Source organism: Rosa rugosa, chromosome 7, assembly GCF_958449725.1.
Source record: "Rosa rugosa chromosome 7, drRosRugo1.1, whole genome shotgun sequence".
Lineage (NCBI taxonomy): Eukaryota > Viridiplantae > Streptophyta > Magnoliopsida > Rosales > Rosaceae > Rosa > Rosa rugosa.
Genome location: NC_084826.1, coordinates 38,067,920 through 38,132,488, shown reverse-complemented (window position 1 = coordinate 38,132,488; position 64,569 = coordinate 38,067,920). Strand labels below are relative to the sequence as shown.

General features: G+C 39.0%; 4 protein-coding genes across 6 annotated transcripts; 2 read left to right on the top strand and 2 right to left on the bottom strand.

Moving 5' to 3' along the window:
- Positions 1-9,703: 9,703 nt before the first annotated feature.
- LOC133723265 (uncharacterized) lies at positions 9,704-10,990 on the bottom strand. The gene is made up of 2 exons (XM_062150080.1): positions 10,432-10,990; positions 9,704-10,368 (listed from the first exon to the last, which is right to left on the bottom strand). The coding sequence occupies exons 1-2, from the start codon at positions 10,988-10,990 to the stop codon at positions 9,704-9,706; spliced, it is 1,224 nt and encodes a 407-aa protein (XP_062006064.1).
- A 981-nt stretch (positions 10,991-11,971) lies between these two features.
- LOC133723837 (uncharacterized) lies at positions 11,972-16,811 on the bottom strand. 2 transcript variants are annotated; one of them, XM_062150702.1, is made up of 4 exons: positions 16,603-16,811; positions 16,273-16,519; positions 16,141-16,190; positions 11,972-12,338 (listed from the first exon to the last, which is right to left on the bottom strand). In XM_062150702.1, the coding sequence occupies exons 1-4, from the start codon at positions 16,642-16,644 to the stop codon at positions 12,255-12,257; spliced, it is 423 nt and encodes a 140-aa protein (XP_062006686.1). In that variant the 5' UTR covers positions 16,645-16,811; the 3' UTR covers positions 11,972-12,254. The 2 variants fall into 2 exon arrangements, with proteins under 2 accessions (XP_062006686.1, XP_062006685.1); XM_062150701.1 differs by having other exon boundaries at positions 11,972-12,327; positions 16,603-16,807.
- A 10,317-nt stretch (positions 16,812-27,128) lies between these two features.
- On the top strand, positions 27,129-31,236 carry LOC133723263 (uncharacterized). The gene is made up of 4 exons (XM_062150079.1): positions 27,129-28,556; positions 28,707-28,950; positions 29,093-29,148; positions 29,239-31,236. The coding sequence occupies exons 1-4, from the start codon at positions 27,129-27,131 to the stop codon at positions 31,234-31,236; spliced, it is 3,726 nt and encodes a 1,241-aa protein (XP_062006063.1).
- Positions 31,237-32,273: 1,037 nt separating this feature from the next.
- Positions 32,274-57,444, top strand: LOC133721383 (probable polyribonucleotide nucleotidyltransferase 1, chloroplastic). Of its 2 annotated transcripts, none has more exons than XM_062147977.1 (25): positions 32,274-32,613; positions 32,806-32,874; positions 33,078-33,184; positions 33,279-33,321; positions 34,195-34,278; positions 35,369-35,433; positions 35,548-35,704; positions 36,670-36,726; positions 37,610-37,723; positions 38,560-38,823; positions 40,441-40,515; positions 44,671-44,784; positions 45,918-46,010; positions 49,144-49,322; positions 49,899-50,082; positions 50,189-50,236; positions 50,382-50,454; positions 51,181-51,254; positions 51,338-51,445; positions 51,522-51,616; positions 54,476-54,539; positions 54,729-54,782; positions 54,867-54,908; positions 56,059-56,494; positions 57,041-57,444. In XM_062147977.1, the coding sequence occupies exons 1-24, from the start codon at positions 32,344-32,346 to the stop codon at positions 56,392-56,394; spliced, it is 2,769 nt and encodes a 922-aa protein (XP_062003961.1). In that variant the 5' UTR covers positions 32,274-32,343; the 3' UTR covers positions 56,395-56,494; positions 57,041-57,444. The 2 variants fall into 2 exon arrangements, with proteins under 2 accessions (XP_062003961.1, XP_062003960.1); XM_062147976.1 differs by having other exon boundaries at positions 57,034-57,444.
- Positions 57,445-64,569: the final 7,125 nt, after the last annotated feature.

Sequence of the window (64,569 nt, the reverse complement as noted above, 5' to 3'; positions counted from 1 at the left end):
TTCAAGATTTTTACTGCATGAGAGGTTTTAAAGAATAACTTGGGAAAGCATTAAGTTTCTTGTTCATTCGAAATTACTTATTTTTCGTCCACTTACTCTAACGATTTTCAAATGCTTTTCCCCTGGGCCCTTCAGTTTCAAATCCCCAATGTGCAGGCTAGATTAGTTGAGATCGGGCGTACATGAAGTTGAGGTATAGCTGTCACTGCTTCCGCATTGTAGAATGTATCGATCCTTTACCTTACTGTTCCATCTTCTTGTACACCTTGTACGTTGGATTGCTCTGATGACCCATGTGATTATTATTCTTAAGTTGAGAATTGTTTTGTGAAATGGAAGATGTTGTGACTTGGGGAGTAGGGTGGCTCCAGGAGTTAAGGATGGTATTTGATATTAGAAATATAAATGTTTTTCTACAGGTTTTGGGTGGTCCACTTTTAGGGGAAGTTTCACCAAATTTTTGGTAGAATTTCTTCTAATGCGGGCCCCGTAGGGCCACTTCGGATTTCAGGGTGAAATTCGGGGCGGGTCTTGTTAGTTGGTATCAGAGCATTAGGTTGTCAGATTATGTAGACTCGTTCCTATTCTGTTACCTTGTATACTTGATGTTACTCAGTACCTCTCGAGTGATGGCCCGATTGCAGCAATTCCCCATCATATACTCTTCGGCGCTGATGTACTCATCAAGTGTGTAAGGTACATGTCGAGTTGGTTGTTCGTTCAAATACTATGCCTCATGTACGCCGACCTCATAGAGATTTCACTATGTATCGGATTGTTTATATGTCTTGCACCTTTTCTTGGTGATGGTAGAGTAAAAGGACTCTATATATTTGAGTTGTGCTACTAATGGTAATTTGAGAGAAATTTTGTGGTTATCTCTTCCTCAATGTCAACAAATTTGTTGGGGCATGGTTTAAGGTACGAGATCGGAGTTTGATTTTGTGCCTGATTGTTAGAGACGAGCGACCATAGTTTTGGGCTGTCTTTGGATACTATAATTGTTTGGGGGTCTGGATTGTTGGGGGAAATAGAACTAATGGTTATGGTGGTTCTGACTTTGAACCGAGTTTCGGGAAATGTGTTACATGACACGATCGGTCTTGTAATGTGTTACATTACTGGAAGTCGTTGGAGATTTCTTTGGAATCTCAGTGTTGGAAACCACTTGCAGAGAATCCATAATGGAATTTCTCCTGCTGGACACTTTTCGCGGTGTCGTGTACGAATTTCCCTCCGGTAGACAACTCGTCCTTAATTTCGAATTGTTTGACTGTGGAGAGTTGAGAAAGATTGAAGCAAATGAAATCCTTATTTGTCATGGTTAGTTCTGTGTTTTCCTGTGACTTTGGTCACCAATGGTAGTAGGTGAAAAGTAGAAATGGTAACGGTAAGTGAGAATTGTAAGTAGAATGAGTCTGAGGTACAAGGCTCACCTAGTGGCACGATAAGTGAGAATTGTAAGTGGAAGTGGTAACGGTAAGTGAGAATTGTAAGTAAGAATAGGGCATAAATGGGTCTTTGTCAGAAAGCGTAATGAGAAGAATGAAGTCCAGAGGTACAAGGCTCACCTTGTGGCGCAAGGTTTCTCACAACGCCCTGAAATTGACTACGAGGAGACATACTCTCCCGTAATGGACGTTATAACGTTCCGCTACTTAGTTAGCCTGGTAGTTTCCGAAGGATTGGAAATACAGCTCATGGATGTGGTTACTGCATATTTCTATGGGGATCTTGATTCAAAGATATATATGAAAGTGCCTGATGGCCTTACATTACCCAAATCAAGTGACTCTAAACCACGGAGTGTGTCTACAATTAGGTTGAGACGCTCACTTTACGGATTGAAACAATCCGGGGGGATGTGGTATACCCGTCTAAGTGACTACTTGATTGGGAAGGGATATAAGAACGATGAATTATGTCCCTGCGTATTCTTAAAGAAAACAAGTTCCGGATTTGCAAGTATAGCTGTATATGTCGATGATATGAACATAATAGGTACTCTTGATGAAATAAGAGAAACCGCAAGCTACTTGAAATCCGAATTTGAGATGAAGGATCTTGGGAAAACTCGATTCTGTCTCGGCCTTGAACTAGAACACCGAGTTTGTGGAATACTAATCCACCAGTCTGCGTATGTCCAAAAAATGCTCAGGCGATTTAACATGGACAGAGCGCATCCTACTAGCACTCCCATGATCGATCGAAGTTTGGATGCAAGGAAAGATCCATTTTGTCCAAAGGAAGATGACAAAGAGGAGTTGGGAGCTGAAATTCCCTATTTAAGTGCAATAGGCGCATTATTGTACTTAGCCCAGTGCACTCGACCAGACATTGCATTCTCAGTGAACTTGTTAGCTAGATTTAGCTCAGCGCCAACGCAGCGTCACTGGAATGGTGTCAAGAACATTTTCCAATACCTAAAAGGAACCATTGACAAAGTGGTGTTAGCTCAGTGTTTAGAGCGCCCACTACCTAAGATCAAGGTTTTGGGTTCGAGTCAACATATGGGGGTTGGAGTGAAATCCTTTGATCATCTTTTTAATAAAAAGAAAAAAAAAAAAAAAAGACTTAGGACTGTTCTTTCCCTACAGAGAGACAAGAGGGACCGCAGATGGAACTACAATCCCTAAAGGAAATGTTGTTGGCGAAAGTGCCACCCACTACACCGAAACCCCAAATAATGTTTTGGTTGGTTTTGCTGATGCTAGTTACCTCTCTAACCCACATAAAGATCGTTCCCAAACTGGTTATGTATTTACCATTGGTAACACAACGATCCTGGAGATCAACCAAGCAAATCCTTGTGGCTACCTCCTCGAACCACTGTGAGATCATTGCTCTACATGAGGCGGTTCGTGAGTGTATATGGTTAAGTACTATCATTACACATATTCGAGGGATTACTGCTTTGAGTTCTACCATTGAAGAGCCTACTTGCATTTATGAAGATAATGCAGCTTCCATCGAACAGATGAAGCTAGGATATATCAAGGGTGATAATACAAAACACATATCGCCAAAGTTTTTTTACAATCAGCAACAACAGGCCCTCCTCAAGATTCAAGTGAATCAAGTAAGGTCTGAGGAGAATTGATAGGAGCACAAAGTGCGACGATATTATTGAGTATGTGCCCCATTTTAGCCTTGTTTCTTCCTTAGTTTCGTGTTTTGAGTCATTAAATCATTTTGAGAGTCTTGTTGAGTGTTTGGTGTGAAATAGGCGGAAAACGAAAAATTCATGAAAAATCCTAGCTGGATCAGGATTCCTCGCTGTCAACGTTCTTGCGTTCTTTACATTTTAATTCCCTTTATTTGCTCTAAAACATTCTGATATTCTCCTCCTTGTTGTAGGAAACCTTGCCTGGTGGAACTCTTGGAAACAACAATGATGGAATCAGAAAATAAAGCATTTAAGATGTTTGACCAAGTAATGAAGAAGGGAAATAAAGGAGAAAGACGTTTTCAGTTAGGGAATAAAGGAGAAAGACGTTTTTCAGTTGGGGAATAAAGGAGAAAGATGTTTCAACTGGAAAATAAATAAGAGAAAGACGTTTCAGCTTGTTAAAAGACCCCATTATGAGAGGAATTAAGGCCATAAAGGAGACGTTTCAGTTGGGAAATTAAAGGAATTATGATGCAATCCCATCCGTCCAAATGATGAAGGGTATGATCGAAAAAAGCCAACCAACGCTCCCCTATAAATAGGCAACGTCCAGACCAGAATTATCATCACTTCCTTGCCTAAAACTTTTCCGAGACTCTGCCCAATTCACTCCTCAAACTTCCATCACCTACAAGACTGTGACCACCATCCATCCATCAATCTACGAAGCTCTTAGGCGCTAAGTCAAGGACGCTCCACCACCATAGCAGAGACGAGTTCATCACCTTGTTGCTAAGCCGCTGAGGAAAGCTTCAAAGTGTAACTATGACTCTACTTACAATTTTTGTTTCTGTTTTGTGCGTTTGGATTTGCGAGTTGTGTAATTGGAGACATGAAATTTTCAGAATATTTTTATTAATATTTTTGAGATTTTCAGTTTATTATTGAGTTAATTTTGAGAATTCTTTTATGATGCATGTTACAATCTTGTGCCCTTTTACGTGTTTAGGTAATTTTCAGAGTTAGGTTAATAAGTTTGCATGCTAGAATAACGGTGAGAGTTCTTGTGTGTTTGCTTAATTTTCCAAGAGTAATTGTTATTTGTTAATGCGCTAAGTTAAACAAGTAGCAAAAAACCATGTTCAATGGTTAAATGATTCTGGAAATTACGTGTTAAATTCTATGTGTAATGGTTAATTTGCACGTGTGAGTTGATTCGAGGGTTAGATAATACTACTAGTTAAGAGAATTACGCTAAGTGTTTTTGAAAATTAGTTGTATTGGGCTTGGTAAGGACTTTTCTGATCCAAGACCACATTAGAACGAATTAGATAAATGGATTGATCCGCTAAGGCTTTTCATTTGGGCTCTTATTTAGGCATTTAAGATGGGCACATTTTTGTAGCATGTTGAAATGGATTTTCTGTTTTTACACTTAGTAATTTCCGAGTGGTATTGGTCTAGGTTAGGGAAGTCGATCATTGTAGATAGTTTTATTTGTTTCGTTTTTATTTTAAGTAGATTAGGAACCAAATTTGAAAACCCCCATTTTATTCTTTTATTTGTTAATTGACCTTTTTGTGTAGGTGTACCCTACAATCCCCGGACTGAACGATCCCTGCTTATCCTATACTGACAACTACATTTTGCAGGGTTAAATTGTGAGGCTATTTTAGCCGTATCAAGAATGTGGCAGATTTGTTTACCAAATAATTTCCTAAGGCCATATTTGAGAAACATGTGAAAAACATAGGAATGCGAAGACTTTCCAAGTTCCCTTGACTGATGTAAGGATTAGGGGGAGGTGTAGACTTCAGGGGGGGTCTAACACACACATGTCATCATCAAATGTAACAGGTGCATTGTGCTTTTTTCCTTCGACCAAGGTGTATTTTTCCCACAGGGTTTTTATTGTTACTTGGCAAGGTTTTTAGTGAGGCAACAATTCATGCACCATTTCGTCTTTGACTTGGCACAAGGGGTAGTGTTAAAGAAAAAACACGTTATGTGCCTTCGTCAAAGTAACTGACGAAGAGAGAATTAGGGAATTAGTGGTTACAGCTCAATCATCTATTATTGTCATTATTGTAATTGATATTACCATTGTAATCCTCACCCTATATAAACGGTCTATCTAATGAAATGAGTAGACTAATTTCCCCATTTTTACTTTTACAAATAAAACATTGAAGCAAAATGAAGACTATCACCGAAGATTGAACTAAATACACTAAGGTAAGCAAAATATTGTATTTATAAAAAAAATATTAAATAATTATATAAAAACGAACCGAATCATTAACGGATCGGAACAACCTAAATCCATGTTTGATCCGTTAAATAAACTTATTAACGGATCCAAATCAAAATCCGGTTCATTTATAGATCTATTGATAAGGTTGGTAAATGTTCATTTCTAGCGCCAAATGTTTCAGTTGTCTCGGAAGGGTTAGATCCAGCTAAATCACGGATTGGCTCGGTCTGCTACTATTGCTCTCGGTCTCGCTTATCTGCAAAACAAACAAAGGTCAGAGGGAAGACCGGGTATGCCGGCCTTCAACTCTCCGATGCCTAAGTCAGTATCGTTATAAGATAATGATAATGGAAAACGATAGTAAACAGTTACCTCTTTGGGTTGTTGGAGATGACCTTAATGTAGCAGATGTGTGGGAGCTTGGTTCTGTTTCTTTCGGTGTGGGACGATCGGGGTTCCCGATATCACCTAGAGGGGTATCGGGACCCTCAACTGGGAGCTTTCCATACTTCTGTATCGGCGATATGAGCCTTGTGCTTCCGATACTTGTGCCTAAGAGGTATATGTATACCAACAAGCCTTTTGAACTACCGTCAATCAATAACAAAAAAGAACAATTTGGTTCAAAAAATGGGTTTTTGACCATGTACCCTAATTCTAGGGACTTTTTTCCCCTTTACACCACCCACTTATTTTTTTTCCCACTTACCCATAAAGGTTCTAATAAGGTTTTTCCTAATACCCAATTAAGTTTTTTTTTTTTTTTTGCCTCTCACCCCTTTGTTATATATATATATATATATATATAGAGAGAGAGAGAGAAGACATCGGAGGCTTCGCCGGAGTCTGGTCACCGATTGCCGGTAGCAGGACTTTTCTGAAAACCTCGCCAGAAGTCCCCAAAAAGGTCGTCGGAGATCTCATAGGTCACTGGAGAGATTTATTACCCCCCTCCCCAATAAACTTTTATTGTTATTGGGGGACAATAAAAATTTTATGAAACCTCGCCGGAAGTCCCCAATGAGGTTGTCGGAGATCTCATAGAGAGCTGGAAAGGTTTATTGTCATTAAGGTAAAAAACGAGGAGATTACATCAATTCAAAACATTTATTGCCCCCCAATAGACCTTTAGTGGCCCCCATTAAAACTTTTTTTTTTCTTTTTTCTTTCGTTCTCGGCCTTCTGCCCTCATTTTACCCAAAAAAAAAAAACAAAGAGAGAGAGAGAGAGAGGGTGAAGACCTCGTCGATCTCAGGCAAAAAAAAAAAATCAATGTTGAAACCCAAGAGATGCTTCACACCAAAAAGGAAAAGAAAAAAAAAAGGACGCGGTCTCCCCAACTCGCTGCTCCCAGGTCGACTCGGCTCTCAGGGTCGTCCCTCGCTCCAACGTCGCCGAGTCCAGTTCAAGCAGTGGGCTGTCAAGCTATTCGCCGACGCTGTCGTCGGTAACATAGTTTGCTGGAGGTGGAGCTGTGATGCCGAAGGATCTGGGAAGCAGTCCCGGCAAAGATTTGTCTTGTTGCGTCGATCACTCTCGCCTGATTTGATCGAGACTTTTGCAACTCACTTCATCGCTGAGCTGAGAGATGTTGTGCTTTTGCCCCTGTTTTGACGACAACCACCACTGGACTTCCGGCGACGTGGACCTTGACCTGGAACCGGTCCTTCTCATCTTCTCAACATAAATCCTATTTCGACGTCGCGCCGAAGGTAGAGATCAGAGAGAGTGAGAGAAAAACTGGATGTGGAGAGAGAGAGAGATGAGAGAGTGGCATAAAATGTAATTCATTCATTAGGTTCAGAGCAGAATAGTCATTTCTCTTTAAATTGGATTAGTGGGAATAAAAATCGGTTAGAGCAAGTTCACCGGGCTCTCTTATGCCCGGGCACCACGTCATTTTGAGGCTAGGGTCACCATATTTTCACTATTCCTCCTTCCACCGGATTTGGGGCAAGAGCACAGTGGGCGGCCCAGGACACAAGCTCGGGTAGGAGGGTGACTGAGCCCGTGACTCAGGTTGCCACGCTGGCCCAAAAAGATGAGGAGAGGGGCGACGCTCCGACAAGCTGGAGTGGCTCCCAGTCGCTTGTCACGTAGCGCCGACAAGCGTGCAGGAGCGTGCGTGCCAACTTTTTGGCATGTAGTGGCGTGCGGCTGGAGACGTGGCAGGTAGCCGTTGGCTGTAATTGGGAATTTGAATGCAACGGTCCACATATCTGGACCGTTGCTTATGATAATTGAAGGGATCGGACGGTGGATAATTATGGACCTATAATTCCTGGTTTGCAGAGGTAAAAAAAAAAAACTTAATTAGTAACCGTCAGATTACAACGGTAACAAAAAAAATATAACCAAATTTCCTATAAATACCTCACCTCCTATTTTACTTCTCACACCAAAAAAATCATCTTTCTTCCTCAAAATTTTTTGTTCCTTCTCCTCATAGCTTTCATCTTCAGAAATTTTTTGATTTCAATATGAGCGTACGAGGCAATACGATTGTCGAACCCGTAGGAGATCCAAGCATTGACGAGACACGTTGGCAGACTAATGAAGACATTCAATTGTGCAAGTCTTGGAAGGCTATTAGCCAAGATCCGGCAAAGGGTACGGAACGCAGAAAAGATGATCTATGGATAGAGGTACGCCAACACTATGCCGAAAATTGGGATGGATATGTCCGATCATTGCAAGCTTTTCAAGGGAGGTGGAAAACCTTGAAAGTCGAACTTTTTGCTTGGCATTGTGCGTTAAGGCAAGCGAAAAGTTGGTGCAAGAGTGGTGCGAATATGATTGATGAGGTATGAATTTGTAGTGTAACACGAATATTAATTTTTATAATTCTTTTAGTGTATATTAAAATTTAATTAGTTGATACATCTTACTTTAAATTATTAGTTGAAATATTTTGTTGATAATTATACTTTAAATTATTAGTTGATATATTAAAATTAAGTTGATAGTTATACTTCAAATTAGTACTTCATAATCATACTTTAGACTTCATTTTATTTAAATTATACATTATACTCACCTTATACTTAAAGTTAGTAGGTGATGTAGGTGAATTTAAATAGTTGATACATTGTACCTCGTTTATATTTGTACTAATAGATTTATATTTTTTTGTTTAAATTAAATAGCGACGTCAAGCACAAGATTTGTGGAGAGCTGCGATGACCAAATCGAAAGGAAAACCAAAAAAAGGTGATTTCTTTAGTTTAGAATGTTACGAGATTGTTAAGGGGTTTCAACAATTTGGTGACATTCCAAACCATTCCTCTTCGGCTGGAGGAACTGAACGGATGCACACACAACAATCCGTTCCTGATTCTCATGTCCAGTTGGACATAGATGCAGATGAGGTAAATGTCGATGCAACTCCCAATCCTTCGGTGAGGCCTCAAGGAAAGAAGGCTGCCAAAGAAGCTATTCGGAAAGGAAAGAAAGCATCTAATGATTCCAGTCCTCTGACAGCCACTGTGGAGACTATAGCAACCAACCAAACATCAATGCTGTCTGCCAAGGAGAAATGTGATGAGGAATACATCTTCGTGACCAACAACAACGAGATTATATATGCTTGCAATTGGATATTCAAGAGAGGGAATTCAAAATTCAAGAGAGGGAAGAGCGTATTATGGAGATGGACACAAGTAAGATGACGCCAACCAAAAAGAATTACTGGCAAAGAAAACAAAAACAAAAAATTGCGGAGAAAGAAGATGAAGATGCAACCCGTGGATCTAACATCCCACAACCACCATTCATCGGTGGATATTATCCACCACCTCCTTTCCCCGGTGGCTATTCACAACCACCCATTCCTCGGTGGGTATTATCCACAACCTCATTTCCTCGGTGGTTTTCCACAACCAACATTCACCGGTGGCTTCCCACAAACACCATTCACAAGTGGCTATCCACAACCACCATTCACCGGTGGAGTCCCTTCCCCACCTTTCTCTTCGGGTGAATCCACCAACCCCAACCATATGGATGACCCTACAAACACAAATTGGATTCCTAATGAAGATGAGGATTAGGAAAATTAGGGAGTTATATATTTTAAATAATTGTATTGTTATGATTCCAATGCTTGGTTTTTCACTTATGTAATATTAGATTGATGAAATGAAAATTTATTTGAATAATACCCTTACAAATGAAAAGCTAAATGAAACCACACAAACATAATTAAAAACATAAAAACTAAATGAAAACCACACAAACATAATTAAAAACATAAAAAAAAAACTAAATGAAAACACACACAAATAGCAGATCTAGATACGCCTGTTGCCTTGAAATTCCCAAAAGTGTTGAATGAGGTCTTCCTAAAGGTTGGAGTGACTGTGCTCATATCTAATTTGTTGGTAGTGGTCCATGAATCCGTTCATATGATGAGCATCTCTACCAACAGGATCAAAGTCTCTACCGGTTGGTCCCTCCCATACCTCAGCAATCCTGGGCCTCATAGTGTTATCCTCTTCATCATCGGACTCCAACTCATCATCGCTGTCTTCAGGTCGTTCATCCTCGACAATCATGTTGTGTAATATAATACAAGTCAACATGATGTATCGAAGGTCCTCTTTATGCCACCCATGAGCAGCTCCTCTAACAATACCAAACCGTGACTGTAATATACCAAAACATCTTTCTACATCCTTCCTATACCCCTCTTGAGCCTTTGCAAACTCGATTTCTTTGGGGCGTGTAGGATTTCGAACTGTTTTCAAGAAAGTCACCCATCGAGAATAAATACCGTTTGCAAGATAGTACCCTAAACTGTGAAATCTGTTGTTAACTTGGAATTGGATCAGAGGTGCTCTACCGGCGGTAAGCTCATCAAACAACGGAGACTTTGCCAAGACGTTGAGGTCGTTGCATGCCCCGGGCATTCCAAAGAATGCGTGCCAAATCCAGGCGTCGTAAGATGCGACTGCTTCCAGGATGATAGTGGGGATCTGTTTCCTACCACTATATTCTCCAGCCCAACCTGTCAAACAATTCTTCCATTGTCAATGCATACAGTCGATGCTCCCAATCATTCCTGGAAAACCTCTCCTCTCAGCTTTGGCAAGAAGTCGTCTGAGGTCGGCAGCAGTAGGAACGCGGAGGTATTCTGCCGAGTAAAGATCAACAATTCCTCGTGTAAATTGCTGAAGGGCTGCGACGGAGGTGGATTTCGCCATCCGACAATACTCAACACATTGATCTGCCCCTGCACCGTAAGCAAGCATTCGCAAGGCAGCTGTCATCTTCTGCTCCGGAAGCAGTTCGACTTTGCCGGTAGCATCTGACCTTTGAACAAAGTAACGATCATACTGGCAAAGGTCAGTAGATATACGCTTGAAGAGATTGAGACTCATCCTGTAACGTGTTCGGAACTCCCAATCTTTGAACACTGGCCGGTCGACAAAGTAGTCGGCCAACATATTTTTGCCCCTTTCTTCTCTAAGTCGTTCCTCATTTGGTGCACGACCCGGATGAGAACCGCGCCCTCGGTGTTGGTTTCCAGATTCTTCTGCGACTGCAGCAATGACAATGGCGTTGGTGGCCATCATCTCTTCATCATCTTCATCCTGAGACCGTCGAATTTGATCCCACAACCTATTCATTGAAACGAGGGAAATTTAGGAAATATGTAATGCTAGAGATATGAAAAGGGTGAAGGTTTGTTAAGCTCGGATGGTGTGTGTATGTAGTGAAAACATCATGTCTATTTATTGAAATTTTTCATACACATAAAAGTGTCGGTGGGTTATCACTCACTCATTTCAAAAAAATTGTCGGTGGTGTGCATGTGATAAAAGTGTCGGTGGAGTTTTAAATTTTTTCACACTTTTCAAAAAAATTGTCGGTGGTGTGCATGTGATAAAAGTGTCGATGGAGTTTAAAAAATTTTCACACTTTTCAAAAACTTTGTCGGTGGTGTGCATGTGATAAAAGTGTCGGTGAAGTTTTTTTTCACACTTTTCAAAAACTTTCTCGGTGGTGTGCATGTGATAAAAATGTCGGTGGAGTTAAAAAAAATTTCACACTTTTCAAAAACTTTGTCGGTGGTGTGCATGTGATAAAAGTGTCGGTGGAGTTTTAAATTTTTTCACACTTTTCAAAAACTTTCTTGGTGGTGTACATGTGATAAAAGTGTCGGTGGAGTTAAAAAAAAAAGTGTCGGTGAACATATAATTTGTCTACCAATAAAATTTTCTTTGGTTGCATTTTCAAATTGTTTATCAATACTTATTTATTTACATCATACATTTCTCATTTTCCAAAAAAAAATTAATAAAATATTCTATGAACAGTAACTGACTGGTGACCCTGACCCAACGGGTGGAAGCAAAGATCCAGTGGCAGTGAATAGTTTCCTGCCCTAGTGACCCAACGGGTGAACTTGCTCTTAGTAGAGTAAGTGGGATAATTTTGACTCATTTTGGTGCTTTGGATCAAGGACCCTAAAAAAATATCGCAGCATGCCACTAAAACGAAAATATTTCATTGACCAAATAGAATTATACGGATCATGTTAATGAGGCAATTAAACCCATTACAAATGCCTCATCTCCAAATCCAAGGACAATTCAGCACAACTCAACTGAATGAGTAATCAAATGACTACTTAAACGGTTAAACATGAGTCTACCAAACAATACATTGACCTAGCCCTACCCTTTTGGTCTAGGGTCTAGTCCAATAATGTTTGAGAGGATATCTTCAGCTCTGCTTCTTTGTTTTATACATAAGCATTGACATAAGGTGATTTATCTTCAGTGTTGTAAGATTACACATATTGTTCGAGCAACTTCATCAGTCTAGGAATGTTCTCAAGAACCAAAGTCAAAATTGCGCCAAGTACAAAAATAAAAATAAAAGCTAACACTATTTTTCCAACGTACATAAAATCGATTGCTTGTCTTGGTACCCCCTTTGCAGCATGCAAGTTGTCAGAGCCCTACAAAAGAACTTGATCTGAATTAATATTGAGCTAAAATTCTTAACAATGTATTATAATAGAAAACTCGGTCATTCAAAAGGCCAGTTTCATACAATTAATTAATGCAAGTCCATAGATAATACTTGTTCAAACAATACACACTCCACATTACTTTGTTTGAAAAGTTCACAGGAGGAAAAGATAGTAAAATCAAAATTCAACTCAGTTTACTTCCAAGCACAAGTTTAAACTCATCAGCATCACACACAAATTGTTCATGTTAGCCATCAAACAAACAAGAAGCCATATGAATTATAAATCAGTGAAAAGCACTCAACAGCTAGGCTTTTGGGCTATAGGGAAAGCCAACCAATTAGTGCGGCTTGGACAAGGTAAGATTACTTAAAAACAAAACCTTGATTTTGAGGTAATTCACAAAATTAGAACCGCGTGGTGTAAATGGTTTTGCTTTCTTGTGCCAACTATGTAGCAGCCAGCAGAAGTATAACATTAAAGCAAGAGATAGGATGTATGACAAATAGTTGAGATGTCAGCAGTGTCTCCCTCAAAGTGTCCAATCATATTGAAAATATCAATTCTATATCTCTAAACAAAGTTAAATATCTGGTTATTGATAGCTGAATGTATATTGAAAGCTGATGTGTTTAAACCAGAAAATGGCTGCTCCTATATCTGGTTATTTAACTTTAGAGAAATAGACGAGACAAGAGTATTGCAATTTTGTCAGGTTGATGTTATTATATTGGTCTTTTCCTTTCTAAACTTGTATATAGTCAATTATAGCATGTCGTGAACTCTAGATGTCAAGTCTACTACACAAACATAAACCAACTGATTTATGCATTGAAGGCTCTATGTCTCACATGTCTTGGAAACTAGGAGTAACTTAGTGACCAAAATTGCAACATTATAAGTGCCTAGAAGTGCATGTGAACATGTTTTGCAAGATTTACATTTTCCTTTTAGTTCAGAGTTGTTTCTTTAATTTTTCAGAACAATGGTATTTGTACGCACAACTCCCTTACCCAAATCTGCAAATCCAATACTTTTAATCAACCAATTAAATTTCTTCCTCTCCACTACAGTGAGAACAGGTGACAACTCTCTTTGCCACTACCCTCAGTCAAATACATTCACTAGCCCTTTCAAACAACTATTCACGAAAACAACAAGAAATGTAAATAGGAAACAGGACAATGGAATATCCTTGGTGTTAAACCCCCTAAAAGCTCTAAAATTCCTCCTCTGACTACGATTCACAAGGACTCAAACTCAAAAGTTTGTGCAGTCAAACAACCTTTAGTCATCCTCAGCAACCTACCAAAACCCTTCAGATCCAAATATCTCCAACTCACATGATTGCACAGTTTTTTTAAGGCTATAATTTCTTTTTTCTTCAACCAACAGTATTCCACAACGCCATTCACCACTAACACCAAGTCCACTATTTTGTTGAAACACTTCTACTAACATTGTAGAGCTAGTTGCCAAACTGAGTGATCTGGAATACTTAACCCTGACTGAATGAATCCCAACTCCCATGATTGCACGGTTTTTTAAGGCTATAATTTCTTTTTTCTTCGACCAACAATCCACCACTATGCCATTCATCACTAACACCAAGTCCGCTATTTCGCTAAAACACTTCTACTAAGCAAGTTATTGATCTGCATAAATGATCGATGTTCTTTCTCGTGGTGATGTTTGATAAGCTTAAATTAATTACAAAGATAAGTCATCTTTGAGAATATCTAGAATTTCATGAATGGTTTAAAAGTTGGACAACTGACGACCACTAAAAGTAAAAATTTGAGTCCTATGTCAACTATAAATATCTCTAGCTTAATCACAGTGCAAATAAGCCTACTGGATTCGAAATTTCTAGGTCAAGCCTTAGATAGGAAGGGATCTTGTAGACAGTGCAGGATGCTTCTTGATTTGGAAAGACTGTGTGAAGAGTTGCAAACTTGAATTCTACAAGTATTGCACACTCGGAAAGTAGACCAAGGTGACATTCAATTTAAATCCAAAGGAATATTGGTATTCGCACAGATATTTGGGGGCCTACACCAACAAAGTCAAAGGGTGGAGAAAACTATTTTGTCTCTTTTATAGATGATTTTTCGAGGAAGGTTTTGGTCTTATTTTATGAAAACTAAATGTGAGGTTTTCACCAAGTTCAAGGAATGGAAAGCAGAAGTCGAAAACCAAACAGGCAGAAAAATCAAGTGTTTGAGAAGCGACAATGGAGGTAAATATAGAGATAGTCAGTTCTTACAGCTGTGCAAGGATGCAGGCATATGCCCAAGCTCCTTGATCACTCCCTACTACCTCGATCTGCTCTAGCCTGAGCTTGGGAATCTTCATCTGATATGTAGATTTATTGTTGTAAAGTGTGGGGTGAATGGTAGGGCAACAAGAAATAAGGTAGAGCAACCTAAGAGGAATTGTGTAGAAGGTCTTACAAGGGTGAAGTTTAGGGTTGTAATGTGTGGGGTGTGTGGTTGTTGCGTTTAGAGGTCTGGGATTGAAGGAACAGGAAGAGAATATGAATAAATATGGAATCGCACCTGATGTGTGCTTGACATCACACAAAGAATTCTTGGAATCACATCAAGACATCTCACAAATCACTCAAGAGGAAACTGGTTATAACAAAACACAATCAATCTCATTCACTCTGATCTGAACAAATACATATTGGCCTTTACATAGAGCTAAAGAAGACACTAGAATAGACAACCATTCAATGACCCTCATTAAAGACTTTTAGGAACTCTAAAAGTTTAATTATTAATGACTGACAGTTAATGCCTTAGGAACACTAAACATAACCTAAAACAAAGAACACGCAACCTACATTAAACATTTAGAAGAAAGATGAAACACTACAAGTACAACAACTAGAAGACTCCAGTAAATCCAAAGGAATTTAAAATTTTCTTTTATTGTTTTCATTCATTGTTGACATGTCCATAAGTCCTCCTCTGTTCTCTATTAAATGCCTAAATGGTAATGTTCTTTTCAATTGAAAATCGAATGTGAGAGACGCTGTAGAGTTTTCTACTTTTACAAATAAATCACATCTAAAGTACATTAAACTGGAAATTTTTGCGCCTAAGATAAAAGCCAAGAGTAAACAATGACACGTTTGTTTGCTGTCGCAACAGGAAAGTGGGAGGATAGTAGTGATGATTAGTAAACCTAAATACTTGGAGCTAAAGTTGTCTAGAGGTAAGTTTAATAGGTCACATATTTCAAATCAATTCTTAATACAAATAAGACTAAACCAAAATTTATCACAGAGTCTATTTTGACTGATATTTCCCGTCATATGGCAAGCTATCTTCCTTCAATGCACAATTTCCTTTTCCTTGAATAAAAAAATTCATGCTTATGAATAAGATGTTCCCCATGTGTGATGAAACTTTCATTATGAATTCAGCTCTTGCTGTTCTATGAACCAATGAACTAAAGATTCAAATTTTAAGATTCTTCAAAAGTCTTTCTCTTCTTTTTTTTTTTTCTTCTTAGGCCATCCAAATGGCAGTTCCTTACTTTTGTACATGCACTGTCGACAAAATTTCACATGGAATTACCTAGTTTGAATTGTTTTGTTTTGCTAGGCAACTTCAGGGACACCAGTAAAACACAGAATCCCTTGGTTGGTTAAATTTGATATTGTTTCCTAGCGAGGCCGGCAGAAGCAATCCAAACTAGTTTCCAGTTTGAACTCATCTACACTCTTCATCTAAACAAAATACTTGACGAGCAGAAAACATAAACAAGATATAATAAGCACATACATACCATTACATGAGGAACTTGCATTGGCTTTGGCCTAACAACACCTTCTCCACCTATAGTTGAACAAAATAAAAAAATAATGACAAAATCCAACATTGAACAAGTGTTGACAAAACCAAACAGAAGTAGAATTACCAGAAAATGGGAGTTGGGTAACAGTGTGTAATGTCCAACCGGGGCCGTAGTCGACGAGAAGTGAGTTGGGTCCGAAAGTGATAGGCTCCTCACCTTCCTTAACGGCTTCAATGTGCAGAGAAAGAGGGTGAGGGTGAGGGTGAGGGTCCCCCAATTTGCTGTTTATGACTGACACTGCGAAACCTGCTTCTGTGCCCATTGCGAAGCGCCTTCTCATGCCTGAACTCTCGCATTTCACCTCCACAAACTGCTAACTTGCATATATTAGAGATGCAATTCAATCATATACATATGTGGACTCTGAGAGAGAGAGAGAGAGAGAGAGATCACCGGAGGAGGAGGCCGATGAGATGGAGCTTCTTCTTCGTCCATCACAGACTATCTTCGCGATTATTTGGCGCCTCAAATCTCAACACCGTTATCAATAAACTCGTTTCTTCATTTAACTTTTAGATCTATTTCCTTCAGAAGTCAATTGATTGTTTTTTCTTATTCAAATGCACACACCAGCTACGTCACCATGGTTTTCTTTCTTCAATCGAAAAAAAACAGAGCTTTCGGCAATACCCGAACTTATTACGACTCACGTTTATAAACTATTACTTTAACGTTTCAAAAAAGTAAAAAAATAAATTTAAACCTATTTAAGTAAATTCAGATTTTGTGTCTGGCTCAAACTCTAGATGCAAATAGTTGTAAATGTAATAAGGTTTGTATTAGAGATAATCTTGGAGGATCTTGATAGATATCTAATCAATGTACGATTATGTTTCCACGTACAACTTTGATACTATGCCTTGTAAACCTCAATATAAATAGGTTTCTATTATCAATGAAAGCACAGTAATTTCTCTCTCAAATATCGATTCTCTAAAACACGTTATCAGCACGAAGCCCTAACCCTGAAACCTTAAAATTGCAGCCTTCAAACCCTAGCAACCACAGCCGCATATATTGAAGCCCTCAATCCCAGGAGTCCAGAACCGGTGACGCCACCTCCAGAACAGGCTGGAAAAATACCGAATCGGCCCCCAGAAGAAGTAAAAGCTCCCCTGCCCGATTCGCACCCTTCCAGTTCACCTCCTACCTTCATATTTCTTCACCGGCGACACATCTACTCCAGAATCCAGGAATCGGAAAAAAATTTCCTGGAACCGGCCTAAAAACACCCGAGCCGCCCACCAGAACAGTGGCACCTTGAACCGCCAGCCAGATCCCAGAACCTGCATCTGCACCGCAGCCCAGTCAGCGACACAGCCCAATAAGCGAAGTAGCCCAAAAGGAAAAGAGAGACAAAAAAAACTCGGCCCAAAAGAGGAGGACGCGGCCCACTGAGAAAAAAAAAAAAAAGGGGGGGGAAAGCAGCCCACTGACGTCACTAGGCCCACTGAATCATCTGGCCCACTGACTCTACGGCGATTTTTTCCGGCGACCTATTTCGAGGTAATTTTTACTAAAAGTTCCCGTTTTTGAGTTTTTATTCAATTTCTATTTTTTTTCTCGGGGACTTGCAACCTCCCTTCTTCTACCCCCCTTTCTTCTTCATAAGGGAGACCAAAAAGCTTAACTGTGGGGGTTCGTGCTCACTCCAAGCTTGGAGCTTGTAGAGTCCTCCAAACTTAGAGTTTGTTGAGAAGTTATGATCGACCACAAACACATCATTGTTTCGATCTAATCCAATACCTCTTGGAAGCGACTACGCTAAAAAATCCTTAATTTCTTGGAAGCGACTATGCTCAGAAATTTTTATTGTTTTCGTGGTAGCCTTTTTTTTGCTCCTAAACTAACCCTAATTTTTTGTTGTTTTTCAAGATGAGTAACCCACTTGTGATGTGTGCCAGCATCTTAAGGTTGATGGGATCCTAGATACGATCCAAGAGCCAAGTCAAAACGTGCTTACTCCTCAACAAGCTGCCGCTTATGAAGCGAATAGAGCTACGAGAGAGACCAATGAAGCTAAAGCCATAATTCTCATGACAAGGTACATGAATGACGCGCTCCAGAATGAGTACCTCAATGAGGAGGACCCTAGAAAGCTATGGGTAGAACTCGAGCAGCGGTTTGGCAACGTTCGTGACTCCCTGCTTCCAGATTTAGAAGTGAGATGGCATAGCCTCCGCTTCTATGACATCAAGTCCGTACTTGACTACAATTCGGAAGCCCTTCGTATCAAGTCTTTGATGGAGTTCTGTGGCAATATCATCACTGATACGATGTTGATCGAGAAGACTCTCTCTACCTTCCCCGTCTTTGCATTGATGATTGCAAAGAATTATTGGATTGATGTAAATGCAGGACACATCACAATGTTTCATGAGCTTATTGACGCCATGAACGTAGCTGAGAAGCACGACAATATCCTTGTGAAGAACTATATCTCTCGACCCGTGGGAACCAAGTATATTCCAGAGTCTAATTATAGTCGCACCCCCAGGGGAGGACGCAAGGAGCGAAACCTAAAGAGTAGGGATAATTCTAAACGTTCTGGTCCATATTCTCGCCCCAAAGAGGAAGGAAACCGCCAAACTAGGCATACACGGAACCGTGGAGGTCAACGTGTGAAAAGAGAGAGAGGCCAAGCCTCGGGCTATGTTGGTGACGCCACCAAGGAAAGAAGTCATCCTCAACGCGCCCCTAAAGCGCCTTAATTAAGGGAGCCTGACCATAATAATGCTTGTCTTCGATGTGGAGCATCCAGACATTGGGCCAAAGCATGTAGAGTATCCCAGAATGTTGCAGACGCATACAAGGCGTATCGTGAAGCAAGAAAAGCACATTACATGGAGCAAGAAGATCAAGATGACGATCTCGTTCTTAGGGTGGTGATTTTGATTAAGTCTCTTTATTTTTCAAGAGATGTAGGCAATCACCATATTATTTTTGTAGTGGATGCCAATGGTCTAGTCTTTCTTCAAAGTAGGCTCATCCAAAGTAAGTGTGATGTCTAGAAAGGTTTTGAGATAAGTGGTACTTAAGCGAGCTTTGCTCCACCAACATCTCTCTACTCACCTGGTCACATTCATTTTGGAGTTACCGAAAGAAGTTAGACGACTACCATTGTTTTGCATTAGCTAGCTTTTTGGATTAGATTCTCTAGACAATGATGTAATTCCGTTTGGCTTATTAATAAAAGTTGAGTTCTTTTCATTATGACTCCTTTCTTTTTCTTTTAGGAATGGATTCTGGAGAACTGCAATGTCTTACGGATAGTGCGACTACGCATACCATTCTCCGTCATAGGCAATTATTCTTGGAGATGTTGCCTACATATTCCTCTGTGACTACGATGGCTGGGCCATCAGGTTTAGTTCAAGGACATGGAATGATCCAATTCCTTTTGCCATCAGTTCATCCACTCTATTCCTACACTACCATCAGTTGAAGTAAAGCACGATTCTAATACAAAATTCACCATTATAAGAATCGTGAGTTGGTTTCAGTTTCTGGTGCGTGGAAGACTTAGCTTCCATGGTAGTGTAGGAATAGAGTGGATTTTGTTGATCTCAGAAGGCTGAATGAGATGTAAAATGCAGTCCAAAACCCATGAGTGGGTATCCCAGTCGATAAGAGAGCTAACCAAAATAGGGGTATCAACCTGTGTAATCCCAGTAGTCTTGATAATTTCATGGGGGAAAGGGAGCCAATTATCATTCCATATATTAATGGAAGAGCCAGAGATGACTTGCCAACTAGTTCCCATGATCGTAGTATCTCTAGCCTCCAGTAAACTAGACCAACTACAAGAAGCTCGGTAACCTTTACTTGCGTCAAGGAAACTGCAGTTTGGATAGTACCTGGCTTTTAGGACCCTAGCCCATAATGACTCAGGTTCGGTAATTAGGCTCTAGCATTGCTTGGAAAGGAGCGCAAGATTGAAATGTTGCAGGTCCAGGAAGACCATCACACCTTCAGATTTAGGGAGACCAAGAAAATCCCAACTCTTCCAATGCAATTTGTTCATGTTTGACTAGAACCCCACCAGAAATTTCCAAGAGCAGAATTGATCTCATCACATATCGCTGTAGGAAACTTAAAACATGCCATAGGATATGCATGGATTGCCATAGCCACTGATTTAATTAGAATTTCTCTACCAACCGTAGATAATGAGCGTTACTTCCACCCCTTAATTTTCCCGTTGATCCGTTCCTTGATATAGACTAAGGCTTCTTTTTTTATTTACCCCAAACAGTAGGAAGTCCCAGATAGGGGTATTTGGGCTTCCATAAAATTCAGTAGCTCACACATCAATCTAGACATCTGTTGAGGGGTATTTGGAGTGAAATATATGCTAGATTTTTCATTATTTATCATCTGACCCGAGACAACACTGTACTCATTGAAAATCTTAACCAGATTCCAACAATTCAGCACAATTGCCTTCATAAAGAACATGACATCATCTGTAAAGAAGAGGTGGGATAGAATTGGGCAGTTCCTGCTTAGCTTGATCCCATGTAAAAACCCTGTGTTGACTGCTCTTGTCAATCTCAAAGAAAAGACCTCACTGTTAGTAAGAAATAGGTAAGGGGAAAGGGGGTAGCCCTATTGTCAGCCAAATAGTCACCCTCAAGTATAAGGGTCAAGTTATAGTGTAGGGATTGTGAGTAGGGGATATCGTATCCAAGGGATTGAAAAACCCACTCTAGCTAGGGAAAACCTAAAGGGTGCTATATGAATATGCAAATGTACAAATCACAAACAAGGGCTCACAAGTGAACCAAAGTACATAGTGAATATATGCAAGATGGTGTAGTGGTTTGATTTTGGTGTTGGAGATGGTTTAAACTCAAATTAACACATAATAAAAACTTGAAATGTAAACTAGGCTATGCTAAACTAGATGTGATAGATTGGATGGAAGTTAGAGCTTTAGGTTGTTCACCATAGCCTCCCTTGCATGCATTGATGTTCAAACTATAAGTAATGCAATCTCAAGTATCCAATTACCCTCTTAGCATCCGGATAAGACTACTAAGGCCTAAACTCCTTTGATTTTATCAATTTCTACCGGATAAGTGCGAAACTAACTATCCAAGAACAAGTTACATTACAGGATAAGTATCAATTTCTTGCTCCTAGATGCATAAAGGTTTGAGTTTAGATAATCAAGCAAGCAAACCAATCCTAGGTCTATGTGATTTTAACTCACTACCCTCACATACACACCTAGTATGCTATCATGCTATCAACGTTCAAAGCTAGCTACTCTCTAAACATTGTTCATGTAATGACAAATGCAAAGTATTCAAATTAGCTAAATTCAAATACATGCATTCACTTCTTGAATTAGCATGTGAAGATGATCATGGAAATTGCATTAAATAAGATTCAAACATCAATTCATTACAAGTTTGGCTAGAGTTTTCAACCCTAGCCCCAACAATAGACTACTCACACATATCTACATAAACTAGCATCAACATAATGGAAAACATTAAGCTATCAAAGGATAGAGTTTAGAAATGACTAGGGATGATCACAAGTAGTGAAGGATGATGAAGTGGTTGATCATAGAAACTTTGTCATGAAGATGAGGTGGTGGCTCCTCTTGTGCTCTAGCTTCTTCCTTGAACTCCTTCTTCAAGACTTGAGATGATGATGAAGCTTGGTATATGTAAGATGTTATGAGTAGGGATGTAGTTGGAAAATGAAGTGGTGGAGATGGAGGTTTTGTGGAGGAGATGGTAGTGGATTGTGTAGAGAATAGAGAGAGAAAATGATGTAATGGCTAAGTGTGGGTGATGTCTTCTTCCTTGAGAGAATGAGTGCTTAAATAGATGGAGAGAGAGGTGTGAAATGATGTTGAGAAGCAAAAGGGAGCAGCTAAAGCCTTGTAAGGAGCATGGAGGTGGAGTATAAAAATAGTAATAGATCCCAAAATCAAGAGAAAATAGCATGGGAGTGATGGTGTAGGTTGGAGTAGGAAATGATGAGTGAGGGATGGTGATTAAGACTAAAACATGATAGATATTGGAGTGTTGATGATGATGGACTTTTGGGTAATAGAGAGTGTTTGGTTGAATTGGAACCAAAAGGGTTGGAATTTAGTTAAGATAGAATGATGGTGAATGAATGTAATGGAATAGATGCTATGGTACTCATCCTCCTTGCTCCTCCATGAATGTGGCCGGAAAATACATGGCACCACCGTGAGTGGTGGTGCGCCGTCTCTTGTGCCTCCAAAAGTGGTGGTGCACGAAAAATTTGCCGGAATTTCATTTTTTTCTCTTGTCAAGATTTTCTACAAAATATGGAATTGGATTAGTCAACATTAAATTGGACTTTAGAACAAGTAATTTGCATGTTTTATGGCACAAATATGTATATGAATTATGATTCAACACCTATCTAAGCCCCCTGCTTGGAATGAAAAAATTCCCTTGGATTTCCATTCAAGACAATGGAGAAAGATACTATAGAAACGTAAGCTATAATGAGGTTGACCCAGCTTCTAGCAAATCCAAATTTCAACATAGCAGCCTCCAAGAAATCCCATTCCACACGATCGTAGGGTTTGTTCATGTCTAGTTTCAGCCCAAATTCGTTACTCGCTCCTTCTCTTTTCAGCTTGAGGTAGTGGTAAGACTCATGAGCTAAAAGGATATTTTCTTGTACTGCCTCCCTGGGACAAAGGCATTATGGTTGGGGGAAATTAGATGAGGCAGGATCTGCTTCAATCAATTGGTAAGAATCTTGGAGAAAATTTTGTAGGAGTTATTGCATAAACTTATAGGCCGAAAATGCGAGGGGCGCTCTAGATTAGGAACCATGAGAATGAGAACAGTATGAGTTTTGTTCAGATTTTGTAATCTCATCCGGCCAACACTGAAATCCTTTGAAGTTTCCTAGACTACTTCATTGACTATCCTCCAGCATTTATGGTAGAAAAGACCCGAAAAACCGTTAAGTCTGGTGCCTTTAGTGTTCCCAGCTGAAAGGCTGCATCTTTAACTTTCTCTAGTGAAATAGAGGCTGTAAGATTAGCATTCATCTCATTTGTTAAATACGCCACAGAAAGCTTTACCCCAATTGCGCAGACCAGAACTTGAGAATATCTTTTTGAACTGTGTCTCAAATTCAAATATGATAATAAACTTCTCTCCAATCACTCAAACATCCGCATCATTTTGAATTCTCAAAATACGGTTTCTTTACCTTTGATGAAGAGTAGAGAGGTGAAAAAAACCTGGAATTTGTATCTCCCGTCTTTAACCAACTGATTCTAGATCTTTGATGCCAAAATTTTTCTTCCCTTAACCAAAGCGAGCCCAGTTTTGTGGTGAGTTCCAATTGTTTCTCTGAGCTTTCAAAGGGAGATTGTATCTAGAGCTCATTCAATTCCATAAGAAACAATTTGATCTCCTCTTTATTACACTTAGGGAATTTACTTCTGCTCGAACTCTTCAAACTCTCTCGACACTTGTTTAGATTTAGAGACCATTGAGTGAAAGATGGAAGACAAGGATCAGATTTCTAGCTATCCTCAATTAGAGACACTGCATCAGCCTCATCTGCCCAAAAGGCTTCAAATTTGAAAGTGGGTTTACGCTTGCTTAGGCTTGGACTAATAATTAATAGGATTGGGTTATGGTCTAACCCAATCCTAGTGAGCTGAGATAAGCAAGAATCATGCCATTTAAGAATCCAACTTTCGTTTACTAACGATGATCAAGACGTTCTTGAAGAACAATTACTTCCTCCTCCTTTCTAGCCCAAGTGAATCTCTTACCTTTGTATCCAATATCCAGGAGTAAATTAGAATTCATGAAAGTACGTAGAAATTGCTTGGGATTAGGACTCCAAGAAGCACTACCCTCCATTTCATACTGACACAACAACTCATTTAAGTCTCCCATTACCAGCCAAGGGATAGAGTCATCACGGCCTTGGGAGTTCCAGTAGCTCCAAAATTCCACTTTCTCAGAAAAATAAAGGGGACTATACATCCAAGTGACCCTCACCTGAGAACATTTATCCTATAAGGTAATCTTGGTATCAATGAAATATCTTGAAAAATCAACAATCTCTACATGGAAATCGGGATTCCACCAAAGACTTAGTCCTCCTGTTGTAGAGATAGGATCAACATTAAAACCTTCGGAAAACCCCAATTGACAACATAACTTATCAACAAAAGTGATTCCCTGATGAGTTTCAGATAGAAAAATAAAGTTAGGACAATGGAAGTGGGTTAGCTCCCTTAGTGTTTGTGCTGTCAAGGACTTCCCCAAGCTCTGGCAGTTTCAGGCAAGGCTTATCATTGATCCCTTGCGACTGATTTCGGCTAGCTGCCACGACCTTGGAGGTAGGTAAAATCCTCCATACCTTCAGTATTCACCAACAAATTTTTTTCAACAAAATCTCCAATCTCAACAATAAGAGTATTAGTTACAGGGACCACATCAATCTCACTTACATGGGCCAAAAGGTTTCATCCTCCATCTAGAGAGACTCTCCCTTTTCCTCTACCACTTCTCCCTCCCCTACCACGACCCCTAGCTCCCCCAACACCAGTAGATAATATGAGACTAGGGATGTTCAGTACTTTAGTTTTCTTACTCCTCTGAGCAGATCCCTCTCCAATAGACTTTGTTTGTCTTTGCATTTTGGTGGTGTAGCCTTGTCAGACTCCGTTCCCACAGTAGGAGTCATGGTTGTGGATGATTCTATTTCAACAAGTTTAAAGGAATTGGGCTTAGCTAGTGTAGCAGTTAGCCTATTGAAGTTATTAGTAGAAAGTGGCATTGGAAAGAAAAGATTTGCGTGGAGGTACTCCTCCTTGTCTTTAAAAGCCCAAGGAGGGATACACTATGGATTATCCCAATTTCTATGATGGATACATAGCCCATTAAAAGCCCGAGTTATGCTTCCATTGCGAAACATTGCCCCATGAGCATTAGGATCCCACATGCTAGGTCCATTCTTAGTATACCTTGGTCTTGGTATCACAACAGTAGACAGACACATCGTCCTTTGACTGAGTTGGCTTAGAGGAAAGGTCAGCATCAGAACTTGCGCAGTGTGCCCAAACAAGAGTTGTCCCTGTCCCTCGATCCTCTTCCATCCAAATTCAAATCTCTAGAGTGATACAAGAAGGCTGGTCTAATGGAAATATCATCAAAAGAGTGATACCGGGGCCAATGGCGGATAGAGGAACAATAGGCCTTAACATTCCAGGGGCTATCATCTATCAGCTTGCTAGCTAGCTTCTCCTAACCGACAGTTAGACAATAATTATTCTTTTTAACTCTAATGACACATATCTAGCCAAGTGTTTTCCAAATACCCATTAGAACAGTTTTGATTCCACCAATCCCTGGTTCTTCATCAGCAATCAAAATTCCCACTAAATTGATACCATATTCCAAATCAAGAAGATCGGCACTATGTTCAAAGTTAATAGACATTGCCTCAATAATCTCCTCATCCTTAGAGGAGATTTCATCATGTGGGGTAGAAGAAGAAGCCGTAATGACTAGGGAAGGAAAAGAGACTTCTTCTTCTAGGGTTTTTGGTTTTTTTTTTTTTTTTTTTTCGACGGAAAGAAACTAGAAAACTAGGTTTTTTTTCTTGGCTATTGGCTTTGAGCGTGCTGATAACGTGTAAAAGTAAATTGAGAAATGGACTTGGTCTACTCATTTCATTTCATAGTCCCTTTATATATGGAGAGAATTACAACGGAAATATCAATTACAATGATGACATTAAATGCTGATTGATCCGTAATCTTTGCTGATTGATGGTAATCGCTAATTCCTTGATTCTCTCTCCGTCAGTAACTTTGACGAAGACACATAATGTGTTTTTCCTTTAACAGAATCATATTTTTAATATTCATTTTAGAGAAATTTTAAATACACACCCCAAATTACTTAATACACATCCCTATTATTTTATATTTCAAATCAGATTTTATAGGTAGGTTAAATGACTAAAATAAACATCTATGTATTAAAAGAAAAATAATTGTTCCTTATATTATTCTATAATTATAAACACAATGAATTTCTATACATGGCATCCTCATTTAAAACAAGAATAAAGTTAGAAGCCATCTAATTTAAATTTTCCTTAAATAAATTGTAATTAAATGGGGTGAGATACCATGTAATTTAGAATTTCGAAATCAATAGCATTAAATGTTTTTAAAACATATCGCTTTACTCCCACTTTTTAGTTCATTTTTTTTATTATCTAAAAGTGATTATTAGACAATTTATTATCTAATATATATAAAACATCACAGGTATAAAACTTTGTAATTGTTAATGTGTTTGACCATCCAATGACAACTTCGTAGTTCCGCCATTGTGGAGAAACTACTGATACAATTTTGGTTGAATGTTCGACTCAAAATTTTATACTTGATCAAAAAGATGTTTAGTGGATGAGAACTCAAATAATATAAAACCTATTTGTAAGCATTTATTTGAACTTTGAAGGGAACAATAATGAATCCTTATGGATTTCCCAATAACTAACACAAGTAATTAATACGGTCAATTATATATACTAATCAAATGTTAAATAATAGTGTATTTCATGGTTTTTAAGTTTAAGGATATTTTAGGTAATTTGGGTTGTGTATTTAGTAAAATGTTAGAATGAGAAATTAAATGATAGGTGTATTGAGTAAGGAGTGTGTATTAAGTAATTAGGGGTGTGTATTTAAAACTTCTCTTCATTTTATTCATGACAAAAGCATTTAAAAGTTACACAACAAAGTAAGAAAATGCTTCTGATAACAAGGTTTGTGTGTTCACATATTGGTTTTTTTTTTCTCTCTGACCTAGCGCTCTGCTAGGGTTTACTTTCTAGGGTTCTAGAAAGCAAGTTTCCGGTCTATCTTCGACATGGATATACTTAGTTGGAATTGCAGGGGGATCTGCAATGACACAACAACGAGGGCGTTGAAGGATTTAATCGTTCAGAATCGTCCTCAGATCGTCTTTCTCTGTGAGACAAAAATCAGTAGCGTTTCTGGCTTCCGTGATCTACATCATGCGCTAGGATTTCCACACTCAAAGGAGGTGTTGAGTGTTGGGCAATCAGGAGGGTTAGGGATGTTCTGGAATGATGAAGTTAATGTGCAGGTTCGTACTTTTTCTGCCCACCATATTGATCTGGAGATTGGTGGTGGTCCGGGAGATCTGAGATGGAGGCTAACTGGGTTTTATGGGTATCCTACAACGGCGGAGAGAGATAAGTCTTGGCAATTGCTCAGAGACCTTCGTGATCTGGATTCCTTGCCTTGGGTTGTTATTGGGGATTTCAATGAAATTCTTAATAATAGCGAGAAGTTGGATGGACCTCCAAGAGCAGAGCGACAAATGCGTGGGTTTCGTGAAGCCCTAGGATATGGGGACCTTCTTGATCTAGGGTTTCAAGGAGTGATGTCTACGTGGTGGAATTCTGAGACAAGACTCAGACTGGATCGTGCGGTCTGCACCCCTTGTTGGTACGATATCTTTGGTTGTGCTCGAGTCCGACATTTACTGCCGAGTGATTCAGATCACGTCCCAATATTGCTGCAGGCTAGTGCAGTTCAGTTGCCCCAGCAGTCACGTCGGCATCGCTTCAAATTCGAAGCGTTTTGGCTTCAGCATGGTGAGTGTGATGGGGTAGTGAAGAGTGCATGGGCTACTGACGTTGTTGGTAGCCCTATGTATTCTGTTGTTAAGAAAATTGAGCACACTCGCCTACGACTCAATGTCTGGCAGAGGCAGACTTTTAAGGCTCGTCAGCATGAGATGCTAGGCATAAGGGCACGTCTAGAGGAGTTGTTAGGGGTACCGTTTACGATGGGTGCTCAAAATGAGAAGAAAGATTTGATGGGTCGCCTACAGTCACTTCTGTCACAGGAAGAGTTGTTTTGGCGACAAAGATCAAAGGTTTCTTGGTTAAAGGAGGGGGATAGGAATACTAGCTATTTCCACCGAAAAGCTGCAAATCGAAGGAGGAAGAATTCGATTCCGGGTTTGTATGATGAACAAGGTCAATGGTGTGATGACGATGATGGAATGGAAAAGGTTGTCACTGACTACTTCACAAAAATGTTTACTGCATCAAACATTGATCTGGACGCTGTAGCGACTACTCTTGCAGCTATACAGCCTTGTGTCACGCATGGTATGAATGAGAAGCTTTGTGCGTCGTATTCTCAAGAGGAAGTGAATGATGCATTATTCCAGATGTATCCTACTAAATCTCCGGGACCGGATGGCATGCCTCCCATTTTTTTCCAACACTATTGGGAAACTATTGGAGCAGATGTTACAGAGGTAGTTCAGGATTTTCTGCATTCAGGTCAACTACTTCCTCAAATCAACTTTACTCATATTTGCTTGATTCCCAAAGTAAATAATCCGGAACACACGTCGGATTTGCGGCCAATTGCTCTCTGTAATGTGATTTACAAAATTTGTTCAAAGGTAATTGCTAACAGGTTGAAGCAGGTTCTACCCTCTCTGATTTCCCCTTATCAGAGTGCTTTTGTTCCTGGGAGGTTGATCACTGATAACATTCTGGTAGCTAATGAGATTGCCCACTTTGTTCATAATAAGAGAGAGGGAGGGGAAGGTTTTATGGCATTGAAGCTCGATCTCAGTAAAGCATATGATCGAATCGAATGGACTTTTCTAAGAAAGGTTCTGGACCGGTTTGGTTTTAATCATGGTTGGATTGAGATGGTGATGCAGTGCATTAGTTCAGTGAGATACTCTTTTTTGGTGCGTGGAAAACCCCGAGGTTTAGTTATTCCAAGTAGAGGATTGAGACAAGGGGATATCCCCTTATCTATTTCTGCTTGGCGTTGAAGGTTTTTCTGCTTTGCTAAGACAGAAACAGGAGATGGGTTTTCTCCCAGGTATTGAGGTATGTCATGATGCTCCAGCCGTAAATCATCTTTTATTCGCGGATGATAGTATGTTATATGCTCATGCTTCATTGGAGGACTGTTACCAGATTCAGGATGTTATTGAAACTTATGGGAGAGCTTCTGGACAACTTGTTAATTTCGATAAGAGTTCAGTGGTTTTCAGTAGGAATGTGTCAAACTTTATGCAAGATGAAGTGTCGAGTCTACTAGGTGTTGAGGTGGTTGAATCTCATGAACGTTATCTAGGGCTGCCTACTTATGTGGGGAGGAAGAAAACAGCTACCTTTCAATTTATTAAGGACAATCTAGCTAAGAAGCTTTCTTGTTGGCAAGGGAAGATGTTGAGCGGAGCAGGAAAAGATATATTGATCAGAGTAGTGGCGCAAGCTTTACCTACCTATGCAATGAGTGTGTTTCAGTTAACAAAGAACTTTTGTCTGGATCTTGAGCAGATGTGTGCCCGATTTTGGTGGGGAAGCACTAATGACAAGAGGAAAATACATTGGAAAACATGGAATGCCTTGTGTAATCCGAAGGAAGAGGGGGGTCTTGGCTTTCGTAGCCTTTCAAACTTCAATTCAGCAATGCTTGCTAAGCAGGCGTGGAGGGTGATTTCTAACCCCAACTCTCTTATTGCTCGTCTTTATAAAGCAAAGTACTACCCTACAGAGTCCTTTTGGACAGCAGAATTACATACCTCTCCTTCTTATTCATGGAGAAGTATTTTCTCTACCAGGGAACTTTTACAAGAAAGTGTTTATTGGCAGATTGGTAATGGGACGCAGGTAAACATTTGGTCGGACTCGTGGGTGCCTAGCTTACCAAGTGGGAAACCCAATGTGAATGCAACGGCCTTGGAGGAGGTGGCCGGGGTACAGGATCTGATCTCCAATACTGGAAGTTGGAATGTTGAGCTAATTAATAGGCTTTTTTCTGTGGAGGAAGCAGAAGCGATATTGAGCATACCACTAAGCTCAAGGAATGTAGAAGATAGATTGGTATGGAAGTTGGAGAGGGACGGTAAGTATTCGGTAAAAACTGCTTATCAATTCTCTTTTTCTCATTCTAATTCTAGAAGTCCATTTGAACTCTTTGTTGGTGTCGATTTTTGGAAGAAATTATGGAAGGTTGTGATGCCTAGTTCAGCGAAGATTCATATTTGGAGGGTTTGTCATAATATTCTCCTTTCAAAGGATAGGTTACTGTCTAGAAGAGTGCCTTTGGAAACACAGGTTTGTGTTCTTTGTGAAAGTGCAACTGAGACATCTTTGCACATTTGCCGTGATTGTCCTTTTACAAAACAGGTTTTACAGGGTAATGGTGTGTTGGTTCACACTTGTTTCAGTCCACAAGCTTTGAATTGTGACTTGCTAGGGTGGTTGAGCATCTGTGTTCAGGCTTTATCGTTAAAGGATTTGGGGGATCTTCTGTTTCTTTTGTGGAGTGTGTGGAAAGAAAGAAATAGTAGAGTATGGGATGATAAGAAAGGTCAACCTTGGGATGTTCTGCTTAAGGCCACTACAAGATTACAGGATTTTCGTGTTCATAATACTAGGCAGACATTGAGGGAGACTAGCAGCTCAAGATTGGCTCGGTGGCGGGCTCCATCAGTGGGGATCTATAAAATTAATGTGGATGGCAGTTTTGATCATGTTTCACGAAAAGGTAGCGCTGGTTTTGTGGTGCGTGATTGCAATGGCACCATGATAGCAGGTGGAGGGAAACCGCTGTGTGGTTTGCTTTCAGCTGAACATGCCGAAGCATTGGCATGTAAACTAGCTTTTGATTTTGTCTTGGATCAGGTTTTGGTACCGGCCATAGTGGAGACTGACTCTCAGCTTGTGCAGCAGCAATTGTGCAGGTCTGAGGGGAGTAATTTCTCACAGCTTGGGCGGCTTTATGATGATTTGGGCTCCACCTTGAGAGCTCACTCTAATTTGAAGGTAGTTTATACTAGAAGAGTTGCTAATAAAGCAGCGCATCTGATGGCTGCATCTGCTAGTTCGTTATCTCGAGAATGTTTTTATTTTTCTCCTCCTCCCTTTCTGCTTGCTGTTATTGCAGCTGAGCAAGACTATATGTAATTCTTATTATTCTTGATAAAAGTTGACCTCTTCTTTAAAAAAAAAAAAAATGCTTTTGATCCAATTTTGTAAAAAAAAAATACAAACCAACGGCTATAAAAAAAAAAAAAAAAAAAAATACCCAACGGCTAGCTGACGTCAACAACAGCTAGTGGCTGATGTCATGCTTTTGTCAGCCTCCACTACCAAACGTGGGCCAGCATGCTTCTGATCCAATTTTTCCCAAGGGCCAAAGGGCTCCCCTTAGGGCTATTTTTAGCCCTTTAACCTCACCTTTGCCCCTCAAATTTGGCACTTTGCCCCTTAACATCATGGGTTGGAGAACACATGAGCTATTTTTTGCCCCTTTAGCACTTTGAAGTTTGAACACCTGAGTTGGAGGTGGCCTTAGATGTGGTATCTGACAATTAGAAGATGATAGTGTCATTACCAAGAGTCAAGGATCAATATCTTTTGTAGGCTCTTGACTCCATTGGAGAAGAACCAAAGCACAGAGAAAGATTACTCCCTAGCTACTAGTAACTAATCTTCTAATTCCAGAAAAAGAGTTACTTGAGTAGGTATTGTTGTGTAACGTTTTCGGCAGTGTTGTGGGCAAGTCCTAGAAAGAAAGACATTCTCTCTCCTCACATTAGTGCAACGTTGTTATTTGTGAAACTTAAGATACCAAAATTATGAGTAAGCATTTCGCACACTCTTTGCTAATTGATGCTTGTTAGAATACATAGATCTTATGGAGAGTCTTGATATTATTTCAGGATGTTCTCTTTATACTTATTGTAATCTGGGGTTCAGGCTCTATGTCCCCCTTGTATTCTGCAATTTCATTAATCAAGACTTGAAGACAGCCGCACCAACCCCATTTAAAAAAAAAGATACCAAAATTACGAATGAGCGATACATTAGATATTATTATCATAAATCCGCAATTTTAGCAATAAAAAACGAAGAAGAAAAAAACAGCTTGAGCGCCTTGCCGCCTTGACACCAAATAGAGGGAAAAAAAAAAAATAAGCGGATAAAGTTTGGGAGTGTCAGTGTTTCCCTCTCTCACCACCAGAGAGTAGAGAGTAGAGAGTGAAGCAGAGAAGAGAAACTAAGAGAGAAATGTTGGCAAACCCTAGCAGTGGCAGACTGCACTGCGCTAAACCCTTTCATTTCCACCCAAACCCAAAATCAAACGAGCCCAAATGTTTTGTGTTCCGAAACTGGCCCCCGCGCAGCAAGTCCAAGTCCAAGTTCTGCAGTTTGTCCCTCCTGGTTCCCAGAAAGAATCGAAAGGCGTTTGGCATCAGAGCTTTGACCGACGCCGCCGGAGCTGCGGCGGTTGATGTTACTCAGCCCTATTCCGTCAAAATCCCCGTTGGTGATAGACACGTGAGTTTCTGCTTCCAAGGGGGCTCTTGTCATTTGTACCACTCGTCGTCTAAGTATCATGCTTTCTTTTTTTGTCCACAAATGTATCTTGAATTATAGATAGGCACTATTGTTTCCATGTCCTAGTATAGCTAGTTAGTTTAGCAGTGCAGTTGTATGAACTGAACTCCTTCATGGTTGATTTGTTTACAGATTTTGATTGAGACAGGTCATATTGGGAGACAAGCCAGTGCTTCTGTTACAGTCACAGATGGAGAAACTGTACGTTATACTCTCACTACTTCCTACCCTTGTACTGTTTTTATCTTCACTTACACTGGTTTTCCTTTCCATCATTGCTTTACTACAGAAACAAGACCACATAAATTAAATGTGTTTGTTATCTCAAGAAACAAAAAAAAAAAAAAAAAAAAAACAGAAACAAGAGGATGGATGGTTTATCAGATTTATGTTTCTTTTTGTAGATTGTTTACACATCTGTTTGTTTGGCTGATACTCCAAGTGAACCGTCAGACTTTTTCCCTCTTTCCGTTCATTATCAGGAGCGTTTTTCGGCTGCAGGTCGGACTAGGTATGTCTCGGAACTTTTCCCCTTATTTTGATTGCTTTACAGTGTTACTTGTTTTTTGAATTATTTCAATAGCTTGTATCTGTCATTATTACAGTGGAGGATTTTTTAAACGAGAAGGAAGGGCAAAAGATCACGAGGTACATTCACAATTTTTTGGTATTAAGAACCCATCTCTGGGTTTTTTTTTTAGTTTTAGATGAAGCTGTCATGATATATCAGACATTCAGTTTCAAATTTTTATTTCATGCGATATCAACTGGAATTTTTTTTTGACCAAGTTTTCTAACTCTGGTCTGTTTATCTAATTTTTTCCTTTTTGTCCTGGGAAATGAAAGCGTGCAACAGTTTGCCTTCTTAAGTTGTATTGTATGCGCGTAACAGCTAGGTCACAGGAATTAGGGATCTTAAAAGTATCAATGTTTGATTCTTACTGTCAGATATTATGAAAAAGGGATGTCTTTGGGTTTGAATCTTTTATTTAGAGTTTTAGTCTTCTACTCCTTTCTCAGCCGCTATAAATGTAGTGGCCAATTACCAATTCTCTCTCCATAAATATGAATGGAGGGTGAGGTTATGGGTTCACGTCCTATCTATTTTGTGACATGAGTTTATTTTCCATGACAAAAAAGATCGCTATTTATGTATATAACAATATATGTATATACATATTTATACTTTTCTTTTGGTTTTTGGTTTTTTTTTGTTTTTTTGTTTTTGGATAAAGGCCCTACTTTAAAAAAAACTATGCTCCCTTGATCTAGTTATGGCTCCTTAACGAGAATGTACATTTCCAATCGGACTTGAGAAAAGATAAGTTACTGCAACAAGAAATTATTTTCTTAAAGTTTCTCTGTTTTCTTCTGGGCATGCATATTGGGACAGATTGTGCTCACTACATATCCCACCTTCAGATCTATTAATTCATTGCACATAACTTTCTCATTTTTCAATTGGTTTTTATTTTGATTTTGATTTTAATTTTAATTTGTTTTAGCTTTGCATTCATGCAGGTTCTCATTTGCAGATTGATTGATAGGCCTTTGCGTCCAACTATGTTGAATGGCTTCTACCATGAAACTCAGATACTTTCTTGGGTATGCGTAGATTTTTTACTGCACATATACTCTCATTAATATTTTATTGTGGTTTACTTAAAGATTTTCTGGTACATATGCCATTCTTTCTGCTTTGAGTGCTTCTATGTCCTTATTTCGCCCCCGGCCCCACCCAATCGCAATCCCTTGGTTCGATCTAAGAAGCCAGTACACAAATCATGCTGAATGGAATAGTGATCAATAATCTAGTTTTAAGTATTTTGTTTATGTCTTGCTGTAATTTAGGTGAGGCTTATTGATATTTTAGCTTAGGTTTCTAGAATTAACTTGGTGTGTATAAGCTGAAGCATGTAATCATTTTGAAAGACTTGATTGATGAATGAAAGTATGCTTGCCTAGAACTGATATCTTCTCTCGTCTCTCCTAAACCCTAATTCTTCTCTGTTTCTAATCCTTTGTCGTCATGTTCTTCTTTTCTCCTTATTCTGTCTATCTTCTTTCCCTCTATTTCGTTTAGCTGATGGTGAGTAGCTTTTTTTGTTTCTTGATTCTCCATTGGACTCATTTATAGTGTTTGTAAAGTATATTTTCTAATTAATGACATAAATGTGCCGGTGACCTGTGGCCTGCTGGTTGTTAGTTGGCCAAACACACACCTTGGAGGTCACGGGGTTCAAATTTCACTGACATCAGGGATGGGTGGGGTGGGGATTATAAACAAAAAAACTTCGTTAAAAAAAAGAAAAGGAAATTGATGTGCATATGTGTCACAATTTTATTTATATCTAAGGCATTATGTACTTCACAGCAGTCATAATTTTTTATATTTTATATATATATATTTTTTATCTTTTTCTCTATTGTGACATGTGAGCAATTGTGTTGGGAAACTTTTCCTCATTTGCTACTCCTACTTTTCACTTTTTCTGAGGTTTTGCTTAATAAGATACCCATGACTGAACATTAGTGAATACAACCTTGACTAGTGGTGTACAATAACAGTCAATTTATTTCAGCCTGCATTTCAACATTCAGGGCTTTTAGCTCATTCCCAAGGCACAAAAGACATGATCATAATTTTGCATGTTTTTACTTGCTAAGAACTTCTTTTGTCAACTTATTCCTGCAGGTGCTGAGTTATGACGGTTTGCACTCTCCTGATTCTTTGGCAGTCACAGCAGCTGGAATAGCTGTGTAAGTCTGATTGCTTCCAATCCCCTGAAACGGGAATTATTATTATTATCATTTTTTTTTCTTTCCTTATAAAGAAGATACACTTTCTTATGTTTAATTATTTGAATTCCACAGTGCTCTTTCAGAGGTTCCAAACACAAAAACTATAGCAGGAGTTAGAATTGGTCTTGTTGGTGACAAATTTATTGTGAATCCAACAACTAAGGAGATGGAAGACTCTGAGTTGGACTTGCTGCTAGCTGGCACAGATAGTGCAATATTGATGATAGAGGTAAACTGTTAGTGGTAGTGTTTACATAATGTTTGTATGCTATTCCTTAGAATCCTTATCAACTTTAGTTTTCACATGGATTACATTTTAAATAGCAATGCAGACTAATGTACGATCCCACTAGCAGCTTTATTGATATAGTGGGTGTTAGGCACATTTTCTGCTAACCTTTAGAAAGTATCAATAATACTGTATTCAGCCTCTGCAACGTTAGATGGTAGGATTGGACCAACAGAAGTTGGAGGTAGATTTATTATTTTTTTACTTTTTCTTTGATAAGAAACAGAATTTCGTTTATGTAAATGAATATGTAGATGAGTGAGTATGTGTTATTAATTCTAGGATTAATTTCAGTTTACCCCCCTGAGGTTTGGGGGTGTCATCATGTCACCCCCTCAACTCTCAATTTTGAATTTTTACCCCCCAAACTTTCCAATTTCAGTCAGTCATGTCCAATTTCTCAGATTCCGTCCAAATTGGACGTTAATTCTGACGAATCTAACCCACTTTGAAGCCTTTTATGGTCATTTCAAGTTTTTTTTTGGTCTTGAAATGACCATAAAAGGCTTCAAAGTGGGTTAGATCGTCAGAATTAACGTCCAATTTGGACGGAATCTGAGAAATTGGACATGACTGACTGAAATTGGAAAGTTTGGGGGGTAAAAATTCAAAATTGAGAGTCGAAAGGGGTGACATGATGACACTCCCAAACCTCGGGGGGGGGGGGGGGGGTAAACTGAAATTAATCCTTAATTCTATTATAAAGCCAGGCCTCATTGATTTTGGGGTCATGGGCTTTACCAACATGCAAACAGAATTTCATTTATATTCAATCGCTTTTGCACTAGTCTAAAGGCTAGTAGTGTATAAAGTAAGATTTTGGGATACAGTAATTTTGTGAAAGTTTACTATATTTCCTTATATACTGACAACTGATAGCGTTCCTGTGTGTGGCATATTTGCAGGGTTATTGTGATTTTCTGCCCGAGGAAAAGTTGCTGCAAGCAATAGAAGTTGGGCAGGTTGTTTACTTAATATATGTCTTGCCTATTTGTTGCACAGCTATAATTTGTGCTGCGTTCCAATTATCTTGGCCTTTTTGGCATGTAGGTTGCTTGAATATGCAGCTCCTTTATCTAGATGATACTTATCTTTAGCCTTATTCATTTAGTCATTAAATATTAAGAGCCTCCTCTTCGATTGCACAAGGATCTTTTGCTAGTATGCTTTTTTATGATCACATTTTGGTTGGGCCTATTATGTTCTTAATGTCATATATATAATCAAAACATAATGTTATGTAGTTCTTAATGACAAGTTTTGGAGCTATGAATTAATTCTAGGTGGCCAGCTCACATAACGCTAACTAACAACAGGATGTCTATGGCATCTATAATAAAGCATTAGATATTCAATAAAAGAAAAAGAAAAAGAAAGAAGGGTAGAAGACATGTAGTAGTTGGACAGAGCTGAATATAGCTAGCGCACCCTGGCCTCCTGGGTCCGCAGTTATATGATTATTTGTTCACTTTCTCCAGTATCAATTCTTTTCAATTACTGAGAGACCCTTGATCTCACGTAATTGTAAAATTTTCTATATGAGCTTTCTTTGTTTAGATGCTTGCCAACACTGGATAGTTCCTGTTTTTTGGCCTGTCTTATGCACCAACATTCACATGCATTATTCTGGTGATTTGGTTGGCACATAAAACATACATGTTATCTCATACTTGTTTTATTTTTTGAATTAACAACTTTATCTATGTATATCTTTGCTGGGAGATTTTTAACTCTATTTAGGGTCAGAGTTCACGGTCAATCATTTCTTTGATTGTTCATTAGTAGGATTCCACAACGAAACAAATCCATATAGATGCGTAAATTTTGTTTATACACCAATATCAGGATGCTGTACGAGCAATTTGCAATGAGGTGGAGGCTTTGGTTAAGAAGTGTGGGAAGCCAAAAATGTTTGATGCAATTAAATTACCTCCCCCTGAGCTATATAATCATGTTGAGGTATGCTAATAACCTTTTGCTATAGATCTCTCTCTCTCTCACTCTCTCACTCACACATGGGGTATACAATCATGTTGAGCTATATAATAAAAGATTCTGAAGTGCACCTAATGTCAATAAATTCAGGAGCATTTAGTTTTGAACATGGTATGTGTATAAAGGCAATTAAGTATGTGGGTTTGAGAAAACAATAGATTAGGACTGAAAGATTAAAGGTGCTCTCAAATTTTGTTTCTGTATTAAATTTGTTAATTGTTGTATAGGGTTTTGTTAAACAGTTTGTATTCCTATTCTATAAGATGAGTCATATTCCTTAACTTGTTTGAACTGCCAGTAATGTTTCATTGGCTAGTTTCTGCTAAACTTTGTTGCAAGCTTTTTGGGCTGCATCACTTTTGGTATAACAGATTTGAAAACCGTGTTGCAACCCTTTTGGGCTGCATCTCTTTTGGTATAACAGATATAAGAGTGTCTATCCATGTTAATTTTCACAAATTTGATATAGATTTTGGCTGTTATATTGGTCATTTCAATGGATAGAAACAGATGATTCTTTGAGGATTATAAAGGTACAAAGGTGGAGGGTATGGTAGGATACGTTTGTTTATTAGTCATCTTTTTGAGCATCTATTTCTCAGTTAGGATAGAGGCAGTTTTTGGGTTATGGGGATGATTAGATTTCCACGGACATTCTTGCTGTTCTCCATGAACTTCATGCCCATCTTGTTTCTGCAATACCTTTTTTCCTAGACAATGTTTTTTTGTTGTTGTTTCCCATAATGAAAAAGGAGATTCTGTTATCTTATGCATAATATTGAGTGTTCTACCATGTACAGGAAATTGCTGGTGATGAGTTGGTAAGAGCTCTGCAGATTACGCACAAGATTCCTAGAAGAAAAGCCCTGTTGTCATTGGAAGGAGAAGTTTTAACTATACTTACTGAAAAGGGATATGTTAGTAAGGATACAGCTCTTGCAGGCAGTGAAACAGTACCAGATATATTTGAAGATGAAGATGAGGATGAGGAAGTGATTGTGGATGGTGAAGTAGATGAAGGTGATGTTCATATAAAGCCTACCTCACGGAAATCGACTCCCTTGGTATACTTCAATTCTATTTATCTTTTATTTAGTGTTTTATGATTCCATGAATGGCATCTTTTGATGCGGTGTATGTGTTGTAGTTTAGTGGTGTTTGGGCTTTTTTTATTATTTTTTTTAATATTTTTTTTTTAGCAGTTTTTGTTTGTTGAAGATTGCTCTGAGATGTTGAGATATTTTTAGATCTATAATCTATAATTATCTTAGGCCAACTACAACTACTTTTGGTTATTATTTTCTTTATAAGTATGACTCTTTGGACAAGATGCTGATTAATTTGCTAGCTATATGTTCAAGTCTATGACTCTGCATCTAAAAATAGGGTTGAACAACAGCAGAGTAACATTAAAAAATATAAATGATAGCAGCATTCCAATCAGAAAGACTAGGATGTAATGATTTATATTCTGTGAAAACCGATGTCGATAGAAATGCCTAAAACCAGACCTTGTTTCACAGAAGGTCCCAGCTCCTCTCTCCTTCACATTCTTAGAATTTCTATTATTTCTTGCCATCAAAATTAGCCAGAATACAGCTGTAACATTGCATCCTTCAAGAACGTACCCTCATTTTCCCTGCTTGCATCTTTAATGCAATAAGGCCACATAATTCACTTGATTGTCCCCAACTCAATTTAGACTCCCTAAAACTAAAGAACGGGCTCAATTGAGACGGGTATTGTGTAAAAAGAAGAGGGAAGAAGATAGCATGGCAAAATTGGGCATAAATTAGGCTGGCATGGCTTTATGATGTCTTGGGATTTGATCATAAACTTGGGCCCAACTAACGTAGAATTCTAGCTATCCTGTGATCTGATTTAAAGCAATATATTGGAGTTTGTTGAAAATATGTACATTCAAAGCACAATTGCCCAAAGCCACAACCAAAAAACTGGGGCATAAGAAATTTTGTGTGATTCAGGCATACTGTTCGTTTGTTATCTTGCAATACATTGTTGGTGCATTGTTAACTGCTTATGCCTTTTGGGTCTAGTGCTGTTATAGTGTTCTGGTTGTAGGAAGTTTTGCATTCTAAACCCCCAATCCCCACTTTCCACTCTGTTTCTTTGAAGGTGCAGCAAGATGTAGTATGAGCTGCACCTATGATTTTCGGTCTCTCTGCATATGTCTGCCTCTCCACGCGGAGGATGGGGCTACACGGTGTGTGCTTGAATGCACTGTTGGCCAGTTTACCAACAACATAAGTTTCAGGAGTCCAGTGGTTGTCTACCATGTTAGGCTTGTTAAAAGCTTATAACATCTAATTGTAAGTTTAAAGATAAATAGGAAATGTTGATTGCAGGGCATTTAAGAATTGTTAATATGTAAGAAATTTAACCTACCAACTGCAGGCGTTCAAGTTTGCAAGGTACTAAAATCCTCGAACTTGATCCATCAAATGACTTGTTTTGGAATTGGTGCAACCTCTAAAATTTTGATGACTTTTGTGATCTTATGGTTTGTATATTTTTGGTTGACATTTGACTGAAAATCATAGTTCTGATTGTCTTGCTGCTGAATTCGTTTTCTTTTATCTGACCTATGCATTTATTATATTTTATTATTCTCTGATTGTTTTATTACTGCAAGAAAATAAAGTACTTTCATTATTCTCTAGTTTTTTTCTGAGGTAGACGTGAAGCTGGTATTCAAAGAAGTAACATCCAAATTTTTGCGCAGGCGCATTGTGGAGGTATGAGGATTGCTTTTGTTTAGATATTCTATTTACTTAAATATTCTGAATATGTTCTTGTATTACTACATATAACTCTTTCATATTTAGGTGTAATTAATCTGTTAAATTTATGATATTGGTTTTATATAGATATATTTAACTGGGAAATCTGTGTTGGGTTCTGGGATTTGTGATGTAGATTAGATAGGGAAAAGACTAATATTGTCTGCAATAGAACTTGATATTGCTAGCAAACGAGACAGAACAAAACTTAGAGCGGTTGGGTTGCTAGAGAGGTCTGGTGTAGCCTAGGAATCTCTCCCAAACTTCAAACAAGGCCTCACACCTTCTATAAGTGAATCACTCATAAAATCTATGAAATAATAGTAGCACTGTTCATTGCCTGAAAATGACAGAGGACATGCACTAAATAGAAGACATTGAGAACCCCACTAATACCTTCTAGGCACCTTTTAGAGGATAAAAATTAAAGAAATTGATGAATCAGTTAAGGATTGGCTATAATCGATCATATTAGACAGTACAAGGGCACTGCGATCAAATTAGAAGTTCGGGAACGTCTATGCAAATTGCTGCAATTTTCCAGCTGTATATTAAGCTAAATCCCAACTAGGGCTGCAGTAGCCTAAGTCCACCTGATAAAAGCATTTAGCCTCTTCTTAGTCTGCTTACTTTAAGTGGGTGTGGTTGCTGTCACTTTGCCTGGGAGAAACTTGTGGAGATTGTTTTGATGCTATCAATCACTCTTCAAAGTGTCCTACAAACTTCAGCGAGAATTTTCTAGGGTGAGTTTGGGATTGCTTCTGAAAGTCCTAAAAGTTTTTTTTTTTTCCTTTCAAATTTGGCAAAGCTTTTGTATGAGGAAGACTTGACATGTGATTCTCAAAACCACCTTCAACTGCTTCTAAAATGCAGCCAAGAGCCCAAGACAAATTCCATTACTTTCGTAAACTAGTTCTTTTTAGGATTAAATTCAGTTTACTCCCCTGAACTTTAGGCCTAAAATCAGATTGGTCCCTCTTTCTGAAAATCGATTACGATGGTCCCTATACTCTCAAATGACATCACCCGAGTCCAAAATTTGAATTTGGCTCGAAACATGACGTCAGCTGCTGAGTTGGAGCCGACATGGGGGCCCACAATGAGGGCAAAATGGACATTTCAAAATTTTCTAATTTTTTCTCTCTTTTTTTAATTTTTTTTCTCTATATTCTCTCTCTCCCCGATCTGCTCTCTCTCTCATCCGCCGTCCGGATCGCCGCTGCCTCCCCCTCCCTCTACGAGCGCCCCGTCCGACGCATCGCCGCCGACGTGGCCAAGAACCTCGACCGCGCCCTCACCCTCGGATTACTAGTAGAAATCACAGTGAAGGTGCGCTCTCCGATTTCCAGTTCGAATATTTCGATCAGAAAACATGGACGACGACAGGCCGTCGGAAGAAGAAGCGAAGCCGTCGCCGTAGCTGTTCCCAATCATAGCCGCCTCTCAGCAAGTCTCAAACGTCCGTCAATGGCTTTCCAACACCAGCTTCACCACCAACCTCTCCGTCATAAACGACGCCGTTGGCTCGCACTTCAAACCTGAGCCACCGCCACCGCCGGAGGAGCAAGAGGACGTACGGCCCCAGCCGAAGCCGTACGAGCTTCTGGAATCTTCTAGCGGATCCGAAGCGAGCGATGAGAGAGACGGGACGAGCAAGAAGAGGAGGAAAAAGGAGAAGGGGAAGAGGAGGAAGAAGAGGCGGAGCGCGGAGAGAGACGGAGGGTCGTTCACTGGTTTCGGGTCGAGAAAGTCCAGTGTTCGGGCTTGGGCCGAATCCGAGGGGAGAGAGAGAGAGCAGATCGGGGAGAGAGAGAGAGAGCAGATCGGGGAGAGAGAGAGAATATAGAGAAAAAAAATTAAAAAAAGAGAAAAAATTAGAAAAATTTGAAATGTCCATTTTGCCCTCATTGTGGGCCCCCATGTCGGCTCCAACTCAGCAGCTGACGTTATGTTTTGAGCCAAATTCAAATTTTGGACTCGGGTGATGTCATTTGAGAGTATAGGGACCATCGTAATCGATTTTCAGAAAGAGGGACCAATCTGATTTTAGGCCTAAAGTTCAGGGGAGTAAACTGAATTTAATCCTTCTTTTTATTAATTCAAACTTGCTTTCGGGGCCAGTACCATTTTGGTCTAGTGGGATTAGCCTTCCCTTTGTAAGTGGGAGGTCCTGAGTTCCACTCATGGACGAGTAGTTGTGTATTCCAAGTTCTGTAAAAAAAAAAAAATCGCTTTTTGGTCTTCTAAGAGCAAACCCCAAATGAGCGATAATGAAGAAATCTCCCAAATAGTGAAAGAAGTGATAAGAGCTACATCCTGATCAGTGAATTATGAATTCGTGTGAGCTTCATCTTTCTGTGTCTTCTCTATAGGTTTGAATCCTAATGGTGTTGCCAGTTCGCTTTTTGGGAAGTAATAGATGTACTGTATGAGCGTATCCGTAGTCTTATTGTAAAGGATGTTGTGACCTGGCGGTTTGTTTGCTGAACACTTGGCTTTCAGCTTAAGCTTTCAAGTCTAACTATCCGCAAAATTTCTTGTAGTTCTGGTTGGTTAAGTGGTAGACCTGGTCCAAATAAATTCGGTTGCTGGAAAAAGAGAATCAACTCACCCCAATATTGTCGGGTTTGTCAGCTTGGAGAGTAAAAGGAGAAGAGACGTGGCGTGGGAGAGAGAGAGTGGGGCAGTGGCGGCCTCAAGAGGGAGAGGTTAGCGGTGGTTTGGAGATGATGTGAGGCAGTGGCATGGATTAGAGAGGGGCAGTGGCGGCTTGGTGAGGGAGCGGGTCAGCGGTGCCCAGAGAGGGAGTGATGTTAGGATTCCAGTGTCCCGCATCGTAGAAATAGTAGATGGATTAAGATGAGTTGTATCAGAACTTGGTTCACCAGGCTAGATTAAACTGACAGCGCGCATAATGCTGGCCATTGAATGCTGATAGACAAGTGGAAGCCATCTAAAAGCAGGGGTGGCCAGTGTCAATAGAGTGAGCCGAGAAGGAAATCGGGTTCGGAAGAATCCAAAACCTATTGGAATCTCCATTCATCTGTAGTAATCCAAAACCTACTGGTAAAACATTGCTCGCCTCTAAGCCAATAGTTCTAATTGCCTTGGAAAAATTTCATGTGCTGGACCCCAACGATCTTCCCCACTAGACCATGAAGGAGGAATACTTGGCGTGACTCCATTACTTGGGAGTTCCCCCAAGCTGACTTAATGAAAATCTTTCATGTTTAGAGAGTGAGTGAGGGCAAAGAAGAGAGAGAGATAGGAAGAGAAGAGATAGTCCTTGTTTTCTTATTCTTTCTGGTTGTTCATCAAGTCGGTTATCGGCTTGGCATGATTGTGTACCCATTATAAATATAGTGGAAGACTGTTTTGCTGAACCACGTTAAATCTGTGTTCTTATGTTCTCATCTGTGTATGTGTGTATTCTCTTGCTGTACTTGTTGCGTTTTTGACATCCAGGAGGAAGATAGCGCGGCTGGACCCTAGGAGAGAAGGGGAAATGGGACCGCTCTGGTACCAGTTAGAATGGGAAATTAAAATTAAATTAAGGCACAGCACACCAAGAGAATCACACATAGAGATAATAACACAAGAACACATATAACGTTGTTCAGTAATGCCTTTTCCTTATTCGAATCTCCATCCACTAGGAATCCAAAACCTACTGGTAAAACATTTCTCGCCTCAGACAATAGTTCTAATTGCCTTAATGAAAACTCATGGGCTGGAACAGAGGGAGGAAGAGAGACCACTAGGCTGAGACTGACCACTACGATACCAATTACTTGCAAATTTCTTTGTATTTATTAATTTCTTAGAGGAGTTTATATAGGTACAATAACAGAAGAATACTGTTAGGTAAGGAATTGAAACTTACAGCTAATGAATTAAAGGCTAAAGTTGCTCTTACATAACTATGAACAGATACAAAATACAATAAATATAGACGTAGTTGACTAAGAAATAAAGAAGAAATAAAGGCTAATTCACATGGATTGAGGTTCTCCAACATTTTTCAACCTGGAAATAAGTTTTTGTACTATTAATTGTTACTGATGCTAGTTGAATTTATGTTTTGGATGTTTCTTTTTCTGGTTGCTACAGGGTGGAAGAAGAAGTGATGGGCGGACCCCAGAAGGGATACGTCCAATTAACTCAAGATGTGGACTACTTCCAAGGGCACATGGAAGTGCTCTTTTCACAAGAGGGGAAACACAGGTTCAGAATTTTTATGCCTGGAGCCCTATTCGATTGTGTTTTTCTGTACTAGAACTGCTCTCATGGTTAATCTTTTGGTACATTCTCTCTTAGATGATGTTTCTGCTTAATTTTTACTAGCCTCTTGACATGCTTATGCGCGTCTTTTTTTTTTTTTTTGGCAAAATTATGCGTGTCTATTGGCCTTTTTTATTTATAGATTTGTACATTTTTTGTTTATATAAATTATTTATCTAAGATTTTTTTATTTTTTATTTTTTATTTTTATTATTATTATTAATTTTTTTTTTTTTTGCAAACTGCTATTGCAGTAGTCAGTAGGGAGCAGTTTGGTTTGTCTCCCACGTTTAGTTGGTTTTTCTTTTTGATTTTAGATTTGTAATTGACTTACGTACCCTCTATATATATTAGATCACAAATGTGGGTTTATAAAAATTTAACCTTAACCTTTGATTGCTTAATTAATACTGATAGTTGAAAAAAAAAAAGAAAACACATTTATTAACCTGAATAAGGTACACATTTGCTCCTCTGCGTGTCACATGTGGGTGTTTTAAATATTGTCTTACAACCAGTTAGCCCCATCTGTTTTTTTATTCTAATGTTAACCCATATGGAGCTACATAATCTCGACATTTTTTGCTGGCATTTTTGATAGTATGAATACTTTTCAAATTTAAGGTGAATCTTCATTTTGTGAACAAGCATGTCTAACTATTCTGAATGTTGGAAACTAGCTATATTTCATCTTGTAGTAAGATTTATTTTACTAAAATTTAGCAGAAGTTATGTATCATTGACTCTTTAGTCACAGCCAACTAGCCAAGTTCTTTAGGGAGTTGCTATGTACACTCCAATAATGTCAATCTAGACTCCGCTTGCAGTTTTATGTACAGTAGGAAAAGTAATAAATATTATTAATGGAATGTTGATAACAACTTCCACTTTCAAAAGAATGTCAATTGACTCTCATTGCACTTACTGAGTGTTACCGCTCCCCGCTTAGATGATCTTATCAGCTAATCATTTAACAAATGTTCTCAATTATTCAGTTCTCTTTGGATATTAGAAAGCTGTTAATGTTTCCAAGTTATGTGATTAACAGGTCCTTTCGCTTTTCGTCTGTTTTACAGTCATTGGCTGTGGTTACACTTGGTGATAAGCAGATGGCTCAGAGGATAGACAACCTAGTGGGTGTCGATGACTGGAAAAGATTCTATCTCCAGGTCTCTCTCTCTTCTTTATATATATATATATATATATATATATATATAGTGTCGATGAATGGAAAAGATTCTATCTCCAGGTCTCTCTCTCTCTCTCTCTCTATAAATATATATATATATATATATGGGTGGATACCAAAATTTGGCAATACAGTGGCTCTGGCAGACAGTTCTCATGTGTGTGTATATATGGAATTATGGTATACCCATTTCTTCCACTCTATCCTACAGCTTGTTAATAAATTCTCGTTTTTTTTTTCTTCTCAAACAATGTTTGTGTGTGAAGAAAACTAGAAATTGGAAATGAAGAACAATTAACTTCACTTCACAACAGCTTATAAATCCAGCCTAACAGTTTCCCAAAATCAACCATTTTTACCGTCCATAAAGATCCCAATGTTCCTTGCAACCCTAAAATGTTCTTTATGTTTTGTGAGAATATGGAGTTCTGTCCCACATTGGAAGGAAGTAGTACTTTAAGAGCTTATAAGAGTTGGGCCCTCTCCACCCATTGCTGATTGGTTTTGGGTTGGATGCTTAGATTTGTTTATAATATCAGTGTGTAAAGCCGTTAGCCCACAACTACAAGTTGTACATGTTGGCTTGGATCTATTCATTAAATGAATCAATTCAATACCCATAGATGCTACATTGGATTTGAATAAGATTTCGGATCAATCTATTTTGACTGACTGCGTCCATCGTGTTGTTGCTAGCAAATACCATTATGGGAAAACAAACTGGGTATTAGCTTATAAGGTTCCAGGCCTCTACACCCATTGCTTGTTTTGTTTTAGTTTGAATGCATTAAATTCTTGGTGTTCCATCCAACTTATCCAAAAAACTTCCAACAATAAGCAGCCCAATAGGGTCTTAGAATTCTTTCCCTTTCCCAAAGCCCCAGAACTTAGTACTCACATACCTCAAAATACCATGTTGGGGTGCTCCTACTGGCATTAATATTGGTAAACCGTTTTCAGCCATAGTTGCAGAGGATAGCGAAAATGAAGAAAAACATGTTCCATGCTTTCCTCCCCGTCTTCACATAAAGTGGATCAATGGGAAGAAAAGCAATTAAAAAGCCTTCGCCTCTGAATTGATCACAAGTGTTGACCCTCCCAAGAGCCCGAACCAAACCATAACTTTTACTTTTCTGTTCCAGATCTGAGAAGAACGCAAGAAAGAGGGAAGAGTGACTGCATGAAAAACCATTACTTTTAGGGGCCGTGACCACTTACCCAATTTTAGACTAAACATTGCCCACTTACTCCCGCACCAGTTTTTTAACCCCATTTACCCAATCTAACCTCTAGTGACAGTTTTGCCCCTATTAATTAAATTTAAACCCATCCATCTCCTCTCAGTCTCTCTCTCCTTCCCAAACTCTCTCGCTCTCCCCCCGATCTCCACCTCCTCTCTCTCTCTCTCCAGCCGGCAGTGGCGACCACGCCTTCAACACCTTCTTCGTCGACCTCGATCTCGGCGCCGGCTAGCACATCCCAAGCCCCATCTTCGTCGACCTCTGCCAATCACCGAACACCGTTCTGGTGCCGATCACTGGTCTGGTGCCGACCATCCTAAATCACGGATCACCGATCTGAGGCCGGTCGGAGATGGGCTGCAGGTGAGAGACTGGAGAAGAGGACCTGGGGAAGACGAAGGCGGAGATGGGACCGGTCGGAGATGTGCTGCGGTGATGGGCTGCAGGTGAGCGACTGGAGATGGGCTGCGTTGGGGCTGGGACCGGTCGGAGAAGGGCTGCAGGTGAGAGACTGGAGAAGAGTCCGGTCGGAATCGTGCCGGAATCAGGCTGGAGAAGCATGGGTGTCCACAGGGGAAGCCCAACCCGAAACAAAGAGACCCCAACCCGCCGCAGGGAAGCACCGGCGAAAAAAACAGCCGGCCTCACACGTTGATGGGTGCCCAGAGCATTTTTTTTTTTTTTTTGGTATCCTGAGATTGCAATGTAACTGTGGGGTTTGTTTGATGGTCTACTGGGGGGCAGTAGACACATTATTGGCCACCAGTAGACTTTGATACGAGGGACAGGGATCACTATAGTGTGGTGTTTTGATAAATTACCTGTTGTTTTCTGTGTATTAAAGTCAAATTATCTGTGAATCCTACAAAATGGTGCATTTTTGGTGGTCTATTGGGAGGCAGTAGAGACATTGGACTTTGTATTGTGGGGCAATAATATGATTATTGGGAGCCAATAATATGATTATAAATTGATCAATTGTGCCTGTAGTGTATTCATTTTGGTTTTGGGAGTTCATACAATTCACTGGACGACAATAATAGGATTATTGGAGGCAATAATATGATTTTTGGGAGGCAGTAATATGATTATTGGGGGGCAATATTATGATTACTGGGGGGCAATAATATGGTTACTGGGTATTATTAGGGAACGGTCGCCGGATTCCGGTCACCGGTTGTTGGATTCCGGTCACCGGATTCCAGTCACAGGTCGCCGGATTCCGGTCACCGGAGTCCGCGGCCGGCCACTAGTCACCGGAGTCCAGCAAGGTATCCAACGACTTCTCTCTCTAAGTGAGAAAGAAGGAGAGGGCAAAAAAGTCCTAAAAATAAATAAAAAGAATAAAAAAAGAATTAATTGGGTAATAGGGAAATAATCCCTTAGAGTGTTTTGGGTAAATTGGGTTTTTAAACTCTTAGTCGGGCAAGTGGGCAATTTTTAAGCTGAAATTGGGTAAATGATCATTTCCCCTTACTTTTACTGTGTTAGTTATTTTCATACTTAAGTGGATATTATATTGTGCCCTTCTTTACCTGATATTTAGTAGACTGATTAATTTTCTGATTTCCTCTGTTTTCTTCATGTAACTATCTTATTTTATTAGATTGTAATTGTTGAATGAAAGTAATGTTTGATAATTGGTATCGTTCTCATTGATGGTGTTATAGACAAGTAGCTGCTTGGTTCCAAGACCTTTATAGCTATAGAATCATCAACTTGGAAAAATCTTTGAATTTTTCCGTTGAAATCATGTGCGATTACTAAAATTGCAAGTTTGAAGATCTATCCATTTTTTTTTCTTTTTCCTTTTCTTTTTCTTTGAATTTCTTTAACCTGGCCAATATTTTGAACCTGTTTTTAATTTTTCAGTACACATTTCCCCCTTCATGTGTTGGGGAAGTTGGACGGAATGGAGCACCTAGTAGAAGGGAAATTGGTCATGGAATGCTGGCTGAGAGAGCTCTTGAACCAATATTGCCTTGTGATGATGATTTTCCTTACACTATACGTGTTGAGAGCACAATTACTGAAAGCAATGGCTCTTCAAGGTTGACTTTCTCAATATGTTGTGTTACTCTGTTATCATATATCTTTCAACAACCTATAACACAGTCAATTTTTCTCATGAATGCTTTTCCTGTTTTTTTACGGTGAAATACACACACACACACACACCTGATATGAAGAGCCCTTCTACTAAGGGATCCCTTGTGGGACCCACTTTCTATCATTTATCGGCAAATTGATCGTTAGATTTTTAGGTCTACATGAGTAGATCATTTCTGCAAAATTTCAGCTAAATTAATAATCGTTAAGGCGTTCATAATCGTGATTTATCATTATGAACATAAACAGTTCAGGTTAGACAGATTTGGTTCGTCCATTGATTCAATTTAGTTCAGTTCCTTAACGATTATCAATTTGGCTGAAAATTTGCAAAAGTGATCTACTCATGAGGACCTATAAACTAAATGGTTGAGATGCCGATATGTGATAAAAAAGTGGGTCTCACGAGCGATCCCTTAAAATGGCCAAAAAAGGGATCCCTCACTAGAAGCGCCCTGATATATGTGTATGTATATATGTATGAAGACCTACCTCTTAACATCTTTTCGGGGATACAGTATGGCATCTGTGTGTGGGGGATGCTTAGCACTACAGGATGCTGGAGTTCCAATCAAGTGCTCTATAGTTGGAATAGCAATGGGTCTGGTTCTAGATACCAAGGAATTTGGGGGGGATGGTTCTCCGCTTATTCTCTCTGACATAACTGGATCTGAAGATGCATCAGGGGATATGGATTTCAAGGTCTCGTTCTAGAATTTTTTTAATTGGTTATTTCAGTGCTTCTGAATATTACAAAGATAATTATTTAATAGCATAATTCGTTAAGTGAAGAATTCAGTGATTTCAGGTTGCTGGAAATGAACATGGTGTAACAGCTTTTCAGATGGATATAAAGGTCAGCTATACGTATATTCTCATAGTTGTTTGAAGCTGAATTTATGTGACGTTTTGGAAAGAGGGTGTGTGCGTCAGTGTGGGTATTACCTGTGTTCTAGTTTTCTGTTTGTCCTAGGTAATAAACTGAAGCTTTATTATCTTAGGTGAGCGGGATTACATTATCAGTTATGAGAAAGGCACTCCTACAAGCAAAAGATGGCCGGAAGCATATTATTGGTAAGTTGTACTAGCTAATATTTTGTTCTAGTAAATTTCTGAAGCAACTATAGTACAGTCAATTTTTCTCATGATTGTATTTTAGATGATGCCTTCTATCTCCAGTAAATTCAGTCTATGCTATGATTTATCACTCATGGATATTTAATTATTTATTGATTGTTTCCTGGTGGAATCGATAGGATTTTATTGTTTGTTTGATCTACCATGTGTCCATGTCCATTCTTTCCTGTGGTCAAAATAAAGAATGATAAATTACAATAGTCTTTCATTCTCTTTTGTCATATGTTGTCATATGATAGCACTGTCAACCATGAAGAATATGTTGTTTACATATTCTTGCCTTGAGAGAGAAACAATTACATTTGAAAGGAAGGAAGTAAATATTTACTCTAACTCAGCAACCACATTGTTTATGATGGTCTAACACAACCATTGGAGTATCAGTTCAAGTAATTCACATTCTGTTCCTACTTCAGCAAGCTCCATGTGTCACAAATAGTGGATTTTCTATCCTTGAGCTATCAGTTCAATTGATCTGATTGTCTGTATTCTTAGATGGGTCTAAACTGTAAAAAACCACAAATTACAGTGAGCTTACTTTCTTTTTTCCCGTCAGCATGGTTACATTAAGTGATTTAGAAGATATCTTATCTTGTTTTTTCTTATTTTGTGCTATCATTGGAAGCAAAAGTTAATTCCTTTTTTATTTTTTTTATAACTCAGCGGAACTGTTGAAATGCTCCCCTCCACCTTCAGGAAGGCTTTCCAAGTATGCACCACTGATTCACATAATGAAGGTTTGTTCCATATTCTCTGCCAGTTGAAGCTAATGTTCTGATATGTATTGTGCCTCTTGCTTATGACCTCATCGTTGTCATAGGTCAAACCTGAGAAAGTAAACTTAATCATTGGTTCTGGTGGGAAGAAGGTCAAAAGTATTATAGAAGAGACCGGAGTAGATGCAATTGACACACAAGAGGATGGGATAGTAAGACAAGACAGGCCTGAATCTTTGGTCATATGTTTTCTTGTAATCACATGTAACTCATCTTTGGCTATTGCAGGTGAAAATTACTGCCAGGGATTTATCGAGTTTAGAAAAGTCTAAAGCTATTATTGCTAATTTGACAATGGTTCCAACTGTTGGTGATATCTACAGGTATTTTTTTTTTCCTCTAGAAAAATAGATACAGGTCTTTCTTAACATTTTCTTTTACGAAAATTCCAATATTTATTTTCTTCTGTATTGTCACATTGATGATGTCTGCCTAAATTTATGCTTTACTGTACACTTTTTAAAAAGTACCTTTCATGCACTTACATTATAAATTATCAATATCATTTAGCTAAACAAATAAATAAATAAAGAAAGTTGGAATAAATTATCAAAAGAACTGTACCAAATTGTTTTATGTAAAGTTCGCTTTACATATAATTTTATCTGAAGCATTCCTCAAGCTCTATCAAAGATGTCAAAAACCAGAATGAATATTGAAAAATCATATTCCATTAGGATAATGCATCTCTGTCCTAAATATGCATGACATAAAAACTTGAATTATTGCAGTAGGATATTAAAATCAAATACTTACATTAGATGGGAAAAAGTGAATTTTGTTTCGGTATTATATTCTTTTCACACGAACACAATTCTTAGTAAAAATTTATAGCGAGTCTCGATAGTTTTTTTAGAACACGCCACGCCCGCTTGGCTAGGGTTTTCCAGCTTCTATTCGTTCTCGTCCAGCCGCCTCTGCGCCATTCTAGGCCTCGGGCCTTGGCGGTGGGCGGTGAGTTCTTTCTTGGCGAGTCATTGGCTCTTGGCGAGAGTTTTGGTTTGGACAAAGGAGGCCATGTTAGGGTTGTGGCTCAAAACTAATTCCTTGTCTATTTTGGATTCTTTACTTCTGAAGGCTTTGGGTAAGTTATTCTAGTGTATCTAGGATTCTTGGGGTTTTTCCTTAGAAGTAAAGGTTTAGGATTGAAGATCCTATTGGGAGTCAGACTAATTATGAGCCTATAAATAGGCATTCAGGGAGATCGCTTTGTGTGTGCTTTCAAAGATTGGAAGACACCTTTAGAGAAGATGTGAGGGTTTGGAGATTCTCACGTTGTGGGTTGAAAGAAACTCATTCTGGGAGGTGCCGTTGTGGGTTGAAAGAGACTCATTTTGGAGGGTGCCATTGAGACATCATTTAGAGAGATTCGTGTGTGGATCAATTGAGAGATTGTAGAGAGTTGCAAGCTTTGAGAGATCGGGTGTATTTGGGAGTTCTCTGTTGAGAATTTGGGTTGTGAGGAGAGGTTATTTGAGTGGAAGAACCAAAACATTCTTCAAAAGTTTGTAATCTTCTTGTCTAGTGGATCCACCATCATCTTCACCCGGGGACGTAGGTCAACTGTTTGACCGAACCTCGTCAACAATTTTGTGTTTGCTTGCATAGTTTGTGATTACCGTCTTCATTCGGTTTCGGTCTTGGGCTAGGGAATTCGGAAGGTGATCCGAATTTCCTAACAGGCCAAGGTGAGGGAGGCTAGCGGTGCAGTTTCGGGCTACCAAGGTGGTCAAGTGCTTCGATCTTGGAGATCCTAAGGGGACGATTGGGTTGGCTGGTGGGGTGATCTGAATCTCTTTCGGATCCGCAGTGGTCGATGGCTTTGTCTGGGGTGGGGGCGGAGTTGCTCTGGCGGGGTGGATGCCAGTCTGCTTTGACGATGGCAGCGGCTTCATAGCTTTCTCTGGTTGCGGTGTTTGGTGTTGATGGAGGACAGAGGGCATTTGTCTTTGCAGTGGTGGCGCGGGTCTGGCTTTGAGCTGCTGTTGGGCTCTGGAGCTGGGATTTCTTTGGGCCTGGCTAGGTTTAGGGTTGTCTTGGACTGCTTTATGCTTTAAGTTAGGTTGTTTTACAATAAGGCCACCATTTTTTTGGTGGGTGTAGAGGGCTTCGGCCCGGTCATATCTTGGTCTCTTTGTGGATGTGTGGCAGGCTCAATTCGATCGCTGATATTGATGTACACCAATTGCGGTCTTAGGCGGATGTACCAGTTTTATCGATTGTGTCATATATCTTCAATTAGGCTAAAGGTCTAGTTGGTTAGTTTTGTAGTTAAGTGTGCATGGCAGTTCTAGAATGAGTATTATTTGCTAAGGATCTGTTTCGCAATTAGGCCGAATAGGCAAAAGCAGGTTTATGCTTCGGGAGCTTTTGCTCTGGTGTATGTAATATCTTGGCAGTGACTCAGTGAGGTGGTGAAAATATCTATGATATTTATTTCCCTAAAAAAAAAAATTCTCAGTAAAAATTTATGATTGTGGATCTTTTTTGATAGATTGATGATGTTAGATAAATTTACATTTTCTTTTGTAAAATGTACTTGTATAATAAACTTATGGTTTTTAAATTTCAAGAATAGTAGTTGTATATCTAGTTATCTATCACCTTCACATAAGGTCATTAGCTATATTATTTCCCATCAAATCAATTTTTCTTCTCAGAAAAAAAGAAAGAAATATATTATGTGTGGGCGCCATATGGACCGTGGACCAAGAATCAAAAACCGAACATTAAATGTAGAGTTATCCCTTGAAATAGTCGACAACAAATTAAATGATTATTCCAATCTAAAAGAAAATATTATTTAGATAAATCTTATGGACCAACCAAGAATAAAAAACCGAATGTTATCCTGACTTGTATCTTTGATATTGTGTGTTAAGGTCTTAATAAGGCAGACACTAATAGAGAATCTTGCATAGATAGTTTCTTCACTAGTAATGGCCCTTTTAGACGTTAGGGGTTTCAAGAATTTGTTTCCTTAACTAGCTAAACTCACACGCCATCTGAATTTTCTGCGACTACTTAGCAGAAGATAGTTTCTCTCAAGTGTAGCATGGGAAGTTCATTGTTGAAGCTTGTTGACATCTTTAGTAGCGTATCTGTGTTTGGAATGTCTCTTTACTATGCATTGACTAAGATCAGTAGATAACCATATGATTCTGTGACCTTTGATGTATCAGGAATTGCGAAATTAAAACAATAGCTCCATATGGAGTATTTGTGGAAATAGCACCTGGCCGAGAGGTATAATTCATTGTATCTTTAATAACCAATTCATTAGTTCTTTTACCTCTATATGTCATGATGCTTGTTTTATGGAGAGGTAGGCCTAATTATGGTCATGATGCTGGTGTTATGGAGATGTAGGCCTCCTATATAGAGGTATGAGGTTGAAACATAATATCAGAAATCTCAATTCTCAATCGTTTACAGGGACTTTGCCATATTAGTGAGTTAAGTTCAGATTGGCTGGCAAAGGCAGAAGATGTAAGCACATAATTCTACATCCATTCTTATAGTTTTATGTAATCAAATGCAAGGATCATGAGGAACTGATTTATTTTTTCACAGGCTTTTAAGGTGGGAGATCATGTTGATGTTAAACTTATTGAGGTATGGGTCTATTCTTACATATTTATTTCAGGAAACAGAATGTATTGTGGACTGTGTGGTACACAGTCATACAGATAGTATTAATCTAGGTTTCATTGGGGCATTAACCTTTGCACAGCTGTTAATAAAAACAAAATCATAATAATTAGCCATGAGATGAACACATGAAAACAATTTAGCACACATTTTTTGATGTGGGATTCACATTCTCAACACTTATCATAAAGACATGAGAAAAATTTAGTGACTCTTTGCCCCAGAAATCTGAAGAACATATCATCTCAATAGCATAAACAATGGCCATTGAATTTGACAAAAATTTGAGAATCCAATCCAAAACCACTTGGCAGTGGGCGGAGAGGCTTGCCTTGCATTTCTCTAAAGTTGGTATTTTTAAGGAGATTTGATAAGGTTGTAACCTTGGCATAGTTCCAAATTTTATTTATTTATATTGTCACGGAAAAACATTGGTAGTGGTTTGGCACAAAAACTTCGGCCACTTCCAGGAAAATTTGGACTGTAAATATTTTGGAACTTCCTAGTGAGTGCAGGTGAAATTTGAAAAAAAAAAAAAAAAAAAAAAGGAAAAAAAAGAAAAAGAACTGGCATTGTTGATACTAGCATTTTTCCACATATACTCTGCATGTGTAAGTTATTAATTTTTTTTTTTCAGAAAATAAAAAAGAAAAGAGTTGGTTATTGCAGAGAAAAGAAAATGGGAGCGAGAAAAGTGGGTTGTGGATACTTTTTTTCAAATTTTTTTTAATAGATATACATTTTGTAAATGTCTTAATTATCCCTGTGATTTAATTAATTCTCAAAGTTTATTAATCTTCTAGGGTCAATTCTGTCAAAATTTTAGATTTTGGCTAACAAAGCCTCTTCTCTTAATAATAGTATAGATAAAAGACCTTTACATTCTAGTCTTCGACAAGAATGGATAGTTGCACGCCAGTAGCTTTGTTAGTTAAATCAGTTTAGGTTCCATAGCTTTGTCATCACCTAGGTTTTTTTTTTTTTCTTTGCCAGATTTTGTTAACCTTGATTGTTTGTAGTTATTATGGCTTGCTTTCTGCTCATCAAGTTTGCTTTAGTGGGCTTAAACTACTTTACCATCTAGAATCCCATATTTATGGCCATGTAATATCAGGTAAATGAGAAGGGGCAACTTCGCCTTAGCCGCCGAGCATTACTTCCAGATGCAGATCCTGAGAATGCCGGTGTAACGCAGCCTACAGGTGACTCCAAAGATGTACCTTCTCAAACATCGGACAAAAACAAAGTCAAAGGTACAAGCTCACCTAAAAATAATTCATCAGAAAGTACTCTGCTCCCACAAAAAAAGTTCATCCGGAGATCAGTCAGCCCTGCCAAAAGTAGACAAAATATTAATAATGATGCGACAAAGAAGAGCAGCAGTAGAGTAGCGGGCAGTTCCAGCAAGGATGAAAATACTTTAGTAAATGGAGGTGCTAACATTGGATAGTAAGGATATTTTAACTGATGAGGGTTATCTGTTGGCCCCATTTATCATGGTGAAAATGACAATGTGATGTGATGCCCACCAGATCTAACAGAAAGAAAGGGTACGACTTGCTAATTACCATTGTACTTTTATTAATGTCAATAGATGCATGCATTGTGCATATATTTGGTGTATATCAGCTACATGTCACTCCAGATAATTAGAAAATCTTTTTACACATGATCATCTTCAATCTCTTGTTGGGAAAGTAGGTTCAAAGAGATCATCATGCCAATAATTCCAATACCAACCTATATGTTTTAATTATATATCAGGAGTATCCATATCTTTTTAAAATTAACATTATCCATTAGGATTAGATTTCAGGTGTCTCCATGCACCTATGATTCTCGTCTACTGTCTCATTGATTTACAGTACTTGATTCTGGGAATGAGTATGAATTCCACTCTCTTAAGGTATATAAGCAATAATAATAAGTTCAAGAAGCTTTCCCCAGGGTTAATACATCAAATAATGAAATTTATCATGTTGAGAAAATCTTATTATTATTCATTATGACTCGCTGACCAAGCTGTAAATGGTACATAGCTTATGTACTTGAGGTTTATTTATTTTATTTTTGATTTTATATGCTACAGTTTTCAGGATTTTTACTTGTTAGAAGTGGTGGATTATGTGTCCGAGGTTTGCAATTCCGCCAAAATGTTCACATCACATGCATTCTTGTGATTGACTAGAGGAAGTTACAGACTTACAGGTGTTACTAGTGCATATGTTCTTCAAGAGAGGGAAGTCTTATGGGCTTGGAAATTTTGCTGGACCAATAGATTCTTACAATTCCATTTGCAGGAGAATGTCTTGTGCCTTTCATGTCTTTAGAACCTCTTTTCTCTTGCTACTATGTAATAATTACCTGGTAGTTTCTTTTCCTTGGCTCTTGCTGCAGCACAATATTGTTTATCCTCCCTTGTATGGTAAATTGGTAATTCGTATTTTCTTGGGCCATCGCATCTAATAGCTAGTTTCTAGTTGCTAGCATTTTGACATGAGATAGACGTGTTCTGGTAGAAGAATTGTATTGGATGGTAACTACAACTCGATGACTAGGTTCAAAAGATATGCTGGAAATTGGATCACTTATCTTCTATATAATGCTAATGCTGGTAGCCTTTACATGTTGGTAGATGTTACTGAAGACTTCTGAAAGTCTCCCAAGTCTCCTAGTATGTTATCCAGCTATCATCACTACTTGTACTTAGAGATCGGAAGATTAGAAAAGTTGTTCAAATTAAAACGGAAACCTGTTTTCGGAATTGATTACTTGTAGGCTTCACACAAGCGGGCATTGTTATTGTCGTATCCTATCATTTCGGAACCGTCGCATTATTCAATGTAAAAAACATTCTCTTGCGGCTGAGAAGACCGTCCGGTATGGACTAGAACCAAAGAAAAACAAGGCTCTGAAAAATAGAAAGCCTTAGAAGCAGGCACATTTGATGTGCGACAATACCATTTCCTCATTATACACTGAGACAAACATTTGATGTGCCCATAATTTCTTATATTTCTCTGTTGGATTGTTGTATTTATGTTTAGTTCTCTTTATTTATGAGTCATCTATGTTATTTTAATATTTTTATAGGTTTGTTTTGTAGAGAAAAGAAATGAAGCTAAAATGGCAATCACATCGGACCATGTGCATAGTTGCATTATTTGTGATGTGAATATTCATACAGTTAAACCTCTATAAATTAATAGCATTGGGACCAAGAAAATCTTATTAATTTATCAAGGTATTCTGTATTGGGGAAATAATCATTTACCTAATTTTAGCTTAAAAATTGCCCACTTATCCAAACACTCTAAGAGATTGCCCACTTACCCAAACACTCTAAGAGATTTTTTCTCTAATACCCAATTAAGTATTTTATTTATTTATTTTTGGGACAATTTTGCCCTCTCCTTCTTTGTTAATTAGTGAGAGAAGTCATCGGAGACCTTGCCGGACTCCGGCGATCGGTGATTGGAATTCGGCGACCGGTCACCGGAATCCCTGAATTCGGCTACCGAACTGGTGACCGAATTCCGACATTTGAATTTATTACCCCCTAATAATACTCAGTAACCATATTATTGTCTCCCAATAATCATATTATTGCCCTCAAGTGAATTGCATAAACTCCCAACACCAAAATGAATACACTACAAACACAATTGATCAATTTATATGTTCAATTGTACACGTTCACTTTTTTTTTCTTCTTTTTTTTCCTTCCCCATTCTCGGAGCTCACAGTATACCAAAAAAAAAAAAAAAGTGCTCTAGGCACCCACCAGAGTGTGAGGCCGGCAATTCGGGTCTCTTCTGATCGAGGCTCTGGGTCTCTGAGGCGAAGGCTTGGAAGTTGACGAGGACTTTGAGGTGGAAATGGGGTTGGGCTTCGATTGGGGAGGCTGCGAGGCGCGGCCGACGATCTGAGAATTGGCGGGACCGGCGGAGGAAGACGAGGAGGAGGAGCCGAAGACGGATTGAAGGAACTTGAGGAGCGAGCGGAGGTCACAGACTCGGAGGAACGAGAACTCGATGCGGACCAGATCGCCGACGGCGGTGGCAGACTGTTGATGGTGGAGTCGAACTCCGCGACAGATCGAAGGAACTTGAGGAGCGAGCGGAGGTCGCAAACTCGGAGGAACGAGAACTCGGCGCGGACCAGATCACCAACGACGGTGGCCGGTGAGTCTGATTCGAATTCCGGCAAGGGCTTGGGTGTGATTCACTCTGTCCGTTGGGGCTTCTGAGAGAGAGAGAGTATGAGGGCAATACTGTCAATAGATGTTAGATTGGGTAAATGGGGTTAAAAAACTCTTAGTGAGTAAGTGGGCAATTTTTAGACTAAAATTGGGTAAGTGGTCACGGCCCCTTCTTTATTTTCTTAAACATTGTTGTATTTTGTTCAATGTGCTATGTTGACTGAAGAGTAAATAATTGAGAGCGTCATGGGAAATGATCAAGATGATGAAGCTGAAGATGATAGTTCTACTAAGCTCTCAAAGCAGTGATGACATTGGATAATTTTTTTTGTTGTAGCATGAGAAAACCACACCAGAACTTCTTACCATGTTAAGAAAAGTCAGAAATGAGATCCAAGGTAACATCAATTTCAAGAAGAAACAAACAATAATTGAGTCATTCTTTATATAAACACTATGTATTAATGAATTATAAATTTATATATTACATGGGGTCTATATGAATTTTTTAAATGTATTATCATATAAATTTAGAGAATTATTAAATTAACATGTTGTCCCCAAGTCGGGACCGGTCAAAAATATTATTTAATCAAAGTTATTAATTTAACGAGTTATTCAATTATGGAGGCTCAACTGTAGTTCAAATCCAAGCCTTCATTTATTACTGAAATAGTTATGAGAAGGTCTTGGGAGATCCTACAATAGAGGCCTGTTCTAAAGAGGACATCCTTTAAGAATTTGAGGATTTTTACTATTTTACACTAGTATATGACCTAATTTATTGTTTCAACCGTTGACCATTTAGCATAATGTTTGTTTTATTTTAATCTAATGGACTACATTTGTTTACACAATTTTGAATGACCAAATAATTATGGATTTGATTGATTTTCTAAAGACACAATTCTTGCATAGAAATCTCAAGGATCAACAGTTGCAATCATTGAATTACGTCATATACTAGTGTGAAATAATAAAAATCATTAAATTCTTAAAGTAAGAAGGTTTTTTCTAGAATTGACCTCTGTGTGTGTGTGTGTGTGTGTGGTTGTTCATGTAAATACTCATTAGTTATGTCTTTATGATGCAAACCCTGACTCTTATATAAAATAGTCTAATAAGAATGAATCACACACTTTACCTCTCTCATATAATATGTTTATCTATTCTCTCACTTTAGCATTGCTAAGTTATGTAATTCAATTAGTGTTCTAAAAGACGGTCTGAGCGGCGCCTAAGTGCTAAGCTTAGAGTGACCGCCTTGATTTTGGGCTAGGCGATAAGGGAAATCAAGCTGGGTTTGGACGGGCGAGGCAGGATATGGGCGGCCTGGGCGCTGGGGGGCTACCCAGATATATATGTTCTTCTACTTCCCTCCCCTTTATTCCTTTTGTATTTGTGGAGAAAAAGAAGAAACATGGCTATGAATCTGAGCCGTTTATTCTAAAATTAACGGCCGTAACGAAAGTCGAGCCTCTGACTCGCTCAACTGTGAACTCAATGATGATTCGTCTCTTGTCCTCCTCAACTGGGCAATCTCAACTGGAGCGCGAAAAACGCTGAGGTAAATTATGCTGAAAACGTCGAAGTTAATGATGGAAACAGTGAAAAGTGAGCTGATAACAGGACTTGCCCCAGATTTCACCCTAAAATCTAAAGTGGTCTTGCGGGGCCCACCTTTGGAGAAATCCTACCAAAAGTTTGGCAGAATTATCCCTAACAATGGACTACCTAACCCTGCAATTCAAACTCAATACTTCTAATATTATCAACAATCACTCAAACTCCTAAGAGCCTACGTGCTCTCCTTCACAATTAAACTCCCACCAAGTAAATAAGAAGAAAATATGAAACACTAGTCTCGAATCACAATTATTAATACTACTGAAATTTGACAATCAGAGCAAACTAGACAATGAACTAAATAAGTTACAAGTAGATTAAACATATAACTTACAACAAAGTCGGAAGTGGTGGACACTATGTCTCGATTCCTATGCACGCCCGACCTCAACTAATCTGCAGACTGGGCATGGAAACTAAAAAGCCCAAGGAAAAGCATTTAGAAAAAAAAAAAACTGTTAGTGTGAGTGGACGAAAAATAAAAGATTCCAAGAAATAAAATAAAACTTAATGTTTTCTCAACTAATCTGCAGACTGGGCATAGAAACTGAAAAGCCCAAGGAAAAGCATTTAGAAAAGAAAAAAAAAACTGTTAGTGTGAGTGGACGAAAAATAAAAGATTCCAAGAAATAAAATAAAATTTAATGCTTTCTCAATTTTTGTTCTCAAATGAAAACAAAGCATGCAGTAAGTTCTCGTAAAAATACTTTTCATCATTCTCTGGTACTGAAATCTCAAACGAACTATAAATCAACTCATTTAAAATACGAGCATCTCAAAGACTGTTTCAAATCCTCACATAAAATACACGATGACTAGAGGGTACTGCCGACTAGTCATCTCATGCCATCTAGAGCGTACTGCCTACCAGATGACGCATCACTCATTAAAGGGTACTATCGACCAGTATACAAGGATGCAATGACTAGACGGTACTGTCGACTAACCATCTCATGCCATCTAGAGCGTACTGCCGACCAAATGACGCATCGAAGGGTACTGTCGATTGGAATACTATGAGGCAATGACTAGAGGGTACTGCCGACCTGATATATATTCTGGAGGGTAATGCTGACCAGGATATTTTTTAGAGGGTATTGCCGACCAGACTATTACCTAGAGGGCATTGCCAACCAGGTAATGCATGCATGCTCTGATAACATAATTTACCTACTCGAATACATAATTCTGAACTCATTAATTCTCATAAGTTTTAAGTCATAATCTTTCTGAAAGAAATTCTCAATAGCTAAAAATTCAAATAACTCGATAATTTATAAAAGCTTTCGGAAAGGAAACTCACTATTAACTTCGTAAATCATCAAACACAATTTATGAAATCTCAATAATTCAAACATACTCATTAACTCATAACATTTAAATCTCCATTTTCCAAAACAAATCCTTGATAACTCAATAATTCAAGTATCAGCAGCAAAATCTAAGGATACTCATAACTCAAAATGAACTCAATGCCGATAAATCGTCAATTTATGGAAATCACTAAATCGTAAAATCAAATATTAAACCTTAACCATTATCACAAAAGAAAAGGAATCTCGATGAAGAAATCTCTGAAGTTCTGCTTTCTCAAGGCTTTATGGATTGAATTTCTTCCATGGATCACAAAAGAAAAGGAAGGCGCCTCGAATGGTGGTGGTGCGGCGGTATGGGGTTGCCGGACGACTGAGATATTGCCGGATCTTCTTCCGGGTCACAGTGCGGCTCGGGTTAAAACCCAGGTCGTGTCTAGAGGATTTGGAAAGTAGGGTTTGTTGACTGAAATGGAAACTTCCCGAAATAGAAGGTCAAACTGCCATTTATAGTAGGTTTCCTAAAATAGTAACTTTCGCTTTTCAGATCGTAACTTTCTCATGCGAACCCCGTTTTTTGTGTGCTGTCTACAAACTCGGTTTAACGTCCTCTACAACTTTTATGAAGGAAGTTTCCCTAAAAACTAAGCTAAAGAAAAATTCAACTGTTAGGTCCCCTAAGTGTTCAAAATAAAGTAAAAAATAAAGATTTTAATCAATAAGCCGTAACAATAAGCCTGCTGCGAACCCTCAAAAGTTCGCCGCGACAACCGTAATAACCGTAACAATAAGCCTGCTGCGAACCCTCAAAAGTTCAAAGTATTCACGGCATTGATGGCGTCATATGAAGAAATTTACGATCAATGTAAGGACCGAATACCTCCACCACCCCCAAGAAAATACCTTAGAGTAGGAAAGCCCAGAAACAATGGCAAATGGTGCAAACACCATGAAGATAGAGCCATAACACCAACGATTGCAACGCCCTCAAAACCGCAATCGAATCGCTATATCGATCGTAACGGGAAGTTAGAGCAGTACAAGGTCAGACAACCACCACATGTCGTCGCAAATATTGAACCAATGCGGAGGATCAACACAATAGACGACAGCGCTTTTAACGGCAACATGGCCCATAGAGCAAGGAAGCGCTATGAATGTGCTAACCACCCAAAGGAGGTATTCAACATCCGCTATGATCGATCTGCCAAGATGGCCAAAACTGGCTGGGAGCCAATCACTTTTTATGAGGAGGAAGAGCGGGGTATCCACTCCCCCCATGACGACCCATTTCTGATTGATGCAATCCTCGACAGGTGGTCTTTCGGCTGAGTATTGGTAGACAGCAGATCCGCCGTAAATGTCATTTTAACAGCTACTACAAACAACTGCAACGCAACAGAAAGCTCCTGCAAGACCACGAGCCACTACTCAATTTCTCTGGCGACGTGACTCAACCTTTAGGGTCTGATTACATGCGCATATCCATCGGAGCAACCCCATGCACGACAGAGATACACACCGAGTTCATTGTGGTAGACTTCTTCAGCTCATACAACGCTATTATCGGTCGCCCTGCCCTCAACAAGCTCAAGTGCATCATAGCAGGATACATGCTGCTCATGAAGTTCCCCACCCCTAATGGCACTGGCTCTATCAGGGGAAGTCAATCGGTTGCACAGGAACGTTACTCAACAACGGAGACAAGGTCAAAAAGCCGCCATGAAATCCTCACGGTAGGCAACGCACCACAGTTGACGAACAAAATTGATGACCTTAGGGATGACGAGAAAAAGTACTTCAAGAAGGAGCCCGTCAACCCAAAGACATCACTCCGCATTGTAAGCATTTCCGACGAACACCGAGAACGAACTGTACGCATTGGTGCCCAACTCTCCCCTGAGATAGCAACAGAGCTCACTCAATTTCTAAAGGAAAATGCCGCAGTTTTTGCATGGTCATAGGCCGACATGCCAAGAATCTCACCCGACATAATTACACACAAGCTCAGTATCAAGCCCTCCTTCTACCCCGTCAAGCAGAAGCGACAGGTCTTTTGATGAAGAAAGATATTGAGCCATCAGAGAAGAGGTAATCAAATTGCAAGATATTGGTTTCATCCGCCAAGTTAATTACCCACAATGGATCTCCAACTTGGTGATGGTAAGGAAGCCCAATGGGAAGTGGCGGATGTGTGTTGACTTCAAAGGCCTGAACAAGGCATGCCCCAAGGATAGTTTCCCATTACCACGCATCGACCAATTGATTGACGCTACAGCAGAGCATGAACTAATTAGCATGATGGACTCCTTCTCTGGCTGCAATCAAATAACGATGCACCCAGGAGACCAGGAATGCACAACATTCACCACAGACAAGGGTTTATACTGCTACAATGTCATACCATTTGGCCTCAAGAATGCTGGAGCCACGTACCAACGATTAATAAATGCAATGTTTGCGGAACACCTGAGAAAAATCATCG

Bases quoted from the DNA above. Each gene is read 5' to 3' on its own strand.
- LOC133723265 (XM_062150080.1), bottom strand. From the start codon at position 10,990: ATGAATAGGTTGTGGGATCAAATTCGACGGTCTCAGGATGAAGATGAT. The intron at 10,369-10,431 runs GTTTTCCAGGAA...ATTGTTTGACAG, and splicing joins TGCCAAAGCTGAGAGGAGAG to GTTGGGCTGGAGAATATAGT.
- LOC133723837 (XM_062150701.1), bottom strand. From the start codon at position 16,644: ATGGACGAAGAAGAAGCTCCATCTCATCGGCCTCCTCCTCCG. The intron at 16,191-16,272 runs GTAATTCTACTT...GTTCAACTATAG, and splicing joins TACCCAACTCCCATTTTCTG to GTGGAGAAGGTGTTGTTAGG. The intron at 12,328-16,140 runs GTATGTATGTGC...GTTCTTTTGTAG, and splicing joins TGCAAGTTCCTCATGTAATG to GGCTCTGACAACTTGCATGC.
- LOC133723263 (XM_062150079.1), top strand. From the start codon at position 27,129: ATGGATATACTTAGTTGGAATTGCAGGGGGATCTGCAATGACACAACA. The intron at 28,951-29,092 runs GTTGGATTGAGA...TTGGCGTTGAAG, and splicing joins CCGGTTTGGTTTTAATCATG to GTTTTTCTGCTTTGCTAAGA. The intron at 29,149-29,238 runs GTATGTCATGAT...GACTGTTACCAG, and splicing joins GTTTTCTCCCAGGTATTGAG to ATTCAGGATGTTATTGAAAC.
- LOC133721383 (XM_062147977.1), top strand. From the start codon at position 32,344: ATGTTGGCAAACCCTAGCAGTGGCAGACTGCACTGCGCTAAACCCTTT. The intron at 37,724-38,559 runs GTATGCTAATAA...TACCATGTACAG, and splicing joins AGCTATATAATCATGTTGAG to GAAATTGCTGGTGATGAGTT. The intron at 38,824-40,440 runs GTATACTTCAAT...ATTATTCTCTAG, and splicing joins CACGGAAATCGACTCCCTTG to TTTTTTTCTGAGGTAGACGT.